This window comes from Podarcis liolepis (genome assembly GCF_965112155.1).
Source record: "Podarcis liolepis genome assembly, chromosome: 8".
NCBI lineage: Eukaryota > Metazoa > Chordata > Lepidosauria > Squamata > Lacertidae > Podarcis > Podarcis liolepis.
In genome coordinates this window covers 20,414,668-20,486,756 of record NC_139560.1, presented here as the reverse complement: position 1 = coordinate 20,486,756, position 72,089 = coordinate 20,414,668, and the positions used below count along the sequence as shown (strand labels likewise).

The following is a 72,089-nucleotide window of genomic DNA, read 5'->3' as shown; positions in this document are numbered from 1 at the left end:
AAGCATATTTGTGGTGTAACCATTCCGAATAGGGGTCTGGACTAGTTAAAACCATTTCAATCCATGGAAGATGTTCTGTAGGTGGCAAATCACCACCATACTTCCTTCGCCTTTCAGAAGTGGTCCTCTGACGTGCTTTGCTTGCTACTGTTTATTGGGCTGATCCTCTTGAATCATACTAAGCAGAGGAGTCCTTGTATGACAGGGGGAAAATGAAATGGTCCAGCACTCTGCATCATGAGCCGCGCTGGCATATTTCAGCTCATGCCAAAATAAGGAAACCACAATCCCTCTTATGTGCAACTTCCATTCAGGTTGATGCACCAGTTCTCTATTCAAGAGCGGCTGCTTAATGCATCACCAAAAAGAGGAAATGATTCACCCCGCTAGAAAGAGGTCACAGGTTTGCACAAAAGGTGCATGTGCTAATTTATATGTCTGTATATGCATGCTTAGAAATGATTACTGATTTGAATAGAAAGACAGTACATCTCATCGTAGTGGGGAAGTTTGGTTGCTGAGACTGCTGTACAGGTATGATCTCTGAGTGAGCAACTTTCCCCTTCTTTTGACTCCCTTTCTTTCAATTGGACTCGGGCCGGTCTGCTCTTCAAATGGTGTGCAGCAGGACATATGCTCATCCTAAGCTGGTCTCTTTGCTCTATTTAAAGTACTTGTAATGGGTTTTAAAGTCCCAGGGTGCTTCCAGGTTGCCGCTATTTTTCAAGAGGGATCCAAGGGCATCCTGATTTTCAGGTCGGTGCAGTTAAAGTGGGTTAAAATCTGTCTCCCTAGCACAGTGGTAGGGAACCTTTGGAAGAAGCCTAAACTACAACTCCTCTCATCACTGGCCATTGGCTGTGCTTGCTGGGGCTGATGGAAGTTGTAGTCCAGCAACACCTAGAGGGCCACAAATGTTCACCACCCCTGCCCTAGAACAAGTTCACTTTGGAAAAAAAGAATAAGGCTATTTGCAGTTAGGAAAGTGATGGGGAAACACATTGAAAAATGTGAGCTGAATGAATGATTAATGGCAAGGTGTATAAGCACCCCGGAAGCAAATCAATAAAAATATGGGACAGGTGTTCTTTGTCATATAACCAACCTGCAAAGAAATTGGAGCAAACACTCAATAAAGTTCAGGGGTGGTCTAGCTTCCATGTTAGCAAATTAGGGCAAATGCCCAATAAATAGGTCATGGGAGCAGCCCCTGAAACAGTTTGAAACCAGATTATCTGAAGGACCATGTGCACATACGCATCTACCCTGGCCTTGAGATTAGCTCTGGAGATGTTTGCGGCCCTGCCATGGAGATTGATGAGATTTCTGGGCACAAGAGACAGACAGGATATTCCTTGGGAGGCATTTGTTTATTTATTTAATCTATTTCTATCCTACCCCTTTCCCCAAGTTGGGATTCAAGATGGCTTGCGACGTTTAAAAACATCAGTGTAGAATAATAAATACAAACCAGGTAAGGACAATCAGTGAAATACATTGCAACAAATGTAAAAACTAGTAACAACCTAGTACTGCCTGCACCTTCTTTTCCAAAGGCCTGTCCGAATAGGCAAAAAGGGAGACAGTCTCTAACTTCTCTTGGAAGGGAATTCCACAATATGGGAGCAGACACAGAAAATGCTCTCTCTCTCATGTCACCACCAACCATGTCTCTGATGCTCATCTCGAGGATACGGATGGGCTCCACTTGGCTAGCTTTTAAGAGGATATGGAAAATGTCTTGTCTTCCCCTCTCAAAGGAGGAGGAGGAGGAGGAGGAGGAGGAGGAGGAGGAGGAGAAGAAGAAGAAGAAGAAGAAGAAGAAGAAGAAGAAGAAGAAGAAGAAGAAGAAGAAGAAGAAGCAGCAGCAGCAGCAGCAGCAGCAGCTGCTGCTGCTAATACACATTTCTCTGCAATATGTTTCACAGCCGCCATTTTTATGTTAGGATGTTTCAGCATTAAGTTGTGGTTTCATTGATTTGTTATATAGTTGGATGTAAGCCACCTCTGAAAGGCAGCACATAAATCATGGAAATAAATAGATGGCACTTCACTGAGAGGTGGCTTCAATGCTGCACGAGCATTTTCACTGCGTTGCATGACAGCTGTGGCCACATGTGCAGCCATTTGTTTATGGGTGGGGCCATCTTAGAGCTCAGCCCTTAGAGCTCATGTCACTTCACCCTTTTCGTTATGGACACTTGATTTATAATGGGTTGGATGCAAAAGTGCCTTTGGGGTTTGCAGCAGTAAATGCAAGTAAGAGGAGACATGAAAGAATAGTAGAATCATAGAATCTTAAAGTCGGGAGGGACCCCAGGGTCACCTAGTCCAACCCTCCGGAATGCAGGAATCTCAGCTAAAGTATCCATGACAGATGGCCATCTATATTATATAATTATGTATGGAATGGAGAAAGTGGATAGATAAAAGCTTTTCTTTCACTTTCTTAACACTAGAACTCATGGGCATCCTGAATGCTGGAAGATTCGGCACATGTAAAAGGTAGAACTTATACACACGAGCACACAGTTAAACTATGGAACTCACTCCTGCAGGAGACGATGGCTAACAGCTTGGATGGCTTTAAAAGAGGACTGGGGAAAAAATTCATGGAGTGAGTTTCAGTGAGTATGATCTGCCTGTTCTGGAGGCTGGATTTAATGCCCCTGTGTACCCTGCCACCTGAGGCAGTTGCCTCACCTTGCCTCATGGGTTGGCCGGCCCCATAAAGCATAATGGCTGACATGGATAAAGCCAAAGTCAGCCAGACTAAAAATCTATTAAACCATAAATTTATTTATCTGATTTCAGTGGGATAAAAGTGAGATTTAGTCTACCTGGATTGTAGCCAACACCATCTTGTGCTAACTCAAAGGGAGTCTTTAATTTTTTTCTCTCTGGTGAGTCTGAAAGCACAAAGAGTTCTGGAGCTAAAGAACACCTGAGGATGCATACTGATGGTATCAATGGGTGAATCTGTCAGTTTCGGATTCTCTCTGTTTCTTGTTTTTCCAGTCATAAATTCAGCTCCCCACATTTCCACATCATGATTTATTTTTAAAGAGGTATGCAGGAAAATTAATCAGCATTTTAGTATGCAATTTTGCTTAATATTCACATTTTTGTAGGTTATCTTAACTGATATATGCATTACTTGGCTGGAGAATTGCATTGCAAAATTTGGAGACGTATGAATTTCAAAGGGTGGCTGTGCTTCGAGTTGTGTATTGCTTCAGAAAGTGCAAATTACGTAGGTAGTCTTGGGTCTACTGCACAACCTCACACACACATTTGAAGGCTTCCAGTGGTTGGCCATTTAGTTTGGCTTCTCGCTCTCAAGTCAACCATCGAAGAACATCTGGCTTGGTTTATCATTAATTCTGGGAATGTGCATTTATAATACATTTTTTGAGGGAACTGTTGCTATTATTCCTGGAGAGCACTGTAATGAACAATTTTATGCTTGTTCTACTGGGAGACCAATTTCTACTTAGAGATTGTTCTGCGGGCTCAATTATATTAGTTGCTATCATCTTTTTATTGCCAGAAAGTGTGTCTTCTTAAAATAAAATAATACACCGACAGAAAAAGTGGCCAAACGCTGTTATAGAGAAATCAGACTAACATTTGGGAGGAAGACTTCTTAAGACTCCAACTTAGAAACCTGGCATCTTGTACTACAACATAAGGAGAAACACACTTGTCAATGTCGTCTTCATTTTGGTTTCCAGCTAGCAGTTAAGCAAAGAAATCATTACAAGTGGAGAAATAATTCTTGCTTCTTACCAGGAAACTGAGACACTGACTTCCATATTTTGGAATGCCATCCATTTGTGAACCCAGTTCTATTTGTTTAATAAACTATAACCTTCCCAGTACAAGCAGATAATGTACATTTTCCCACCAGTGACTAACAGTCTTAAGCATGGACCCAGCTGCATAGACTGAGGATGTGATATTACGGTAGCTAGGGGTCAACAAAATTTTTTAGGAGGGTGCTGGTTCACCGCCCCTCATAATAATAATAATATAATAATAATTTTTTATTTATACCCTGCCCATCTGGCTGGGTTTCTCCAGCCACTCTGGGCGGCTTCCAACGGAATATTAAAATACAATAACCTATTAAACATTAAAAGCTTCCCTAAACAGGGCTGCCCTCAGACCTTGTGGTGGGCCAGACAGTGTGTTTGTTTCTTCATATTATCAATTTCATGCTCTGAAGAAGACAGTGCTATCTACAAGTTTTTTGAGGACCTCCAGTAAAGATGCTTCCATGTCCTGCTTGGAGACTTTTCACAGGCATGTGAGTGGCTACTATGAGAACAGAATGCCTTTGTTCTCAGATAGTATACCAAATGTGACCACACCAACTGATGCACTCTCTCATAGTCTGAGGGTACATGATGCATCTGCGTTGCTGAAGCTAAGCAGGTCTTGGTCTGTTCGGTGCCTGGGAAGCTCATGAATGCTGCCTTGAGCTCCATGATGGAAAGATGGGATATGGATGCAATAAATAAATTAATGTGCTATTTAACTCATTAGGGCATCAGAAGTGGTGTACACTGCAAGAGTCTGAATTTAATGCTTCAGATAATGAAAGATTAAATAAACAGATAAGTTCTATATCTACCATTCAAATGGTACAAATAATTTTGTAAATGTAGTATTACTATTCTACAGCTTTCTCTGACTTGGTGCTCTCCAGATGCTGCTGGACTCCAGTTCCCATCAGCCCTTGCCAGAATGGCCAATAGTCAGGCATGATGGGAGTTGTAGTATAACAACATCTGGAAGGTCCCAAATTGGAGAAGGCTGTTAAACTAGATGCTGATTATTATTTTTAATATAAAAAATGAACACAAATGCACACAGACAGAGTTTGTTCTCTTATTGGGGTTACCTTTTCACTTAATCTGCTGACAAGATCTGTTTATCCTTACGAAAATGCAAAGGTTGGATTGTGGGTAAGCATTGCCAAAAATGGTCAAGTTTTCATGGCCTGGACATTCCATCTGGACATTCCTTTGTTACAGGAACCAATTCTTCTTCCTACTTCCCTGAATCGGGACTCAAAGGATTTATTAGAACAGGTCCATTGCTTAATTTTGTGTTTTGTTTTTTTTTTAAAAAAAGAAAGCTCTATATTTTCTATATGGCATTCCAAGTTGAATTTATGATCAGATGCTCTTCTCTGCCCATTAGATTCGATGAGGAGAGCAGATTCACTTTGAAGGGGGGGATTGCAAGATCATCATGTTTTACTATCCTGGGATGAAAGGTAAACGCATAAGCTTTGAAGTGTTTCTCTGATTTCTCTGTCTGTCTGTCTGTCTGTCTGTCTGTCTGTCTGTAGTTTTGTTCAATGTCTTCGCACATGGTTAACTGGTTTACTTGAAACAAACAAACAACCCAAAGTGCAAAGGAATCCACAATAGCCCACAAGAAAAAAAAATTGAAAATACACTACTGTGCCATGCTTTTATAGGCTGCGTTTGGGCAGGACTTTATTCCATCTTCCCAATATTTCCTTAGTTTTCACAAAGTAGATCCCCGGAGGTGGCTATCTGCCCACCTCTGCTGTAAAACACAGACCAGTGTTTTAAAATGCAAACATGGGCCGCTTGAAAATTGCAGGCCACTGAATAATTTTTCTACCTCTTGTGAATGTGCTATACTATACGATGTATGGTTTTTAATTTTATTTTTTCAGACACAAAATGGACCACCTGAATGAAGCTTGTGGACCAGTGGTGGTCTGCAAGCCAACCCTGACATAGGGTCTGGGAACCCTGACATAGACACATTTGACAGCTGAGAAACACATTTCCCGCCCGCCCCCCTCTGAAATAGCATTGGAGGTGCACTCTACTCTTACCTCAAATATATTTAAGGAAATTTCCCTCATGCCTTTATCTGTGTATCAGTCACTCTGGTGAATGTGGAATGGAATAAACCCAGAAGAGTTTTCCTTTTCCTTCCTTCCTTCCTTCCTTCCTTCCTTCCTTCCTTCCTTCCTTCCTTCCTTAATGTATTTTTATTAAAGATTTTCTTGGTTTACAAAAGTATGTGCAATGTCTCTCTCTCGCTCCCCCCCCTCCCCGTAACATTTTTTACAGATCAGTTTCATTTGTTGATACTAAACATCTTCCAAGACAATAATGCCCATTTATACCACAAAGAACTCATAACGCACCTACTTTCAGCAGCCAGAAACACCATAACCAGACACTGGAGAGACCTGTCAGGAGTAAGCATGGACCAATGGTACCAAATAGTATGAGAAACAGCCTTACTAGAAATAGTAACCAATAAACTGAAACTGACATGGGGACAAATAGAAGAAGACGCCTTCACCCCAGTATGGCTCCCCTTTATCACATACACAGCCCAACAAGACCCAGAACAGTGTTCATGTGGAGAGACAACAGACAGGCTTCTCTGAGAGAATGTAGTCCCACTGTGTGTTGGGAGTGCTTGAACGATCCAGTCACACCTGTATGGCGATGTGGCAGAACTGCTAGCTCTGCTGTAATGGAGGATGATCAGGTAGAGTCAAGCCCAGGGCAGTTATTCACACAAAACCCAACAGGTAACCTCTGCTGTGGGCAAACACCCTCCCTAACACTCACTAGCCTGTGCACATTTTTAATGCCTTTATGGGATTTCTGCTCTTTGAAAATCCTGCCTTTTGATTACTTCAGATGTTTTTAATTGCCTATGTTCACTGGGTCATTTTTTTTATTAAAAAAAAGTCTGTATCATGAACAGAGAAACGAAGGTGGGGAAAATCTTCTGCACCCCACTTAAAAATTAAAACCACATAGGATCTTTAACTAGGCCCAGGCTGCTCAGTGCTTATTAGCAATGACCATTAACCAATCACTTATGGATTTGCTTCGAGTGTTCATAGATACTAATGGGTTTTAGAATTCCTTGAGAATCCTCAAAGGTCAAAGGAAGAAAATGAAATATGAAGTGATAAAAAATGGATTAGGTGACTAATGGACAGGTTGTATATAAAACAGGTCCAGAACAAAACACTGCATTTTTTTGCCATTCAGGTTGATGCAGAAAGAAAGTATTCTCAGGAGTTCTGGTCTGGCCCTTTTGCCAAGGAAAAAAGGGACACTGGGATTTTGCAAAGATAGTGTTTGGAAGTGCCAACTTTACCTTATCACATCCGCATGTCTGCACATTCTGTCTCTGTGACTGCCAGGCTGAACTTAAGACTTGTTAAAACCATGAACTTGCTGTGAACCAGAGCTTAATGGACTTTGGCTGAACTTGGGGCAAGCTGAAACTGCCCCATTCACAGTAATTCACCATCTTTTGCCACCATGTACAATGTACTGAAAGATGTGCAGAGTTTGGGTAAGGTGATTGAGCGAGTGGTTGCTGAACAACTCCAGGCACGCCTGGAAGAAGCAGACCATTTGGATCCCTTCCAGTTAGGATTCAGGCCTTGTCATGGGACTGAAACTGCCTTGGTTGCGCTGGTCGATGATCTCCGGCAGGCTAGGGACAAAGGTGAGAGCTGTTTCCTAGTTCTGCTGGATCTCTCAGTGGCTTTTGATACCATTGACCATAACATCCTTCTGGACCATCTTGAGGGGCTGGGGGCACTGTGATACAGTGGTTCCACTCCTTCCTCCTGGGCCATGTTCAGAAAGTGGTGGTAGGGGATGAGTGTTCAGACCCCTGGGCTCTCCCTTGTGGGGTGCCTCAGGGTTCTGTCCTCTCCCCCATGCTTTTAAACATCTACATGCAGCCGCTGGGAGAGAACATCAGGGGGTTTGGGTTGGGTGTTCATCAGCATGCGGATGATACCCAGCTCTACCTCTCTTTCAAATCAAAACCAGTGAAGGCAGTGAAGGTCCTGTGTGAGCCAGAACCATTGATGCTAAGAGCCATTGATGCAAGAGTTGCCAATGCACATTATTATTTTCATTTTGTATTTCTTGTTGTAAACTGCCCAGTGATCTTCGGATGAAGGTTGGTGGGTAAATTTTATAAAAAATAAATGCAAAGAAATAAAATGGGTCCCAACCCATTTTCTGATTCATAGAAAATGAAAGGGCAATATGTCAGTTTTACTGTGCATGCTTATTCTGAAATAAGGCTTGTTTGTGCCTGATGTGGCAAGTCTAATTTAGGGCTGCAGCTGTAATCAATAACAACATATGAACGTTAGTGGGAGATAGTGTCAGTGCTTCATCCTCTGGGCTATTTGTTTTTGACAGGCAAGAATTGGGGATCTCTGGATTCCAGTAAGTGCGTGACAGAGTTTCCCCATTGTGCTGTGCTTTGTCTCTAAATAATAAGACCTGAAACCAGTAAAAGTTGGAGAGGATTGATTCTATCTGCAAAGAGAATCTTTTAGGTGTATGCCCTGTTTTTCACAGCTTTCCAGATCAAAGCCCTTCCTTGAAATATTGAATTATCAGGCTTACAAATCAGGTTCACTTCATTTTTTAACCAACATTAGTGCTGCCATCAATTCGGAGGCTTTTGGGGGCTAATGGTTTTGCAGGAATGTTAATAGTTCCTCATTATGCCCAGAGAAGCAATACTGAGGCCTCTTTAAAAAGACAGCTATGTATAAATGGCGACCGGTTTACCATTTTGTAAGTGGCACACTGAAAATCCATTTCAGGCTGGTCAAATTTGGGAGACGTAGAAAGCATCTGCAAAGCAGAACTTCTATATTTAAATACACCATGGTGCTGGAGTAACTTAATTTATTTATAAAACATGTGGATGTAAAAATAGCAGTGTTCCACCTTTCTGCCCTTAAGAGGCTTTAAGATTAGCTCATGATGATAATTATAAAAATGCACCAGGAGTCAACAACAACAACAAGATCTGGGAAAGAGAACAACAAATAAGGCTGAAATGAAAATAACAGAAGCAGTGAAACTCCTTATGGGCATCTGACTTGGCACTGCAGGAACAAGATGCTAAACTCGATGAAACTTTGACAATGTCCAGTGGTCTTTTCTTATGTTCTTAAAGCATATGCGCCCTTGCAGATAGATGATAGATAGATAGATAGATAGATAGATAGATAGATAGATAGATATCAGTTACTATGTAGGTCAAACACTTGCAGAGAAAGAAGTGTGGTTTTTAATTAAGAATTAAATTATTTCTGAATTTGCATATACGTTATATATATATATAATATATATCACTCAGAATATCACTCAAGAAATCACTCAAGATATCCCTCAAGTAATTAAGGAACAAAAGAAGAAAAGGCACACTAACCTGGGAACTTCCTCTCTGCCCAGAACGTTGGAGGCTATACACCACACCCCCTCAACAGTATTTATAGGAACTCAAACACTGAGATCCTGCTCTGTTCCAGTAACAAGAAGCCGAAAGCACCAGCCTGAAGATGACGAGTGAGACCTCGTCGAAACGTCGCCTAGACACCCCAACTCTTACACGGGAAGACACCCGAAGACACCAAAACCTGCATATATATATATATATATACACGCGCTGGCTTAACCCTACACTGACACTACACCAAAAGTACAGATCTTAGTTGGTGTGAGACAAACCTCAGGAGCAAATTTCACTACTAATAGTGTCTCTTCTGAGGCAAAAAGAAAGAAACTTGTGTGGTAAGGGAGTTAAGTAGACACCTGCCCCGTCTACACTACACATTTGATGTAGTATCATGTCACTTTAAATAGCCATGCCTTCTGCCAAAGAATCTGGAGAGTTGTAGTTTGATAAAAGCGCTGAGAGGTGCTTAGAAACTCCTATTCCCCCCGTGGTGGACTTTGGGCTTTCAGATTTCAGCAGTGCCCTGTGCGATGCCAAAATTTGCTGCACCCCACTCCTGCCTTCCGTTCCACATCCTTGTTGCAGCACCCTCTTGGATTAATATCCAGGGTGGGTGAACTGGCTGTGCTCCCCCAAATCTGCCTCCGGTTCCCTTCACAGAGTGACAGTTCTGAGAGTGGTTTAAGCACCAACCCCTCTTCCCAGCGAACTTTGGGAATTGTTTTTTTTTGGGGGGGGGGATAGAGGGCGGTCTTCAAGCAACTCTCAGCACGCTTAACAAACTACACTTCCCAGGATACTTTGGAGGAAGCCTTGACTGTTGAAAGTGATCTTATACTGCTTTAATGTACAGTGGTGCCTCGCAAGACGAAATTAATTCGTTCCGCAAGTCTCTTTGTCTTGCGGTTTTTTCGTCTTGCGATGCACAGTTTCCCATAGGAATGCATTGAAAATCAATTAATGCGTTCCTAGGGAAACCGCCTTCAGAGCAGGTCCGGGGACAGTCTGTCCCCGGACCTCTTCTGAAGGCTGGGGGGGGGGGAGGAAAAGGGCTTTTCTTCCCACCCCCAGCATTTCAGAAAACCCCGGGACAGCGGAGGACTACTCCGCTGTCCGGGGCGATTTAAAAGCCCCTGGGAAGGCAGGCAGGGGGGACAAAGACTTTTGCCCCCCGCCTGCCTTCAGAAGAGGTCCTTCCCGCTGTCCCCGGACCTCTTTTGAAGCAAGGGGCGGTGGGGAGAAGCGATCTCCCCGCAGCCCCTTGCTTCAAAAGAGAAGACCCGCTGTCCCCGGGGCAAGCTTCGTTTTGCGAAGCAAGCCCATAGGGAAATTCGTCTTGCGAGGCAACTCGAAAATGAAAAAACCTTTCGTTTTGCGAGTTTTTCGTCTCGTGAGGCGTTCGTCTTGCGGGGTACCACTGTATATTACAGATGGGACTCATGTCTGCATGGCTCACTGTTCAGTTAATTGAAAAGGAAATCAAGATTGGGTAAATATTGTGGATAGGTGCAGAATGTAAGTGGCCACTGTAACTTTTGTGGCTTTCCACCGTGGTCACGCTGTCACTTGCCACAGGCCAAGAGGAAATGCCAAAGTCATCTGCCAGCCTAAATGCTTAAGAGCTATCAGCCCTGTGTGATTCAGGCTTATAAAACCTACACAAGAAGCGCTTTCTCTCTTATGATCCGCTTTTTCTTGCCCTCGCGTGAAATGCAGATGACACCCTCAACAGGAAAATCCACATCTCATATTAAATCACTGTGTTAAACTCACAATATCACAATGCCTTCATATACATCTATGGTTCCGCCACACTTGTTCTGGTCTCTGGACCTCAGAATGGATAGGTGGAAAAAGTTCAGAAGAGAGCAATCAAAATGACATATAGTGGTACCTCAGGTTACATACGCTTCAGGTTACATACGCTTCAGGTTACAGACTCCGCTAACCCAAAAATAGTGCTTCAGGTTAAGAACTCTGCTTCAGGATGAGAACAGAAATCGTTCTCTGGCGGCGCAGCGGCAGCAGGAGGCCCCATTAGCTAAAGTGGTGCTTCAGGTTAAGAACAGTTTCAGGTTAAGAATGGACCTCCGGAACGAATTAAGTACTTAACCCGAGGTACCACTATATGGGGAAGAAGTTCCAGTGGCTTCCTCTCAAAGGAAACAAAGCCAGGGTACACACTGGGTCCCTGCTTCTCACTCCTGGGAAACGTTGGGGTGAATGTGTTACTATGTATTTAGGTTTGGGGGTCACTGAAAATGGTGGGTGGTTGCCAAGCATTGGGCAGACAGTGTGGTGTAGAGGTTAGAGTGTTAGACTAGCACGTGGAAGACCAGGGTTCAAATCCCCACTCAGCCATGAAGCGTAGTGGGCGTCAAAGAGTGAGCCGGCAGTAAATCACACCATTCAAAGTTGGTGTTAACTCTTTATTAGCAAAAACACGACCTTCACAGGCTTGGCTGAGTGTCAGGCTTAATGAGCACAGCAGCTCATCCCTGGTAGGTCTGGCACGATGAATCGGTTGCTGAGACTGAAAGTCCCTGCCTCCCCACAGCCATCTAAGTCCCCTCCTCTCCAGGGCTATTCCCAAGCGTTTGGAGACTGTGCCTGCTAACAGGCTGCCCCTGCTCCAGAAGGGGAGCTTGTCGCAGCAGGAGGGGGAGACACCCAAGACTCTTCATCAGTCTGACTCATCTCTGCCTCTTGGCCTCCTTCCTCCCCTGCTTCAGCTTCTGCCTCTGATTCTGGACTTCTCTCTGCCACAGACTCTCCCTGCTCATTAAGCCCTGTGACCTCTTCAGCTTCCAACACCTTCTCCTCCCAGTCATCTCCCTCTTCTCTTTCTGACCATTCATTGTTGTTGCACCACATGGGCTCTGAACCTTCTTCCTTTGGTGGTTCCTCAGCTGCTTCCTCCCACCATTCTTCTGTGTCCAGCTAATCCATGATAGTGGGTGAGCATGGGCCCATCACTGTCTCTTAGGCTAACTTATCTCACAGGTGAGGATATTATAAGGGGGTGAACCATGTGTGCTACTTTGAGCTCTTTGCAGGAAAGGTGGGATATGAAATGTGATAATCATAATAATAAAATGGGACTGAAGCCGAAATAAGCAAATGTTGTTCACGATGATTCACAGGTAGTTCTTGTAAAATAAAACGAGAGAGTAGCTGCCAGGCCTGAGCGAGAAAGACTTATTCTTCAGAGAATCCCTCGTGGGTGTGATGTTGGCTTTGAGATCATCTTCTTGGAAAATCAATGTCCATTTGTATGACCAATACATATGGCTGTCATCCAGTTCACCGTTGCTCTGGATCATCTGATGAGAGAGAGCAATGCCTGATCAGATTACCTGGACCTTGATTTATAATTAAGAAATTAATCTTGTTTCTGAATATAGGTTTCAACCTTATTACTTTCTATTAAATCTTTCTTTTAAGAGGCTTCCATCCAATGGAAGAGACATGAACATACTTTCATTTTTTTAACACAATAACAAACATCTAAGCCTAAGCATTGTGCCTGAAAATCAGGATGAAGGCCGAATAAGTAGTTCATCTGGAGGAGCCTGAGGTTAAACAGAAACTAACCTAGCAAGCACTTGGAGCCATTTTTTATGAGGAAGATCCAACTAGCCTCTTGCAGCCAAATGGCGCAATGAGTTATCATTGGCTTCTTGCAATCTTATCCTCATTGCCCTCAGTCATCGGTTGATTTGTATACTGATTTCCACAAAATGGTCCCAAAGCTGCTCACAAATGAACCCAATGAGCAAGATAATTAAAAAAGAGAGAGCATATGAAAAACAATTTGGAATAATTACACCTAATGCTGCCCAGCTGGAGTGAAATACAGTGGTCAGGTATCTCTGATTTGTGACCATAATAAATCAGTTCATTCATTCAGTGGTCAGGGGCGTCCTTAGCAAACCTTGAAGGTGAGGAGAAGCACAGATCTCTCAAGAAACAAGTCAGGTGCTTGTCAGATGGGATACAGATGCCCCTTCCAGGTGGGGCAGGTATCCTCCCAGCTCCTACCTGAAATTTAGGAGTCCACCCTGAAGGGTTGTTAAAAAGGTAAAGGTAAAGGACCCCTGACAGTTAAGTCCAGTTGCGAATGACTCTGGGGTTGCGGCACTCATCTCGATTTACTGGCCAAGGGAGCTGACGTTTGTCCACAGACAGTTTTTCCGGGTCATGTGGCCAGCATGACTAAGCCGCTTCTGGCGAAACCAGAGCAGCACACAGAAACGCGATTTACCTTTCCGCCGGAGTGGTACCTATTTATCTACTTGCACTTTGACATGCTTTTAAACTGCTAGGTTGGCAGGAGCTGGGACTGAGCAATGGGAGCTCACCCCGTCGCGGGGATTCGAACCGCCGACCTTCCGATCAGCAAGCCCTAGGCTCAGTGATTTAGACCACAGTGCCACCTGTGTCCCAGGTGTTAGCAACATGTAATAATAATAATAATCATAATAATACATTTATTGTCAATGTATAACCTGTGTACAATGAAATTAACTGAGCCTCCCTCCTGCTTGTTGCAGGTGTTTTGTAAATCAATGAAGCTACTTTCTCTTAATCCCAAACACCATCTTGTGTCTTCATTCCTGTTGGCATGGGTGGCCCTTACTGTGAATGCTGATGTTGATTTCCCCCTGAGCACTCCAAATGTTTACAAAATGTTTGCCAAATGTTTGATCGGCATCCAAAGATACTGTTTGATCCCAAATTCTGATGGTTCACATCCAGTGATGGTTTCAGACTAGACACGCAACGAGATTTAATATTGTTATGAGTTTTGAGTGGGCACAGACTCCCATAATCTCTACATTCAGTGAAGGGTCAGAATTTGAGCAAACTCATGAATGCATGGATTTAGCAAGCGGATTGTTGAAAAAGCAGTGGTGCTGATGGCTGTCCATTAGCCCCTCGATGGACATCATCAGCCAGGCAGATAAGGCTCTGCCAGGGGCAGAGGGAGAAGTTGCCATGGTAACAGGGGGCATGATGTCACCACAGGAAAAAGCGCCCTTTGCAGGAAGCTTTTGAAACGGAGGTTACAAAGAGACAGGGGGATGCTGGAAGCCGAAGAGGAGGAGTTGTTTTCTGCAAAGACTGCTGGGAAGAAGGAGGAATTGGGAGAACTCCATGTGCGCTGGCTGGGACAGGCCAAGAGACTGGGAGCCATGACTGGCTGCTGCTTTCAACTCATGCTTGCTGAAGCTATGAGAGGAACCACAAAATGCACTCTTGGCTTGTTATGTTCTACACCCCCTCCACTGAAGGCTTCAGGTGTGAAGATGTATAAAATAAGCCACATTTCTTAAAGACATTGGTCTCCACTGTGCCTCTTTCCAAAGGAACACAAACCTTGGTTAAATGTCAAGGACCCTGGAATCTCTTGCAGATTGGAGTGGCCTGTAATAATGTTTGACTATATTTCCGTGTTTTGTTACTTGATAGCTGACTTGCAGCAGTTAGAAATGACAACAATTTATACATCACAGGAGCTTGCAAGTATGTGGCAGTCAATAGTTATATTATTAGTGTTTATTGCATTTCTGTTCCACCTTTCTGCCAAAACACAGTTTAGAATTGAAAACACTATAATTTAATTGCAATTATTATTATGGTTGTTATTAATTTCATTTATGAATTGTTTCATTAGAAGCCTAAGTAGTTTCACAATACTATAAATATATATACACAAAACAATTGCCTATAGATATATTACTGTGGATTACTGTTGTATGTTTAACTAACAAAAGCTGTTCAGTATAGCTCACTTGTTTATTTGAATCATATTCTCAAGGCAATTTACAAAACCAAATAAAACAACAACAACAACAAAAACCTTCCTCTACAAAGCCACAAAATTGCAAAACAAAACAAAACAAAAACCCAGCATAAAACAGTCAACCAGATTAAAATTGCATCTAAAAAGCTTGGGAAAGTAAACTTTATTATTATTATTATTATTATTATTATTATTATTATTATTATTATTATTATTTATATGCTGCCCTAGATCCTGAAGCTGAGGCTCCAATACTTTGGCCACCTCATGAGAAGAGAAGACTCCCTGGAAAAGACCCTGATGTTGGGAAAGATGGAGGGCACAAGGAGAAGGGGACGACAGAGGACGAGATGGTTGGATAGTGTTCTCGAAGCTACCAGCATGAGTTTGACCAAACTGCAGGAGGCAGTGGAAGACAGGAGTGCCTGGTCCATGGGGTCGCGAAGAGTCGGACACGACTAAATGACTAAACAACAAACATACCCAAGGGTATAACACTGGAAGGATAATAAGACAAGCAATGGGTGAACCTCTCTGGAAAGAATGTACCACTAAGTGGGGTGCCACTCCTGAGAGGACCCTCTCCCTAGAAACCACCTGCTTTGTCTCAGATGTTGGGGGAACCCACAAGAGGCCTTCCATTGAAGACCTCCAGTGTACAGATGGGTGCATATGGAGACAAAGCGGTCCATGTAGCAGGTCTTGAGGTCCAGTCCTTAGCATCCCCATGCAAGATTGGGAGAGGCCTCCTTTATGAAGCCGTGGAGATGATCTGCTACTAGTCAGTTTAGAGCAGTGGTTCTCAAACTTATTTCCTCTGAGCAAGACTTCCAGAATAAAAATGTGCTGGCGTCAGACTGAATTTTCTTACTGGTAAGAAATACACTGGGAAGCAATAACAACAAAAACTCCTAGGAGTGCTTGATTTTGAAAAGATATCTATCCCTATTCTGGAAATAGATAGATATAGATGATAGATAGATAGATGGTAGATAGGTAGATAGATAGATAGATAGATAGATAGATAGATAGATAGATATAGATAGATAGATATGGATTAGAGATAAAAAGATCAATAGATAGATAGATATAGATGATAGATTGATGATAGATAGATATAGAAAGATAGATAGATAGATAGATAGATAGATAGATAGATAGATAGATAGATAGATATAGATAGATGACAGATGATAGATAGATAGATAGATAGATAGATAGATAGATAGATAGATACTCTACTACACTGAAATGTTCAAATGTCCTTACAGTGGTACCTCGGGTTACATACGCTTCAGGTTACAGACTCCGCTAACCCAGAAATAGTACCTCGGATTAAGAACTTTGCTTCAGGATGAGAACAGAAATTGTGCTCCGGCGGCACAGCGGCACCTGGAGGCCCCATTAGCTAAAGTGGTGCTTCAGGTTAAGAACAGTTTCAGGTTAAGAACAGATCTCCAGAATGAATTAAGTTCTTAACCTGAGGTACCACTGTATATCTTTCCACCTCTCCTGCCACACCAGTGTAGCACACCACACTCTTTGAGAACCACTGGTTTAGACACAACTCAGCTAGATCAATGAGTGGTCTGACTTGACCTAATATGTAGTCATATAATACGAGGTGCTGGATAGTAACAGTGTGACAAGAGCATTCCCCTAGTACAAAGCTTTTGGGCTACCTAGAGCAGGGGTAGCCAGCTCCTGTGAACGTGGTCAGGCCCCAGCTTCCATCATCTCTGACCACTGGCCAAGCTGGCTGGGGTTGGTGGGTGCTGGAGTCCAGCAACACCTGGGAGGGCACTGTGTTGGCTACATCTGGAAGGCCTCTGTCCTAGAAGGATGTGATCCATTGGTGTAGGATGCTGGATACGATGGAACTTGGGTCTGGTACATCAGAGGAAAAATGCTTCTGGGGAGGCGGGCAGTGTACAAATGACTCAATGCTGCCCTCTCCTGGAATTCTCCTACGCCAAGCACTCTGCATGTTAACAAATGCAGCGATGGTTGGATTCAGTAGGTACAAATGCTTATTTGTCAGGGGGAAAAATAACTTTTAATAAAAAGACAGGAAAGGTTCCACTATTGCTATTGGCTCGGCTACTTTCAGTTTTTGAGTTGGCGATGCCTTCCGTCTGGCAACTCCCATTTCCTTAGCTCGGGGAATCCAGACTCTTCTCATAATGGGAAGAAAAATGAGGATTTATTAAATGCAAAAACCATTACATTCCTCCGAAGAATATTCTTCACAATAGGACACAGTTGTTATGGCAGAATCAGACACAGGAGGAGCCAGAACCCGAGCGCTTAAGCTGGTTTCGGCACACACGAATGACCTCAGTGGGCTGAAGAACAAGTAAACGGACTTAAGTGCTGCAGAGTTGTTTTTGCAAAGGTGTGCTGTGCTCTCTTAGTCGTCCATCAAACTGAGGCAGGCTAAGGCAGCTGCCATGTGTCCTATGTGGAGAGGGAGGGCTCTCTCTTGGCTCTAACTGGAGATGCTGGGGTTTCAACATAGGAGCTTCTGCACGCAGCAGAGAAAAGAATATAAGAAGAATCTGCTGGATCAGGTCACCTGCCCATCTAACCCAGAATCCTGCTCACCTCTGGGAAACCATCATCAGGACCTGAGCGCAAGAGCATCTCCCCTCCTGTGGTTTCTAACTACTGCTGTCCAGAAGGATTACTCTCTCCAAACATGATGGCGGAGCATGGGCATCTGGTTTGTTGATATACCATATTTGTTTTCAGAATTTCTGGTGATCACACAGGGTCCCCAGACGTTTAACGGTCTATTCATCCCTGTGCCACCACTGTGCTCGCTTCCTCGCTGCCACCAACCCATTACTCTCTGGTAAAACACGGAGTCCAGTCAGTTGTTAAAAGTGAACCAAATAAAACAAGTTTATTTTACAAACATTAACAAGTTTATGGTTTCTCAGATAATATTCCTGTCAGTCTCTTAACTTTTGTTTCTTTACCGGCCTATACCTTCCTAATACCTTCTGACTGATTATCTCAACTGTTTGACTGACTCCTCTTAACAAATTCTCTCCCTCTCTCACACCAGACTAGCCCAACCCACAGACTTATCCTCTCTGTCTCTTCTAACTCCAGATTGTCTTCTCAACAACTCTAACTCCCTAAAAAACCTCTGTGCTTAAAACATATACAGTGGTACCTAGGGTTACATACGCTTCAGGTTACACACTCCGCTAACCCAAAAATAGTGCTTCAGGTTAAGAACTTTGCTTCAGGATAAGAACGGGCTCCGTCGGTGTGGCGGCAGCGGGAGGCCCCATTAGCTAAAGTCAGTGGCGTAGCGTGGGTTGTCAGCACCCGGGGCAAGGCAAGTAATTTGCGCCCCCTAACCCGTGGATTTGCGCACCCTAACCCTAACCCCAGATGTTGCGCCCGGTGCGGCCGGCCCCCCCTGCACCCCCCACGCTACGCCACTGGCTAAAGTGGTGCTTCAGGTTAAGAACAGTTTCAGGTTAAGAACGGACCTCTGGAATGAATTAAGTACTTAACCCAAGGTACCACTGTACACAGTTAACTCTGCCCCCAAGGCAGTTAACAAATAAGGCAGTATAAAACAGAACACGCTACACACACACACACACACACACACACGTACACATTCAAGTTAATGTCCTCCATATCCAACCTGTTGAACGAATTCCATTGGCAGAAATTGAGCCAATAAACATGGCGCCGTTATTTAAAGACTTTTTCAAAAAGCCGGGTCTTCCTCTGAAGCAATATAAATATGGGGCCTGATGGGCCTCACTTGGCAAAGTATTCTGTAAGGGAGGTGCCACACCAGAGAAGGCTCCGTCTTTTGTTGCCTTACATTCCTCTCTCAAGGGAAGTACAGCAAATCACAACTTAATGCTTATTTCCTCCTGTCAATACCACAAATTTCCTGTGGTGGGATCTGAATATCACCATAATGTGAGGATGGGTGCGAGAGAAAAGAACTTTGTTGCAAGTACCCCCAACTGTACCCATGGAATGGTGCTTAATTTTCACAGGCGCCTTAAAACCAATTAGCTTTCAATGTCTTAGCATCCAGTTTCATGGTATTTTTATTTGGGGTGTGCGCACAGCGTTTTTTAGCATCTGACACTTCCCACTAATAATTACATTTTAAAGAAATTATTATTATTTAGGACTAAATTATTATTATTTGGGACTTTTAGAAAACATCTGAAGGCAGCCATGTACAGGGAAGTTTTAAATATTTGAGGTTTTATTGTGTTTTAATTTTTTTTGTTGGAAGCCCCCCAGAGTAGCTGGGGAAACCCACTCAGATGGAGGGCATATAAATATATACATCATCATCATCATCATCATCATTATTATTAGCCTTAGTCTTTAAGGAGCTACAGACTCTCTGTTGTCCTTACTTAAAACAATGCCTCTAGGTTGTTTTTTTACTAAAACTGGGCTTTATGTGGAATTTTGACTAGAATTCCACAAGAGGGAGCTTTTGCCTTAGAGGACACACAAAGGGCCTGTAATTGGGAAGCAAACTTGTCATCATGTAGATCATTAACTGAACCCCTTTATCCCCTTGTAAACCTCTAACGAGAATGAATTTGGAATGAAATCTAATTATCATTTTGTCATTGGACTTGTTCCAACAGTATGGGGGCGAGGTGGGAAGCGAGTTGCGTCTTATTCTGCTGTATTTATCCGAAATGATAATTTGGATGCTGCTGCTATTTGGATGACACTATTTTTATTTTAAAATATGTGGAGGTCTTGGTTCAAAAGTTGATGGGAATTCAGATGCATTGCCGTGATTGCGCAAGGAGGCTGATAGATGGCAGAACAAAAATTGAATGAAGTACGGCACTCAAACACTGGCTAATGAAATCCATAAACTCCACGCCTGACTCCTCATTAAACCAAATCATGCTCACGTTACATAGCCAAGGACCATAACGAAAGGGGTGCAACTTCCTCTGAGCTTCTGTGACAAAGCCTCTCCTCCCCCCAGAGGGGAGGTGTTGTGAGCGGGAGCTGTTCCCGTGTCAGCAGGCGGGCATACTCGGCCCTCTGCGTCACTCACCTGGTTGCCCCGCCCCACCCACCAGGCCAGCCAATAGGGTTGGCTTGGGGGCGGGGTCTAGCAGCATTTAAGCGGCTGTGGCAGCCCTGCGCCTCATTCTACTTCCCTGAAGTTGTCGGATCAAGATCTCTGCATCGTCAACGCCAGTTGTTCTCTCCTCCATTCCTTCTTACAACAACAACAACAACAACAACAACAATTTATTATTTATACCCCGCCCAGCTGGCTGGCTACCCCAGCTACTCTGGGCGGCTTCCAACAAAATATTAAAATACTGTAATACATCAAACATTAAAAGCTTCCCTAAACAGGGTTGCCTTCAGATGTCTTCTAAAAGTCTGGTAGTTGTTGTTCTATTTGACATCTGGTAGGAGGGCGTTCCACAGGGAGGGCACCACTTCGGCCTGGGTGGTGGTTAGGCATTGGAATATATGTCATGTGTTGGTGGGCGGGGTGTGGCCATCACCTACCCCTCCCCTTTTGGGGTATTCCATTAAAGGAATCCGGCGGTCGTGGATCCTGTCCGATGCCCTGCTGGTGGCAAGGGCCATGGCACGATCCCCGGTGACATCAGGAGAAGCTTCCAGTTGTATTTGCATCAACAAGCTCCTCCCACTGGTTGTTAACCTTATAATGAACCCCCCCCCCGCGCTGCATGGGGTGGGGTCAAATACAGTGGTACCTCTGGTTACATACGCTTCAGGTTACAGACTCTGCTAACCCAGAAATATTACCTCGGGTTAAGAACTTTGCTTCAGGATGAGAACAGAAATCGTGTTCTGGTGGCGCAGCGGGAGGCCCCATTAGCTAAAGTGGTGCTTCAGGTTAAGTACAGTTTCAGGTTAAGAATGGACCTCCGGAACGAATTAAGTACTTAACCCGAGGTACCACTGTATAGGTTGCTTGATCCAATGCCTAAGTCAATACCACTCACATGCTGTAACCAATAAAGTTGTGACCTTCTTTAGCCCATTAAGCCAGTGTTTCCCAACCTTGGGCCTCCAGCTGTTTTTGGACTACAACTCCCATCATCCCTAGCTAGCAAGACCAGTGGTCAGGGATGATGGGAATTGTAGTTCAAAAACAGCTGGAGGCGCAAGGTTGGGAAACACTGCATTAAGCTAAAATACATGTGTCCTTGTGTCTTATTTTACCACTACACGGGTGGAGAGTCCTCGACTCACAACACTAGCTCCAGGTTTGGGGGGGTTCTTGTACAAAGTACCGTATTTTTCGCTCTATAAGACGCACCAGACCATAAGACGCACCTGGTTTTTGGAGGAGGAAAACAAGAAAAAAAATATTCTGAATCTCAGAAGCCAGAACAGCAAGAGGGATCGCTGCACAGCAAAAGCAGTGATCCCTCTTCCTGTTCTGGCTTCTGGGATAGCTGCGCAGCCTGCATTCGCTCCATAAGACGCACAAACATTTCCTCTTACTTTTTAGGAGGGAAAAAGTGAGTCTTATAGAGCAAAAAATACGGTACTCTCACTGTGTCCCTCTCTGAGTAAGGACCCTGCAAACTTCCATCCTCTTACTCTTGCAGGGCAGATTGAGGCTGCCACCTCAGGAGGCAAATGATGTAGCAGCAGCCCTCCATCGTTCCCCATGCTGGCTCACTTTGCACCCCCTAAATTGGCCTGCCGCCTTCAGATGTGGTGGAGGATGCTGCCTCATCACCAGCACTGAAGTAATTTTCACCTGCCTGTCTCGCCCTACAAGCGGAATGGCTGAGTTTGTGTGCGTGAGCTGCGCTGTCTTTTGCCTCAGGCAGCAAAATGTCTTGGACTTGGCTCTGCTTTCTGGGAGAGCACAAGGGAAGGGGTGTGTGTGTGGAAAATGCTGCTCCATCTCCTCGCTTTTGCCACAGCTTCCACGAAAAAGACCTCAAAGTGGTTTACAAAAGGATAGGACAATAAAATCAATATAAATTTACAACCCTACTTTAAAACACACAAAAGCTGAAACGGATTAAAATCACCTCAGCTTTCTAAGCACCTAGGTAGGCTTGCCTAAACAAGAATGTCTTTAGCACAGAAAAGTGGAACATGAAGGCACCTGCTTGAACTCAATAGGCAGGGAGTTCCAACGTTTAGGCACTGCCACACTAAATGACTGAGTTCTTACAAACGCATCATGGGTATTGTGTGGCACCTGTAGTAGTGCCAATTCCACCATTCAAAGCAGTTGAGTGGGCACATCTGGGGTAAGGCGAGCCTTGTAGGTAAACTGGTCCTAAGTTGTGAAGGGGTTTGTGCACTAATAGTAACTCCTTGAACTTGGCCCATAGCAAACTGGCAATCAGCACAGATCTCTGCAAGTTGGTAGAGCATGAGGCTCCTAATCTCAGGGTCTGGGTTCGAGTCTCACATAGGGCAATAGATGCCTGCATTTGCAGCGGGTTGGACTAGATGACTCTCTTGGTCCGTTCCAGCTCTACAGTTCTGTGAGTCTATGCTTTCTGCCTATATGGAGTAGATTTGGGGGTTGCCAACTTTTCCGGGCCCTTGGGCTCATCTGCAGACTGGAGGAACTGTCATGAGAATATAAAAGGATGAGAGCAGCTTGCAGGTTTCCCACAGGCAATATGTTTTTTTTGTTATGTTCCACTGAATTCACAGGAACTCACTCTGAGGTACCCACAACAAACAGGCCTGAAAGTTGACCAGGAGCAGTGACCTCCTTGCTTTTCACCTCAAGCTGCTCTTCCTGTTGCTGCCAAGCATATAAACCAGCCTTTCCCTAACCTCCATTTGTTTTGGACTACAACTCCCATCACCCCCCAATTCTGGCTCTGCTGGATGGGGCAGGTGGGAGTCGTAGTCCGAAATGTGTGAAGGGCCCTGGGCTGGGGAAACGGCAGCGTAAACTCTCAACGCTGGTGCAGCAGGTGGCAAAGACAGCCAGAATCTCCCCCCACCCACCCCCCAAAGCCTGTCTGAGAAAACATAATAATCCGGAAGCCAAAATTAATCAGGATGCAGGAAGCGCAGTGTTTATGAGTGAGGATTAAATTCCCAGTGAAAAGTGAGGGGCAGCTTCAAAGAGCCTGGAGGCGCTGCTTTGTAAACAACTGGGAGTGAGAGGAAATATTCAGGGTGATTCATGGGGATAAGCTAGAAATAATGAAAGGTAATGAGGGGAAGTAAGATGAATAAATACGGATGCAGACTGTGTTCGGAGACTCCCCTAAGGCTGTCCTTTGTTGCTAGGGAGCTTCTTTGCTGGAACTGATCTGAAAGGGTGGCTAGACACATTATTTTAATACTTGACTATATCTATATACCATGAGTTATCTTGTAATCTGAATGGGACTTGTAACCAGGCCTCATTAAGTGTTGTTTCATATTGAACTCTCTGCGATTCCATTGCAAAAGGAAAAAAAGATTTCAGGAAGGTGTGAGAACACTTCTTCATAGTGTAACAATATATTTAAGAATGGTACCTTATTAATAAAGGATTCCTGCATGGTTATGAAAAACAGCCTGCATGTTTGCAAAGGGTATTCTCTCTCTCTCTCTCTCTCTCTCTCTCTCTCTCTCTCTCTCTCTCTCTCTCTCTCGTGTGTGTGTGTCCTGGTCCCTTTGAAGGGTTATAGAGCACCTGCGTTGCATGAAGAAAGCCCCAAATTGAATCTCTGGCATCTTCAGGTAGTGCTGGAAAACACTTCTGCCTCGAGACCTGCTGCTGGTCAGTCTAGATGGACTGATGCTCTCAATATAAGGTAGCTTCCTATGTTCCTCTCACCTTGGAATAACTGCCTGGATAATAAATGATTGTTGTTGTTGTTGTTTAGTCATTTAGTCATGTCCGACTCTTCGTGACACCATGGACCAGAGCACGCCAGGCACTCCTGTCTTCCACTGCCTCCCGCAGTTTGGTCAAACTCATGCTGGTAGCTTCAAGAACACTGTCCAACCATCTTGTCCTCTGTCGTCCCCTTCTCCTTGTGCCCTCCATCTTTCCCAACATCAGGGTCTTTTCCAGGGAGTCTTCTCTTCTCATGAGGTGGCCAAAGTATTGGAGTCTCAGCTTCAGGATCTGTCCCTCCAGTGAGCACTCAGGGCTGATTTCCTTAAGAATGGATAGGTTTGATCTTCTTGCAGTCCATGGGACTCTCAAGAGTCTCCTCCAGCACCATAATTCAAAAGCATCAATTCTTCGGTGATCAGCCTTCTTTATGGTCCAGCTCTCACTTCCATATATCACTACTGGGAAAACCATAGCTTTAACTATACAGACCTTTGTTGGCAAGGTGATGTCTCTGCTTTTTAAGATACTGTCTAGGTTTGTCATTGCTTTTCTCCCAAGAAGCAGGCGTCTTTTAATTTCGTGACTGCTGTCACCATCTGCAGTGATCATGGAGCCCAAGAAAGTAAAATCTCTCACTGCCTCCATTTCTTCCCCTTCTATTTGCCAGGAGGGGATGGGACCAGTGGCCATGATCATAGTTTCTTTGATGTTGAGCTTCAGACCATATGAAGGCATTAGGACAAGCCAAAAAATCAATATGTGACAGGAGGTGCAGGGATGAACATCCATCAAGGATTGTCTACAATGACTCGTTGTTGCTCACCAGTGTTTTGAACCAGTGTCTTTCCCAATCCTACTGGGAAATGCTGGGGATTGAATCTGGGACCTTTTGAACAGAAAACATGTGCACTACCACTGAACTATGGCCCTAGTTGGAAAAAGATGAGCCTGCTTCTACTTGCGTAGTCACTTGTCTGCCTCTGCTCCTGCAGCTAAAAAAGCCAATGCAATTCTGGGATGCATCAATAGGAGTATAGCATCTAGATCAAGGGAAGTAATAGTGCCACTGTATTCTGCTCTGGTCAGACCTCACCTGGAGTACTGTGTCCAGTTCTGGGCACCACAATTCAAGAAGGACACTGACAAACTGGAACGTGTCCAGAGGAGGGCAACCAAAATGGTCAAAGGCCTGGAAACAATGCCTTATGAGGAACGGCTAAGGGAGCTGGGCATGTTTAGCCTGGAGAAGAGGAGGTTAAGGGGTGATATGATAGCCATGTTCAAATATATAAAAGGATGTCACATAGAGGAGGGAGAAAGGTTGTTTTCTGCTGCTCCAGAGAAGCGGACACGGAGCAATGGATCCAAACTACAAGAAAGAAGATTCCACCTAAACATTAGGAAGAACTTCCTGACAGTAAGAGCTGTTTGACAGTGGAATTTGCTGCCAAGGAGTGTGGTGGAGTCTCCTTTTTTGGAGGTCTTTAAGCAGAGGCTTGACAACCATATGTCAGGAGTGCTCTGATGGTGTTTCCTGCTTGGCAGGGGGTTGGACTCGATGGCCCTTGTGGTCTCTTCCAACTCTATGATTCTATGATTCTAAATCTCAACTCCACCAGCTCCTTCCACCTTGTCCAGTTCTCTGCTGTGCTTCCAGCTTCAAAATCCATGGGCTGCCACATCCCACTTCTGACACCATGTGTCATCTTCAGCTGTTCAGGTAGAAACTCTCTGTGAGCTGAGTTAGTAGTTAAACGAACTTTGTTCCTGATGAGGCAGTAGTAATTTGACAAGTGGGCAAGGCATCACAATGACGTTAGGCAATGCTATGCTTTGAAGCCCCATCTGGCTATGGATGATGGGCATTGTAATCCAAATCAAATGGGTGGGAGGAAATCAGGAAGAGATGGGCCTTGGTTTGAGTCAGTAAGCACAATTCATATACATATATATATGCCGCACTGTCTCTTCACAAATCTGTCTCCTCTACTTGCCTGATGCTTTTGTAGGCCTCCCTAATCAATCATTTCCCGGAAATCCAGTTCTCGTAAGACATCAGTCAAACTTGTGAATATTTAATTCCTTGAAATGTCCTTCTGCTCCAGCAGGACCCACAGGGAACTGACTAAGACCACAAAGCTATCAGCATCAAGTTGCTACTATGTCCCAGGGAGCTCCATCAAACAGGCTGTCAGCATATCCCCAACAATGCATTCTTCAGGGACCACTCATCGTTTCTCTGCTATTTAGTTCCAGTTGTTTAATTATGCTGGCTTACTTGTATCATTTTATCGTATGCAGTGAACATTTTTTAAAAAAATGTTCTTACTGATTGCATGATTATTCACAATTGATCCTCTATGATTTCATTCAATATTATGATTATTTTTGTTTATAAGATGTTAATTGTTTTACTCAATAGGTTGCAGAAGGTGCTCTTTAGATCCACTGATCCTTCTTTGTTCCTTCTCTTTGTTGTTGATGATCCTGAGAGCCAGGATCCTTTTTCTTTATATTGTGGTGAGTTTTTGGGGGCGGGATTAGGCTGCAGAGCTGAGTCCCTTCTAATTCCTGGATCCAGCAAGATTTCAGTTCAACAGGGAACATCCTACCCCTCAACATTTCACAGGAAAATTGATTCAGAAAACGAGAATTTGCCAGGTTTGTTGAAACTCAATTTGTTGAGATTCCTACATTGCAGGGGGGTTGGACTAGATCACCCTTGGGATCCATTCCAACTCTACCATTCTATGATTCTATTATTTCCTTTGCTGGAATAGCCAAGCTAGTTTCTTGGTGAAGTAATGGCCCTCTAAGTATTGGTTGTTGAGGTGACGATCCATACTTAGTTGAGGTAACAAAGAAAGCAGCTCTGTGCTAGAGGACAAATGGATGGGGCCCTCTCCCTTTACTGGCTGATAGTTCAAAGAACAAAAACCAGAACTGAAAAGTGTGTGAAAGCTAAAAGTTAGAAACAGGTGGCAGGTAGAGAGGGGAAGACGCGCTTGATTAAATCAAGTTGATTTCGACCCTCCTATGCAGGGATGTTTGGACTTTCCGAGTCTGGCAATGGGCCGTCAGAGGTTTGGAGTTGTTGGGGCTTCCAATTTTGGAGGGAATTTTAAAAAATACCACATGGAGTCTAGTCTGGACTATGGGAAAGGGGCTGATTTGTTGAAAAGGGTCAAAAACACTACCAAGCTGGAGTTCCCACGAGTGAAAGGAAAATATGAAGAAGAGCTGCGGAAGGGACATGGAAGAGATTTGAAGGCCTCGGACATAAGATCACCAGGTTAATGTGCCAGACTAATGGGATAAAAAGGACTGACAATCCCGGGACCGGGGGGAGGGGACGCTGGAAGAAGATTGGATTGTTTTTATTTCCTTCTTCTATCATTAGGATTTTTTTTATAAAATTGATGAACGTTGGAAAAATGTTGAAATGAAATTACTTGGCTCTTGTAAAAATGTTTAAAGAATTAGGTAAAAAGGTAATGGTTATGAGAAGTTGGCAAAAATAAGATTTTAAGGTTTTTTATAAGATAAGATGAAAATAGAGTAAGGTAATGTAATGACAGAATATTATGAATTATGGAAATGATTTGCTGTGATAATTATTAATTAAGATACAAGAGATGGGAGGAGGAGGAGGTCATGGAAAGAAGGTATTGAAAGTGGAGAATTTGAAAATGATGGTTTTATTTTTTTCTTTTTCTTTTTCTGTTTTTGTCTTTTTTTCTTGTAATTTTTAAAAAAATCTTTTTTCAATAAATATCATTTTAAAAAAATCAAGTTGATTTCTGCTTAAATTCAAGACTGTGGCTATGGGAGAAGCAAGGTCTTCTGGGGTGTTAATGCTGTGAACCCCTCCATTGTAGACTCAGGTTGTATATATGTGTAAATAAACCAAATATCATAAAAACACCACAGTTTCCACTGTCCCTCATTCTGCAGAAAGCAAACCGTGGAATATTGCACTGCTCAGAGATTGGTGTGCCATGCAACAATATGTTTTGGCTGGCAAGGTTCCCAGTTTAGGTAGGTGTGGGCATCAGTGGGTTTGTTGTAGAGGTTGTCACCTATTTTGTTGTTTTCAATTATGAGTATTTCTGAAGGTGCAAAAATGTTTACTTCCAGCTGCCTATAATGTGGTTTAGTGATGTGTTCCAACGCAGAAAATTTATTTTGAAAAGGGGGTGGGGTGGGAGGATATTAGACCAGTTCTCGTAATGGAGTTAGCATCTCCGCAGCACTCTTAGCTACTGTTGCTTCAGTACACCAGCTTAGAATCACAGCAGTGGCCTAAGAAGGTCTAATCAAAACTCGTCCTGCTTAATGAAATCTGTTTAATTAAATAAGATGCATCTGTCAGTTCTGTGCTTCGTTCCCTGAAACTAAAGTGGTAATCTGTAATGAGGCATACTGATAAGAAGAACGCTTTCCAACCTTCTAGCACGACTTATAATGAACACATTCAGTTTGACCCTATGCATATTCACTCCAAAATAAGTTCCACAGACTTCAGCGCAGTTTCTTTCCATCTAAGTGTGCATCAGACTGTCACTTAAATCTATATCTATCATCTAACTACCATCTATCTATCATCTATGTCACTGATCTCTAACTAGATCTATTTTTTAAATAGAATTTTCATTCAGTTTTTAAAGAAAAATTATGGGTTTTATGTATGTAGTTCTTTTGCCTTAAATATTGTAAGTCACATTGAATGGGGGTGGGTCCTTCTCCATGAATGATCCCCCAGTTCTCTCACTGTAGGGACAGCAGCAGCAAACACAGAGAAAGGAGAGACGATGAAAGTTTACCTGCTCTGCTCTTGTCCTGGTTGCTCCTCCCCTCCTGCTGCTGCTTAATCATTTAAATTAAACAATTTAATGCCATTTACATGACAATTGCCACATGAGCAAGAATTCGTTTGGCACGTTGCATATACAGGCAATTAGCATTATGAGCTGTAGTGTGTCTGATTAGGAAAACTGCTCTGTTGGGAAAGAGAATTCACTGCCTTTCTCTCCTGAGACTTCTCCAAGTATGGAGGAAGCCGTTTGCTATACTCCTCCATAGAATGCTGCACAACTTAGCTGTTTCATGAGAGAATGGAAAAGGCTTCCTGCATCCTTCAAGGGCACCAGGTATTGCTGATGGTTGTTGGCTGGCATCTGTCTGTCCCAGGAAACAATGGAGGAGTGCACCTTTGGAGGAGAAGTCAAACTGTTGGCAGGTTGCAGTAGTGGCTGTAGAGAACACAGGAGAGACATGTTTGGTTGCAGCTGGGGCAGATGAAGGCGTCTGGTTGTGCTGCTGCAGATGCTTCATGGCTTTTCTTCACTCTGTGCTCCTCCAAGCAGTCCTTTCTCCTCTGGTCACTGCTATGGATACATGACCTGACTGTCTGTCTCCAGGCTCTGTGGTCGTCTGCAAGGGATTCCCACATGGTGGGATTGATGTTGCCAGGCTTCACATCACGTACGCAGACATATTTGTACATTCATACCTTTGTTCTCGAACAGAATGCATTCCAGGAGTCCGGTCAACTCCCAAAACTATTTGAAAACCAAGGCACGGCTTCAGATTGGCTGCAGGAACATCCTGCAGCCAATCAGAAGCCTTGCTGGATGTTCAGCTTCCGAAAATCGTTCGAAAACCAGAACACTCATTTCCAGTTTTCAATCATTCAGGAGCCGAAATGTACGAGTTCCAAGGCATTTGGCAACCAAGGTACGACTGTATTGCAGAGTTGAACTGCCGAGAAAACACAGGATCCGATAACATGAAAACCCCTGGGGGAAAAATACAAAACAGCAACCACGCGCGTATCAGTTCCTTGCTCCTCAGTCAGCAACCCACATCCTTTTCAGGGCAGGATTAGACTTGACATTTGGGATATAATGGGCCCTTGCGTAGTTGGCATATCGTTATTTAAATAGCTGGTAGGAAGGGAGTTTCATTGTATGGGGGCAGTAGTGTGGAACCCTTTCCCCCACTACAGGTGCTTGTGGACATCCCATAGGTATCTGCTTGATCACTGTGGAGACAGGACACTGGACTAGATAGGCCTTTGCCCTAAACCAGCAGAGCCCTTTTTAGGTTATGATTGGAACCCATGGGTGTTCTGCTCTCATTGCAAAAGCAAACACAGGGGGAGGCTGATTCCAGTTGGGCCATGGAGGGGGTGAAGAATTACAGCCCACTCCCCTCCGCTATGGACCTGATCCAGCTCCCCCATGGGAGTTTTTTCATATATATGAAAGTGAAAAATGTTATGTCCAGCCTGGCCCTTAAACTGATGGGTGGGATGTAAACCGATATGTTGTCACATCGGGGCTACTGCAGTGAAGGCTCTGCTTCTTACAGAACCTGCTGCACACATGAATGGAGGGGATTTGAATAAATATTAACAGCATTTGTCTATGTAGCTGAACACCTGATTTGATTGACCGTGGCTCTAGGTCGGTGCTGGGAATCCTTGTTGGCCAGAGGGGGGCACATTGCTGCCCCACCAAAAAAAGGGCAAAATAAGACGCTAACCTGCATAAATTTGCACATGCCAATTTGTATGTCTAGATGTGCGTTTAGAAATCATTACTACATTTTTAAAAGGCAGGCAGGAACTTTTGGGGCAACACAAAAGTGGCCACATATCTCAGCTGAGAATCTGAAGTATAGTATGACCCTAGTACCCTCCATTCACTCTAGGTTGTTCTGTTAAAATACACTGCAGTTTATTAGATACGCTATTCGCAACCTCACCTAGATTAAGTGTTTTATAGTGTTCTGATACCCCCCACTCCCCCCCTTTCCCCCCTTTTTGCAGGCCAAGCACAAAAATGAGAAACCGACGCCTCTCTTCTGCTACTGTAGCATTTGATCAGAGTTACCTTTGGGTTAGAGCTAGTTTTCATGTTTCCCTTTAATTCGTGCTTTCCTCGTGTCAGCAGCAATGTGCTCTTTCTTCGGGTAATTACTGTAGGCAATGTGTGTTCTCATTCCTGTGCATGATTAATTAACAAGCTAAGTAACCTGCCAGAGGTGGGAAGAGCCTGCATATGCAAATGACACAGGCTCCCCCCTCCCCCCTCTGTTGCATAACAAAGGAAAAATTAATGCAAAAAAAGGGATGAAAATGTCCTTCACATCAAAAGGAACATGAAAATGAAGTGCAAAGCTAGGAATAGCAAGAGGAATAGATTGCATTTGCAACCCAAATCCTGTGCAAGCAGGAGATGGCGATATATATAAAGGGTCAAACTGTTTGGGTTTGGGTTATTCCTTCAGAGAAGCTGAGCACAGCTGGTTTAAACTGGTTCTGTTATCTCTTTCAGTCAAGGTCATGCTGACTATACAGTGGTAGCTCAGGTTAAGAACTTAATTCATTCTGGTGGTCCGTTCTTAATGTGAAACTGTTCTTAACCTGAGGTACCACTTTAGCTAATGTGGCCTCCTGCTGCCACTGTGCCGCTGCTGCACGATTTCTGTTCTCATTCTGAAGCAAAGTTCTTAACCCAAGGTACTATTTCTGGGTTAGCAGAGTCTGTAACCTGAAGCATACGTAACCCGAGGTACCACTGTAATAGTAAGGCCAGAAGGAGCCTAGGTTTCACTTTCTCTTTCTATCTCTTTTCCTTCTGCTGTGGTGTTCTGTATATAGGTTTAGACTTCTTATAAGCTATGGTAAGTTTAAGTTAAGTCTGCTGCAACGGGATTTCTTATGGACAGTGCCAATCCTAAATGTATTGGATTTGTGACCATTATGCTCATTTGCCTTCAGTAGCAGTAAAGCTCTGCTGGATGAAATAAAATTGCCTCTGGTCTATTTTTGGGGAATTCTGCAATGTACGTAAGGTTTTACTCTGCTAACTATACATTGGGATCTACTCTGGATGTATATTGAGTAGAATTTCATGACAGAGCCTGACCTGCTCCTGCTCCACTGTCTCCCAGGTCCAGAAGAGGATTGAAGAGGGAGGAGCAAAAGTCATGTGAGTCGTCACCGGCTTGCACACAGCTTGGGTGGGGGAGATATATAAACCGAGGTCGAGGACTGCAACTGCCTCATTGGGTGCACACCTAGGAGTAGCTGAGAGACGTAGGACTGATCGTCATGCCTTTTCCTGACTTGTAAGTGTACTATTGGCAAGACCTTCCTTGACTGACAGTGCCATGACAGAACCTGCCTTCGATCATTGGTCCATCTAGCTCAGCACTGTCTAACTCAGCAGAGCATCTCCAGGGGTTTAGGCAGGGAGTCTTTCTACCTGGAGATGTTGGTGATTGAACCTGGGACCATGACAAGCTATTGGAAACATTTCCTTTAGTGGGTGGGGAGGGGAGAGGAAGAGATTTCACCCTGAAACAGTAGAAATTAGAAGGGAGAGCATATGGACTAGTTTATGTTGCTAATCTCCAAGTGTGGATGGCAAAGAGATTCATCCTGTTTTGCATTTGAAGCCACACTTGACAAATTCCATCTCCCCAAATAACATGTGAACTGAAACACGTCCATCCTTCAAAATGCACACTTCTCTGAATTTTGCAATCCAGAATACACTCAGCTGTTGGCTGAGCTTGCTCACAGTATGATTATGCAAACAGTTCTCTGTCTTTTTAAATTCTGCTTTAATTCTTTATTGTGTACCCCTGCCCCCATATGTGGCCAAATCTCACAAACCTGTGACATCTCTCCATCCCAGAGCATCCAAACGCCTAGCTGTTGAAATCTAACAGCTACGTGTCGCAGATGAAAGTGGAAGCCGGGGTGTTGAATTTAACCCAGCGCCAAACACTTCTCCTATATCCCCCCCCCAACTATTATTTATTGATTTACAAGAAAAGAAATTGCATTGGAAAATTTAAAAGGGGGAAGAGAAAAGCTCACTAACATGCAGAATTTTTGTTGTACTTAACCTCCCTCCCTCCGTCTCTCTCTCTCTCCCCTTTTATTCCCTTCACAGTAGAAGGTTCCCAAGAGAATAGAAGTGAATGATCAGAAGGTCACACTGGAAATTCATCATGTAAAAAACCTTTCCTGTACCTTGTAAACTAAGTTAGGTTTGATTCATGAGCTCATTTATGAGCCGCAGAAGTGCATGACATCATTTATGAGATTAGCAAGTGGGGAGACTCAATGGAATATTAGAAAGTGCAAAGTGATTCTGCTAATAAGAAAACTGGAAAGCGGAAACAAACAAAACAAAGGGTAAGCCCCTTCCTCATTCTTGTGGTGCGTTGTATACAATAACTCAGGAGGCCATGAATCAGCCCTAACCAAAATGGCCAGATGCAGAGATGTGCTTGTTAACGTAATGTAGCATTTTCACTTATCTTCTCCAATTAAAGAACTTGGGGAGTTCTGGAAAAGGCCATACCACATGCACTATGTACAGATCTCTGGACTGAGGAAACAAGTGGGGTGGAGAGGAAACCAGTAAAAGGGCCAACTCTTTTCCTGCATATGGACCTTCACATTATCCTGAACTAGACAGCAAATCCATGACCTTAAGGGGAAACATGGAGGCTAAATTGTAGATCATGGCTGAGGATGGTCATGCCAACATCTTCCCCTGTATTTATGTGCAGTTGTAAAATTTGTTGGAGCTTTTCCCAACATGGAAGTGACATGATAGCAAAGTCCCCCTGGGTAAATTTCTCTTTATGAATGCTTGGGTTCAAGTGGGGCACATATATCACATCATTGCCTTAGAAACCGAACTCTCAAGAGATCCTACAGTGGATTAAATGTAGCGGGAACAGTCTGATCTAGCTCTTGGAATGAGCCCTGCGCTGCATACAAATGCTGTACTCGTTGGCCTAGAATGATAATATGCCTATCCTGTCTTGATGAAATGAAGACATTTCCCCTTCTTTGCTTTATTAGCTTAATTAAACCAATCAGCAGTGGATCTTCAAGTGACTCTGATCTTCCATTCTTCTGCAGCATATATTCATTAATCTTTGCTAATGGTGTTAGTGGTGATGAGTTTGCATGCTCTGCAAAATTTAAGAAATAAAAAGTTTTTTAAAAATAAAAATGGTTTTGCTCTCCCTGAGCAACATACTCAAATGTGAGAGTTTGTTATTATTATATAGGCTTCTAATAAAAAAAAAAGTTCACATGCCCTCCTAGTTAAACAAACTCTGAGCTGCTGTTAAAGAAACCAGAATGTGTGATATTAACCATAAAGAACATACACGACACCTGATTGATTGATTGATTGAATGATTGATTTCCTGCCCTTCACCCTAAGGTCCCAGAGTGGGGAGGGAGGAGGGTTGGGGTGAAATTAACTCTGCCCACCCCACCAGTCCCAATAGGCACCACCCACCACTGCAAAACAGATGTTCTGCCTCTAAGCTGTAGACTTTCCCTCTCCTTCCATCTTCTGTGTGATAACCCTTCAGATATTGGTGCACAGCAATCACTTCTCCCCGTAATCTAAACCAATGTTGCCAACTCTTTCAACCTTTCCTCATAAGGCCTGGTTTCCAGCCCTTTCCCCAATCCTCTAGGCACACTCTTATCAAAACGGTCTCTTTGCTTTTGAAAGGAGGAACGACCATAGTTTGCAAGACAGCTATTTTCTCTTTCTCTAGAAATGCATTCACCCCCTCCCCATAAATTGTCTTTTTATTTCAATTAGGGTATGGTTACCAGACATCCCCATTTCCTGTGGACAGTCCCCAGATTTACAAATCTGCCCCTGGACAAAATCTGTTCACGGATTTCATTTAATGTCCCCGGATTTATATTTTAAGTGTCGTAGATTTATTAGTAGGGAATGAATGTTGCGTGATTGGTTCAACAGCATAAGACACATCATATGAGGACTTCTGGTGAAGCAAAATGGAGGGCGCCATGGCAGTGAGCAGCTCCTGAAGCCAGCCAGAGCCAACTGCGCTACCAGGCTGGCTCTGGGCTGCTGAGACTGCCACTGCCGCCGTCACTGCCAAGGGGAAACTGGAGATGCCCAGCGTGTCAACCCTGGAAAACCCCAGAGCTGATGCGGGGAGAAGGAGGAAAGGAGAAGGAGAAGGAAGAGAGAGAAAGAGGAAGGAGAAAAAAGAGGGGAGCCCCGACCTTGCCACGCTGCTGCCGCTGCTAAGGAGGAGAGGTAGGAGAGCAGCGGGAGGGCAATGACACGTGGCTGAGCCCAGGCCCGATCTGAGCCTACTCCATGGCTGCTAGTGCTCCAAGAGAGCAGGCTGGGGCACAGAGGAAGGCCGCGCAACAGAGGGGACCACAGAAGAGAAGATATTACTTTTTTAAAAAAAACTTTTTAAAAATGACTTTCCCCCCCTCTTTTCAAAAAAAGTGTCCCTGGATTCTTTGGAAAAAATCTGGTACCCTTAAATTAGGGCCCCTCCCCAGACATCCTTTTTGCTGTGCTTTCATGATGATATATGCTTATTATGATATTGGGGCATCCATACACGTTCCTGTTTTCAATGCTGTTTCCAATCACACTCTACAATTCCCTGTGCAAATTCAATAGTGTTTTATAACATAAATGCTCTGTTCATTTATCTATTGGATTTCTATACTGGCCTTCATTTGAGGTTCCTAGAGCTGTTTACAATATAAAAACACAAAACACACAGCATAGTAACAAACAAAAACCAACCTCCCTCTTCCCCATATTTATTTTCCTTCTATTTTTGTTGCACCGTAGCCCTTTCAGACAGCAATAAAGCGTCAGCATTGGAACAACCTAAAGCAATCTAAGCCCACTAGCAACACACTGCTATTGTGTCAAGAACATATTGCAAAACATACAACCCCCCACAAAACACCAGTCTGAAGGTGCCCTTTGAAATGAGCCAGACAGCAGCAAAACTGCCCATTGCTTGTTAAGATGCTGAATTTGGGTTCGCTCGTTTTGCTCCATCTGAGCACATAAGTCCCCAGGTCAGGATCTCGGCAGCGGCCCCCAATAAAAAGCAATCGGACTAAATCCAGCTCAGTTCAGCACAAAACGTACACTTCTTCTCCCTAGTAAATTATTCACGGAAGCTATTTATACAATGCAATACCTACTAGACTTCTCTGACAATTTGCTGACGGACATCTCATTCTGCCCCTCTTTGTCAGGTGAAACTAAACCTGCAGAACATTTTCTTTCTTGCAAATGAACAAAGGTTCTGCCCTGAACCTGCAGCCCTAGGTCTACCTATGTGTCCTTCCACAGGTTACCCGGGGCGCTTGCACATCAGCGTCTCCACCAGGAAAGTTTTTTCTATTTTCTATTTTAAAAAAGAAAGAAAGAAAACCACACCAGGGAGGCAGGTGATCAAACTCTGCCAGGGCTGGTCATCCCATTCTGCCACCTGATGCAGAACTTCCTAGGGTTGTGTGGCACCAGCTTCCAGTGAGATCTTGTGAGAGTTCCATGAGATCTTGCGGGAAGCTGCCGCCACCATTTCTCCTCGCTTCTGCAGTGGCAGAGATTCTGCAACCCAAAGCAGCTACAACCTTGCCCCCATAGGTCACACAGTGAAACTCAGCAACTCTTTTTTCCAGCTCTTCCATGGTGCAGATAACTCTTGGCTTTTCACCCTCCCTCTAATCTCATTCCTTTCACATTTTGAAAAAAATCTCAGTGTCTTTCCACACTCACGTTATTGCAAGAGTGCTGGGGGACATAGATGTTGATGAACTACAACACCCATCAGCCCAGTCAACTACAGTTCCCATCAGCCCAATGTCCAGCAGTTCAGCAACATCTAGAGCAGTGGTTCTACACCTGTGGGTCCCCAGATGTTGTTGGACTACAACTCCCATCATTCCTAGCCAGCATGACCAGTGGTCAGGGATGATGGGAGTTGTAGTCTAACAACATCTGGGTACCCACAGGCGGAGAAAGGCTGGTCTAGAAGAAAGGTAGCCAGCATGATCCCCTCCAAATGTTGAGGGGCTACAACTCCCATCACCCCTAGCTAGCAAGGCCGGAGCTCAGGGACGATGGGAGTTGTAGTCCAACAACATCTGGGGACTCACAGATTGAGAATCACTGATCTAGAGGGACAAAGGATAGCTACCCTTTCTCTAGTCCAGGGGTCACCAACCTAAGGCCCATGGGCCAGAAGTGGCTCGCGGACATCATTTGACCAGGCCACGAGCCGCCCTCAAACCGAGCCGCCCGCTCACGCATTGCGCTAAACCGGCACAGCACGGCACGGGGACTCGCCTCATGGTGCCAGAAATCGTGTCTGTGCACGCGCAGATGCTGAAAATCGTGGGCATGCGCACTCACGCATGCGATCCAGCCCACAAAGGGCTCTCCGTGGGACCAATCCGGCCCAGGCAAGATAAACCTTGCTGACCCCTGCTTTAGCCCTTGCCAATGGCTGAATACACATCATACCTTTAAAGCACAGGAACTGTAGTTTAAAGCACAGAGAACTGTGGTTTAACCCTCACACAGCTACAATTCCCAGCACCCACAACAAATTCCCTGGATTCTTTGGGGGAGGCCAAGTGTTCTCCATGTTCACTGTGTATGCAGCCTTATTCTGGGAGTCAGAAAACTATTTCCAAGGAGGCCTAACTATCCCACCCTTGTCTTCACTGGTGAACTGAAGCCTCAGATGAGGTTACGCTTTTCTCTACATAACCAGAGCTCAGCATTCTAGAGTCAATTAAAGTCTCCTATCTCACATTTCCCCCCTACTGCCTTTTTTAAAATGTCTCCTTATTTATTCTTGAATACTTGACTTCTTTATCCACTTTAGCAGTTTTTCTGAAGTGCACAGCTAAGCCCCGAAGAAACCAATACCCAAAATCCCAGACAAGCTCTTTTATTTATATTTCCCTGCATTTACTTCCATCAGTTTATTTGGCAGCTGCTGTTCCTGGTGTTTGTGTGCTGCTGCTGTTTCATTTGAGCAGAGAGCATATTTAGACGTAAAAATAAAAAAGCCACTCAATCTATTTTGTTAAATGGATAAACGGCAGAGAGGGGGGAAATTGTGAATAAGAGATTTTATTTATATTCTAGCTGAACAATACCTTTTTTTTGAGAGACTTTTAAAAGGGACAAATTGATTGCCTTCTTGACAAAGGAGATAGCTCATCTTGCCTCTGGAAACGCATTATTCAACTATCACCGAGGTTACCTAATGTATATCTGTCAAAGCAGGAACGCTATTTTCTGAAGAATGTTGGAGGGCTCAACTTTCCCATGCCGTACAAAGACATGCACCATTATGGTGCAGTTGTGGTTGGGACCCGGGTTCAAATGCACACTCAGCCATTGAGTTCCCTGGGCAACATTGGGCTAGCCATGATTTCTCAGCTGAATCCACCTCAGCTGTGTAGTTGTGAGTATGGAAGAGAATCATGTATGCTAACTTGAGTCTTCTTGGATGAAAGGTGGGCTATAAATGTAATAAATAACTAACTAACTAAATAATTTTTATTTATACTCCGCCCTCCCCAGCCAAGGCTGGGCTCAGGGTGGCTAACAAGCAATAATAAAAAAGTTAGAATCATAGAATCATATAGTTGGAATAGACCACAAGGGCCATCGAGTCCAACCCCCTGCCAAGCAGGAAACACCATCAGAGCACTCCTGACATATGGTTGTCAAGCCTCTGCTTAAAGACCTCCAAAGTAGGAGACTCCACCACACTCCTTGGCAGCAAATTCCACTGTCGAACAGCTCTTACTGTCAGGAAGTTCTTCCTAATGTTTAGGTGGAATCTTCTTTCTTGTAGTTTGGATCCATTGCTCCGTGTCCGCTTCTCTGGAGCAGCAGAAAACAACCTTTCTCCCTCCTCTATATGACATCCTTTTATATATTTGAACATGGCTATCATATCACCCCTTAACCTCCTCTTCTCCAGGCTAAACATGCCCAGCTCCCTTAGCCATTCCTCATAAGGCATCATTTCCAGGCCTTTGACCATTTTGGTTGCCCTCCTCTGGACACGTTCTAGTTTGTCAGTGTCCTTCTTGAACTGTGGTGCCCAGAACTGGACACAGTACTGCAGGTGAGGTCTGACCAGAGCAGAATACAGTGGCACTATTACTTCCCTTGATCTAGATGCTATACTCCTATTGATGCAGCCCAGAATTGCATTGGATTTTTTAGCTGCTGTGTCACACTGTTGGCTCATGTCAAGTTTGTGGTCAACCAAGACTCCTAGATCCTTTTCACATGCACTGCTCTCAAGCCAGGTGTCTACTCTCTACGCCTTGGGGAAATACAACATTAAAATACTGAAACATTAAAATATTAAAATGCAGCCTCATCACAGGAGGAGAAAGGAAAAAGGAAAAAGAAAGAGGGGGAGGGAATCAAATTGGCTCCAAGCCAAAGGCCAGGCGGAACAACTCTGTCTTACAGGCCCTGCGGAAAGAAATCAGATCCTGCAGGGCCCTGGTCTCATGAGGCAGAGCATTCCACCAGGCCGGAGCCAGTGTTGAAAAGGCCCTGGCTCTGGTTGAAGCTTATCTAACTTCCTTTGGGCCTGGGACCACTAGGGTGTTGCTATTTATGGACCTTGAGGCTCTCCGTGGAGCATACTGGGAGAGGCGGTCCCATAGGTACAAGGGTCCTAGGCCATGAAGGGCTTTAAAGGTCAAAACCAGCACCTTAAATCTGACCCTGTACTCCACCAGGAGCCAGTGCAGCTGGAAAAGCACTGGGTGAATATGCTCCCATGGCAGAGACCCCGTGAGGAGCCTCGCTGCAGCATTCTGCACCCGCTGGAGTTTCTGGGACAGCTTCAAGGGCAGCCCCGCATAGAGCGAATTACAGTAGTCAAGCCTGGAGGTGACCGTCACATGGATCACTGTGGCCAGGTCGGGGCGGGAAAGGTAAGGGACCAATAAATAAATAAAGGCTCTGATCTATTTGAAGACGCACCTCTTTACCCTGTCTTTTGACACCTGTGATGTTTTGGGGCTCACCCTGTTCATAGATCCATAGAAATGAAGAGTTGGAGGGGGCCCCTAGTGCAACCCTATACATATCCCATTGAGTTCAACAAGGTTTATTCCCAGCTAAGTGGGCATAGGTTTGCAGCCAGAGAGCCACATTATGATGCTATACTGGAAGGTACAAAAAGTAATCACTCTGGCAACAAATTGATTTTTTAAAATGTTTATTTGACATTTCTACAGAAGACTATTAATCTTTGCGTTATAATAAGGCATCACAGATACTACAGAAAAGCTCACATTGAAACTTCCCGTTTTTGCCCTTGAATGGGTTCAGAATGCAGACTCTACAAAATCAACCTGGCTGCTTCAACATAGGTCAATAGACCTTTTTGCAAAAGGAGAAATAGATGAAAAATCCTTAGAAAATTACAACCGGTCACTACAGGCTCAGTAAATAGATTTTGAAGTTAGTATTTCATCCTGAGGCAGAAGAAATTTGAAGTGAGGATGGCTCGACCTACTTTGAGGATTTAAAGAGAAAAGATGAGGACTAGAAACTTAAGTCATATGATGTCTACAATGCATTTCAAACTTTTAACAAGGATCCTGATCCACCAGGTAAACCTTTGAATGAGCAGGCAATGGCTGACCCTGAATAACATTGCTGAGAAGAGAAGAAGAAGAAGAGTTTGGATTTGTTATCCCGCTTTATCACTACCCGAAGGAGTCTCAAAGCGGCTAACATTCTCCTTTCCCTTCCTCCCCCACAGCAAACACTCTGTGAGGTGAGTGGGGCTGAGAGACTTCAGAGAAGTGTGACTAGCCCAAGGTCACCCAGCAGCTGCATGTGGAGGAGCAGGGAAGTGAACTCGGTTTCCCAGATTACAAGACTACCACTTTTAACCACTACACCACACTGAGTGTGGTAGCGTGACACTTCACAGGGACTAAGTTCCATTAAACTGAATGGCATGTACTTCCATTGAATTGGATGGGACTACACACGTTCTGTGTAGAAGATTGTATGTCCAGGGTATTCTGTGGGAGGGGGCCAGGGCTGAACCATATATTTGATAGCCTCTGTGTGTCTGAAAAGCACAACTGCCATTTCCCCAAGGCGTAGAGAGTAGACACGTTCTAGCCTTTCTGCACCACAACCTCTTTTTTCCTTGCAGCTATCCCCACAACTGTCTTCTGCCCCATTGCTTCTCCAGGGCTTGCAGCAACGGGGGCTGGTCCATTAGGGTGCATGAAAGCACTGCTCAACCAGCCTCACTCTACTCTTCACCAACCCCTCACCTGCCTGCTGTCCTATTTACAACCAGTCTGGGCAAGGCTCGCCACCTTCTTTCACCTTGGAGTTGCCCATGGAGTGCTCAGCAGGGAGGAAGATAGGGACAAATACAGAGTGAATTGGCTCTGTCACCACCTACTGTTGGACCTCCTTGCTTTCCATACATGTGTTAGCTGATGAACACAGGGTTCTGGCCTCTATCTCAAGAGATGCTTAAAGAAAAGAGGGAGAGGGGGAGGGGGAGGGGGAGGGGGAGAGAGAACTAGGGGTCTAAACACATGTTACATTAATGACATAAATGACAATAAACTGCAGCACACAAGGAAAATATATTCATGTCCTCTCCATCTCCTGCAGCAATCATGGTAAAAATCACCCCTTTCCCTCTGTAGCAGGCAATGACTTTTCCACCTGCCTTGATCCACCCAGTCTTTCCCAGACTATGACTTTGAAAACAGGAGCAGTAGCTGGGAAGAAGGGTTCAGGGGTATTTTTTTTTTAAAAAAAAAATCCTTTTATAAGTTTCTTTGTTTCTCAGTTACCTGCTTTTGTACGTTTTGTGGCATTTTGTGTATTGTGATTTGCTGTTATTTTTTATTGATTCTAGATTGGCAATTCTTTATTGTGGTTGATAAGTGTGAACTGTTTAATCGTTATTTGCTGATGTTTAATTTTACTGTTTACTATTAGATTCTGATGTACTGTTGAATGTTGCTTTGTTTGATATAAGTTGTTTATTTTAAAGCTATTGTGACCTTTCTATTGGATCAGATTGTTACTATTAATGTTTGATGTTTTATTGTGTTTTTATGTGTTGGAAGCTGCCCAGAGTGGCTGGGGCAACCAAGCCAGATGGGCAGGGTATAAATAAACAATTATTATGATTAAATTATTATTGCATCAATAGTATTAGGTTAAAAACACCCATTGACATCAATGCCCCCACCCTTAAAATACCCAATTGCTGCATCAGACAGAACTTTTTTTTACCAAGATTGGGGCTGGATAGGGAATGCTTAAACAGTCCCTTCCTATACAGTGCAGTATCAGTGGCAATCATGTACAAACACTCTGCAAGCCTGATATTTCTTTTTTCTTTTTAAACCCAGCATGAGTTTGCTAATAATATTGTTAGCATAATGAATATTTAGGTATCGTTAATCCTTCTTTATGGCATAAAGCATCAGAATGTTGCCTATAAGAAGGCAGTGTTCATTCTTAGCGTCAGAATTCAGTATTAAGGCATGCTGTGATTCCCACAGATATTCTGAGCCTCGGTTCATACGATGCATTCCTCCTCCTCACTAAATACCCCATCCCATTGTAAGATACAACCTATTATTAAAGACATCACACAGTGAAATCCTAACCATGTCTAGTCAACAGTGAGTCCCACTGAATTCAATGAGGCTTATTCCCAGGTAAATGGAGTTAGGCTAGCAATCTATAGAACTGTTTTGTGAGCCACCAAACTGAGCCCAGCCAAGCATACAATGAGGCCACTGAGAACTCCTGGTTTTGCTGGAAATTAGGGACTGTCCAAGCAGATAAGCTTGCAGTTAGCTTGGTGGGTCCCCAAATACACAAAACTGCTCTAATACTTTGCAGTCACAAATACGTAAAAATAGGATTGTTGCATTTCTTTTTGCTCTGTAGCATTTATGATAAAGAAATGAGTAACTTGGGTAACTACAACCAAAAGGGGTTCATTTGTCCAAAGGGAGTGAACAAGAGATGGAGTTCCCAGCCATAATTTACTAGGTCAGTCTTGTACTGAATGATGGGCCTGGTAGCCATAGGGGATCAGGAATTCCATGACGGTGAGCAAGAGAGTAGCTTGAGCAGGGATGGATCACCCTGTCTCTCTTCTAAAAGCCTGCCTGGTAAGGTAAAGTTAAAGAGACTTCAGACCATTGGGTCCAGTTGTGGCCGACTCTGGGGTTGCGACGCTCATCTCGCTTTATTGGCCGAGGGAGTCAGTGTACAGCTTCCGGGTCATGTGGCCAGCATGACTAAGCTGCTTCTGGTGAACCAGAGCAGCGCACAGAAAGACCATTTACCTTCCCACCGGAGCAGTACCTATTTATCTACTTGCACTTTGATGTGCTTTCGAACTGCTAGGTTGGCAGGAGCAGGGACCGAGCAACAGGAGCTCACCCCGTTGCAGGGATTCGAATGGCCGACCTTCTGATCGGCAAGTCCTAGGCTCTGTGGTTTAACCCACAGCGCCACCCACGTCCCTAGGGGAAAAAGTCTCGCAAGAGGCTAGAAGCCTACAATGCAGAACATGGGACTTCCGCTCTTCCACAGTCAGCATGGAACCAGACAGAAAGATGACAAAGAACTTTTTCCTTTTTGCAGGCTAGTAACTTTTGTTGGCTTGTTTGCAAGGCTGCACTGAAGATGTGGGGAGCCTTTTTTAGGCTGAACAACCTTCCGAGGGCAACGTTGCGGTTGGCATCAGAGGCCAAAGTGGGTCAAGCAAATGGCCTCCTGCAGTAGGCCAGTTTCTACACATGCTTTGATGCCCCTCTCTATCCCTCTCATTGCCAGAGCTCAAGGACATTTTCCAGCCAAGCAAAAAGAGAAGGGTGTGGTGTGGAGAGAGTTCTGAAATCTAGAGAGGCCTGGAAGGCCATATTTGGACCCTGGGCCCGAGGTTCTCCACCTCTGGTTTATTAGAGAAGCAAGTTGGGGCCTGGTCATTGCCTGGAGGGGAGACCGCCTGGGAATCACAGACCCACTGACTTCCATTCCATAATGGAAGAAAGGCAGGATATGAACATAAGACAATAATTTTAAAATAAATAGTAACAAAGTTTGTAGCTATCACCTTGCTCAAGGAAAGAGATGATTGCAGCATGACACTTTTGTGCAATTGCTCGTGGAAAATAGCATGAGATGCTGGCACAGTCTACAGCTGTCCGCCATTGTCCCAATTAGCGTCCATCTTCTTGCATTTTTCTCGCAAGAGCTAGCGCCTCATTAAAGAGGTACCAACACCCCCATGATTCGTTTGGATAAATGCCTCTTAGCACCCCTCTTGCTATGACCGTTCCCTATCACCCGAGATAATTGAAGGTGGGTTTGCACCAATTCTCCATTTCCTTATAGGCATCAGGCTCATTTCATCTGCTAATTTCTCCAGGATACCAGTGTTTAATTGTTTGATGTATGCATGCTTCTGACATTGCACTGTTCCATCTAATCTCACAATTACATGGAGTTCATTATTCTCTCCATTTTTGTTTTCTTCTGCTAATTTCATCAAAAAGTGACTTACAGGTACAGAGATGCACAGCCACGATTGCACAGATCCTGCTTTATGTACCCATACCTGACACCTACCCATTCTTATAAGAGAAATCCTTACATTCTGAATCAGTGAAGGGAAACCAAGCTAGAAAGCAAATTTGCATTCCGAGGGACTGATTATATCACAGCAGTACGACTGCACACATCTTTCATGGAATTTTAGCCTGCATTTTGATGGATGCTTATGGCAGCCCATTGAAAACTGAGCTATTATGATGGTGAGCCACTGCAGACAAATCCAGTGACTGTACACTAACAGATACCATATGCAGCAGTTTAAGAGCCCACAGTGTTTTGCCCATGGCGGCTGTAAGTTCAAGTGACCCCAAGTGCTTTCTACATGACTTGGAACACAGGATATAAGGGTTAGGTGGACTCCCTGTACCTTGAGGTCAAGAACCTGGGGCCGTCCAGATGTTGCTGGACTCCAACTCCCATCAGCCCCTACCAGCGTGGCCAAGTGGTCAGGGATGGTGGGAATTGCAGTCCAACAACATCAGGTGTTCCATAGATTCCCCATCCCTGCTGTACATGGTTGGAGATAACAGCTCAGTTGCAGAGCACAACTAGCATCCAGGATCTCCATGGTATGACCCCCTGAGTTGACAATACTTAGTTGGATGGATGAATGTCTGACTTCTTATAAGGCAGACTCCCTTTTTCCTAGATCCTGGAAAGCAGGGGAAACTTTGACTTGTACGTTTCCATGTGTGTTTGTGTGTTATATGCAAGCAATGGGAGCCAATGTTGCTTGTATGATATGCAAACATGGAAGGAAGGCAGTCTGTTCCTGGGAGCAGCCAAACTGGCTGAAGAACACAGAAATTGGGAGCTGGGAACCTGTGACCCTCCACATGTTACTGGACTCCAGTTCCCATCTGATCCAGTCAGGGATGATGTGAGCAACATGTGGTGGACCACATCTTCCCCATTACTGTTATAAAGGGCATGACTCTGGTGTGAGTCTGTAGGTCCCCGTCTGCTTTCAGTAATGGTGATGGGTTACATCGCAGGTCTTCTGCATCAGTTGCCACAACAGGTATTTATTACATGTTTTACCCTGTTAAGACACTTGGGTATTAAAAAAAAAAAAATTACAAATGCAAATAACAACACCCACCAATCCAGCACAGGTTTGTGCAGCCAAGCACTCTGCAATTGCCTGGGGGGTTAGGGGGTTTGAATCCTCTTACAAGAAAGTGTACACAGAAGACAAATGGGTTCCCAGAAGCATTCTGTTGGGATTGGGAAAGGCCCATTAGCCTGGATCTTTATTCAAATGCAAAATGAGATTTTAGCTCTAATTATTATTACTGTCTCGAGAAGCTCTGCTTAGGCAGTGCTCTTAAGAGAGGCCTGGTTTTCATGTTTCAATAGCCCTTAAAGAATAATAACACCGGAGGAAAATCCAGGGAGTCTACAAGGCTTAGAAACTAAAATGTTCTGAGGACCCTGGATCTTGTGGCAGTGGGTTCCAGGTACTACAGAAGGGGTAGGGGACCTGTCACCCCTCATATGTTCTAGATTCAGGTAGGTAGCCGTGTTGGTCTGATGCAGTCGAAATACATAAAAAAATAAAAGATGGTCCAATAGCACCTTAGAGACCAACTAAGTTTGTTCTCTGTATAACCTTCCGTGGGCATGCACACTTCTTTAGAGACCTCATATGTTGTTGGACTCCAGGTACCATCGACTTCAGTCACCATGGTCAATGGCCAGGAATGATGGGAGCTGTAGTACAGCAAAGGTTCAAAGGGCCAAAGATTCCTTACCCCTGAAATATAAGCAGATCCACTCCAGCACCTAGAACTCCTACAGTGTGGTCTAGTGGCCAGAGTGTTGGACTAGGGCAGGGGGTCAGCAACCTTTTGCAGCTGTGGACCGGTCCACCGTCCCTCAGACCATGTGGTGGGCCGGACTATATTTTGAAGAAAAAAAGTGAACAAACTCCTATGGCCCACAAATAACCTGGAGATGCTTTTTACAGTGGTGCCCCGCAAGACGAATGCCTCGCAAGACGGAAAACTCGCTAGATGAAAGAGTTTTCCGTTTTGGAGGTGCTTCGCAAAACGAATTTCCTATGGGCTTGCTTCGCAAGATGACAATGTCTTGCGAGTTCCTGCTGGTTTTTTTCCCTCCTCCCCCCCTTTTCTAAGCCGCTAAGCCGCTTATCAGCTGATCCGATCAGCAGATAAGCCGCTAAAAGCCACTAATAGCGCTAATCCGCTAACCCTTCAATGGGCTTGCTTCGCAAGACGAAAAAAACCGCTAGACGAAGAGAATCACAGAACGGATTCTTTTCGTCTTGCGAGGCACCACTGTAAATAAAAGGACACATTCTACTCATGAAAAACAAGCTGATTCCTGGACCATCCGTGGGCCAGCCTGAGAAGCTGACTGGGCCGCATCTGGCCCCCAGGCCTTAGGTTGTCTACCCTTGGACTAGGGTCTGGGAGACCAGGGTTCAAATCGCCACATGGCCATTAAGCTCACTGGGTGACCTTGGGCCAGTCTCTGCCTCTCAGGATTGTTGTGGGGATAACTATCCATGCCACCTTGAGCTCCTTGGATAAAAAAAGGTGAGATATAAGTGCAACAAATAAACAAACAAACAAACAAACAAACAACAAAACAGACACTGGTGGTGGTATAAGAAGCTTATGCAAGCAATCTGCAATCTAGCTTTTATTTTCCTCAAAAGAGCTCAAGAATATATCAGGGTGGGGAGCCCCTCCAACCCCACCAAATTCCCTCAGGGGGAAAGTGGCTGAAGGGGTGACAGCCATTCTCAAGCTTTCTTTCAGACACATACTAAACACCACACTCTCAGTACATGGCCAGCCCTCTGAGATTGGCTAGGCTGAGATAATGACTGACCGAAAATGACTCAAAATAAGGTTTGTGGCTGGCCAGGGATATGAATCCAAATCTATCTATCTGGTGCCAGTCTGATACTTAAACCACTCAGGGTTGGCTCAAGATATTTTGCTGCCCGAGGCAGACCAGCAAATGGTGTTCCTATGCCCACAAATTGAAGGTTCTTGGTACCCAAAGCCAGTAAAATTATTTGGGCACCCGAGGCGGAAAGTCCCACAAGTGCCTCTCTCCCTTCTTGGCAGTAAAAATAGAATAAAAAATTAAATGACTCTTAATTTGCTTCCCTTTCACAACACCGAGCACCAGAAACCTCACTCTGCCCAACGGTAGGGTTGGTCCCATGACCACGCGGGTGGCGCTGTGGGTTAAACCACAGAGCCTAGGGACTGCCAATCAGAAAGTCGGGGGTTCGAATTCCCGCGACTGGGTGAGCTCCCATTGCTTGGTCCCTGCTCCTGCCAACCTAGCAGTTCGAAAGCACATCAAAGTGCAAATAGATAAATAGGTACCGCTCCAGCAGGAAGGTAAATGGTGTTTCCATGTGCTGCTCTGGTTCATCAGAAGCGGCTTAGTCATGCTAGCTACATGACCAGGAAGCTGTATGCCGGCTCCCTCGGCCAATAAAGCGACATGAGCGCCGCAATCCCATAGTCGGCCACGACTGGACCTAATGGTCAGGGGTCCCTTTACCTTTAATGACACCGAGCATCAGAAACCTCACTCTGCCCAATGGTAGGGTTGGTCCCATGACCACAGCGTCACAATGGCTCTTGATTTGCCAGCAATGGATACTTAATACACACAGCACATGTATTTAGGGGCAGGCAGACAAGCACTTTGTACACGACCTTCCCCAACAACCGTACATTAAATGAGAAGGTGTATATTGGAAATTTCCTTTTACCAAAGGGTTTAGGATTAATCTAATGTAGAGAAAACATCACAGAGGAAATGTACAAAGCCTAGCTGGCTATAGCTCTTGGGTCTGATTAGCAGCAAATTCTTCTAGATAACCCCCATTGAAATGAACAGATTTGCACCGGCTGGCATGTTTCGATGGACACTTATGCAACACAACTTGCACGACTGCTTGACACTCTTTGATATTCTGCAGTGCCTCATGTGTTCCTTATGTGAATTTTGTTCTAAAAACCCCCAGTTCCAATCTCCACATTGCAAATGACCGGAGTACAGCATCTTTCAGAAGTTCGGACTGGTCAAATACATGGGGACAACAACTGATGATAAACAGGGCAATTATCAAAGGCATCTGCATTAGAATATTTTTTGTAAGGTTGCTGACCTCCCCAAGCCTTCAAGGGCAGGAAGGTTTATAAATCTAATGACTAAATGACTCATGGGGCTTAAAGGAGTTTTATATCTCACATAGATGTGCAGGTATAAGCAGAAAAAAACACTGCACCCCTGATAAGCAGAGTAAAAAAAATCCACTCAAATTGAAATTGAATGCTCCAGTCTTTAATTGCCGATACCGGATGACTGTCCTGGGGCTTGGTTACTGGTGCCCCTTAGCATACTGCCACAGTCTGTTAATAACCTTTCATGTAGGCTGTTACAGTTTATGGTTTTTAGAGTGACAGAGAGTATTAAATACTTTATACGAAGCATGGAAGGGATGGGTAGAGAAACGTGGACCTAGCCGGATGAAAATGCCACCAAGCAATTATTTTAACACACAACAAGAAAGTTAGCGCAATTTGGAACGCCAAAATGTCATCTCCAAGTGCCAGCTTCAAGTGAGGAACTCACACTAGATCCCTGTGGAAAATGTAGGGCAGTTATTTGTGCCTGAATAAGGAAGGCAGTCTGTGGTAAATAGTGGTAACAAGAGGCCAAATTCCACACCTTCCTAACAAATTAAAAACAGGCAAATCACATGGACCAGGTGATAGCTACCTGAGAGTTCTTAAAGAACTCAAATGTTAAATTGCTGGTCTTCTAACAAACATCTGTGACTTGTCCCTAAGATCAGTTTCTGCACCTGGAATGCAACCAAAGTAACACCATTTTTAAAATGGATCTGGGGGAAATCCATAAAATTACAGGGCTGTTACTTCACATCTGTCCTGAGAAAACTGGTGGAAAGCATTATTAAAGGTAAAATTTTCAAGCATAGAGAATAACAACTGCTGCTGATTTATTTATTTATTAACTTGGGGTGGGGGGGGGAGGTAAGAAAGGGCACAACAGAGGTGTATGAAATGATGCATTACATGAAGGATGTGGATAGAAGTTTCCCTCTCTCTCTCATTATCCTATAACGTGGGGTCATCCACTGAAGCTGAACGTTGGACAATTCAGGGCAGACCAAAAGGAAGCACACAGTTAAACTGTGGAACTCTCTGCAGCAGGATGTACTTGTGGCCAACTCAGACTGCTTTAAAATGAGTTTGGACACATTCTAGGTAAGTTGCTTTGAACCTTTGTTTTAAATAGCAACCAACTAATGCAATAAATGGGACACGGGTGGTGCTGTGGGTTAAACCACAGAGCCTAGGACTTGCCGATCAGAAGGTCGGCGGTTCGAATCCCCATGACAGGGTGAGCTCCCGTTGCTCAGTCCCTGCTCCTGCCAACCTAGCAGTTCGAAAGCATGTCAAAGTGCAAGTAGATAAATAGGTACCGCTCCGGTGGGAAGGTAAATGACGTTTCCGTGCACTGCTCTGGTTCGCCAGAAACGGCTTAGTCATGCTGGCCACATGACCCGGAAGCTGTACATCGGCTCCCTCGGCCAATAAAGTGACATGAGAGCCACAACTCCAGAGTCAGCCACGACTGGACCTAATGGTCAGGGGTCCCTTTACCTTTAATGCAATAAATAATAAAACAATAAATAAGGCAGTAAGTGGCTAGTAGTCATGATGGTTATGTTCTGCCTCCATTAATGGGCACAGAATGCCTCTGAAAACCAGTTGCTGGGAATCTCAAGTAAAGAAAATGCTGTTGTGCTCACATTCTGTGGGCATCTGCTGGGCATCTGCGAAAACAGGAAGCTGGGCTAGATGGGCTTTTGAGCTGATTCTGCATTACTCTTCTTAGGATGCATAGGAAGATCAGAAGTTGACTTACGCTGAGTCAGCCCATTGTCCCATTTAGCTCAGTATTTCCTACACTGACTGGCAGTGGCCCTCCAGGGTTCCAGGCAGGAAGATTTGCTCACCACTGTGGGTTAAACCACAGAGCCTAGGACTTGCTGATCAGGTCGGCAGTTCGAATCCCCGCGATGGGGTGAGCTCCCATTGCTCGATCCCTGCTCCTGCCAATCTAGCAGTTCAAAAGCACGTCAAAGTGCAAGTAGATAAATAGGTACCACTCCGGCAGGAAGGTAAACGGTCTTTCTGTGCGCTGCTCTGGTTTGCCAGAAGTGGCTTAGTCATGCTGGCCACATGACCCGGAAGCTGTACGCCGGCTCCCTTGGCCAATAAAGCGAGATGAGTGCCGCAACCCCAGAATCAGTCACAACTGGATCCAATGGTCAGGGGTCCCTTTACTTTTACCTTGAGATGCCAGAAATTGAGCCAGAAGCCTTCTGTACACCTAACAGATGCTTAAGCTGGAGCTATGACAGTTCTCATGTTCAGGCTGCAATGCTACAAATGTTTATTTGGACCTGAAGATCTCGTTTGCCCCTTCTCTGTGAGAAAGGGCCTTTGCGAATACAGAACCTTTGTGACATCTCCCATTACCTTAACTGTAATGCTTTTCAGTGAATTCAGTACGCAGACACCTCTTGGCTATTTACAGACAATTCACATATGCACCGTTTGATGCCCATAGCATGGAAGAGATGGTGTGCACATGTGAATGTTGACATCACACAGACACAGCCTTCTTCTTGGCATAGACATGATGTTATCCAGTGGAGTGAGTCCACGCATTCAGCTGCCTGCTCATCAAGTCCTGGTTCACACACACACAAGACTTGACATCTCTGATCTTGGTTGATGTGTACATCTCGGCTGATTGTGTGGCCTGACTCCACTGAAAACCATTGCACTGAAGAGGCCACATGGAGGCTCTGTATGCGATGACACAGTCTCACACATAAGCCACCACTTGATCCTGCAATGCGTGGGCAATGCCACCAGCCAGCCTTGAATAACGTTAAATAAGTTGGCGCTCTTGTTATTAAATATACCAAGAAAAAAGCACACCAAGAACTCAGGCCAATGTAAGTTTCAATAGTGGGAGTGGGCATCTCCTGGAATCCTGGCAGCCCAGCAAAGCCCACTGCCAACACCTTACCCATGCCCCCCTTAAACTTTCATTGCTTATAGCACCACACCACCCTTTTTATTTTCTACAGGTGCCCTGTTGTAATGTCGCTTTGGGGTACTGTGGGGCATTAAGATGGCAGGCCCCAGTGCAGATTAAGGACATGTCATTTTAATTCCTCACAGAGCCCTGGAGTGACACTTACAAATGGTGCTGTGGAAAATGGAAAGGGCAGCTCCTAGACCTTCACTGGGGGGGTGGGTCTGCCAGCCAATGGCAATGTGAATTCTACTGTTATTGCATGTACACCAGGACCACATCCACACCCTACCTTTAAAGCAATAAATGTAAGCCACTTTAAGCAGTCATGGCTTCCCCCAAAGAACTCTGGGAGCTGTAGTTTGGTAAGGGTGTTGAGAGTTGACAGAAGACTCCTGTTCCCCTCCCACAGCTACAAACCCCAGCGTGGTTTCACAATCAATTATCCCTCTTCCCAGGGAACTCTGTTTAAAGTGGAATCACAGAGCTTTAAATGTAGGGTGTGAATGTGGCTCTAAGCGACGCAGTTTCAATGGACATCAGCCATAGAAGAATTTCCATAAACACCAAGAGAACCATTTTCAATCACTCTGAATCCCATGTATACATTATTTCAAATATTATCTCTTTTGTCTTTTCGTCCAAGACTACGACGTCTACAGAACACAAACATACCATTTCAATGGGCTAGGAAAAGATACTCTTCAACGGACGGCACTTGCTATTTTAAGCTTCATTTGGTTTCATGTAATGACAATTACGTTCTTCATCCTTTGCTGCCTCAGAGTGCCAAGAACGTCCTAACTATCTACGGCAAGAGCATCCTCCTCAACTAACGATAACTCCATGTTATCGTTTGTGGAAGATTTCACTCGGAAATTAAAGGAGCCGTAGAGCTTGGCCGATTCCTTGGAGGCTGCAAACCTGCTTCTCCTGTAGAGCTCGCCTTTCCACATAGAGATCATGAGCAAACTGGACAGTACTACGCCCCCCAACGTTAAAAGGCAGAGCCCGGCAATCACACAACGATCCAGGTGAGCCCCAATCTTGGCGCTCTCATTCTCCAGCCGCTCCATTTCCCTTGCCGCCACCGTGCTGGGATCCACGGTCACGTCCCTGGGGACCACGTAGGAAACGATCACTAGCAATATCCCGCTGACCAGGAAGAAGATGGCGCTGACGAAGCCATAGTCTACTGACTTTCCTCCATCAGCTTCCGAGGCAGCATCATCGTTTTCCTCAGAAATCAGTGAGGGTGGATCGTAGGGCCATTCGAGGGGCATCCCTCCAGCAGGGTCAGGGTGGGGAATGAGATCCTGGCCTTGGCAGCAGCTCTTGTGGGCAAGACGTCCTGCGTAGTCCAGATTGTTGACATTTTCGTCCACGAAAGTGAAGGACGTCTCCGATTCGCAGCAGCAAGCTCTCTGTTGGGTTGCCTCCTTTGCTTCTTTGGGAAAGCTGGGATGGCAGGTGATCTCACCTGTGGTTGTACATTCTGGGCACGGTGAGGAACCAGTGGTGAAGGAAAGAGGGGCTTCAGCAAGATCTGCCCTTTGGATGGCTTTGCAGTGCCTCTCGCAGCACTCAGCAGCCATGGATATGGTTGCAGTCCTTCCTGCACTTTCACCGGGCTGTCCCTGACCAGGGGGAGTAGGCACACTCCAGTCCATATTCTGACACTGATCAGACTGACCACCCTCTTTGGTGAGGTACAGAAGCTCCACGCATGCCATCAGGAAGCCCCCTTGAACTAGCCGTGGTTTACCATTCATAAGCCCACACTTCAGTAAACAGTGACAATTCCAACCTCGCCATCAAGCGCGAAAGAGCAGTTGCCCAACTGAAGCGATCTACTGTTTTCCAGCCACTGTTTTAGCTGGGACACTGTTTCAGCCACTACCCAATTAAACAAATTTCCTTGGACAAGCATTCCTTTTCAATCTGCAAATAGAAAGGGGTAGAGGGAGAAAACAGCTTCATCATTCAAGATATATTATGAGGCTAATACAGACTCAAACTCATTATTCTGATTTTGTCCAGCGTGTGGGTACATTTGTGTGCATGTGTGTGCGTGGCAGGCAAACAACAAATGCGATTGTTTTAATCAAGCACTTAAAGCCGAAATCCGCTTGCCGAACTCAAATCTATTAGGAACTCTAATCAACCTTTGACACCGCTATCCAATTACAGAAAGAACCCATCGGAAATAAAGGGGAGGCATAAATATATACCCATAGCTTCCCCCTGAAAGGCAAAGACCATCAAGTTTCAAACGGAGGAAAGTGCAAACTCAAGAAAGAACTAAACTGGGGTGGGGAGTCCACATTCAAATGCGGAGTCTAATTAGGAAGAAGCCTGCAAATCCCTTGTAGCTCGGCAAATCCAGGATCTCTATTCTCTTGTGGAAATCTGATAATCCCAGGAGGAGGGAAAGGAGCACTTTCTGAAGCAGATCTCCAGCTCCGATTAAAACACACACACACCCGCCACGCTTGCAATGAAATTATGCTCCTCAGAGACAGAGGATGCAAAGAAACGGAGAGCAACGATGCGCTGCATGCAAGGCAGAGAGAAAACTTGGAGCATGAAAAAAAATAAAGAACAAACCACCTACTGTACCTTAAAGAAAGGAGGCGAGGGAGGGAAAAAAACACCCAGCATGGACTTTTATCTATCTATCCATCCATCTATGAAGCAAAATATAATTATTATGAATTACATCCCCGGAGAGCTGCTGCCTTCTGGGCGCCCGTGCCAACAGACTGGGTTGCGGGATGCCCCCCAAAAGCCGTGTCACAGCCCAGGCTGGCACCAAGGAGACCTTTCCCTGCTTTTTCCTCCCCAGGGTTTGCGTGCAAACTCCAGGCGGACGCGTTTCTAAGGGTCGTCAGGAGGCGGACTCGGGTGGCCCCGGCAGCTGGTTCCCCTTCATTCCCCTTCTCCGGACATACCTTTCCCCGCTCAGTTTGCGCCCACCCGGCGGCGGCGGCGGCGCGGCGCTGCCCATCCCGCTGAAGTCTCGCCAAGAAGTCCTGGCGGCCGCGCTCCTCCCGCACGCTGCTCCGCCCGCCTCCCGAGGGGCTCGTGGGGGGAGGGAGGGAGGAGGAGCTCGCGGTGCATGCTGGGAGACGTAGTCCTGCAGGGGGAGGAGAGGCGGGCGGGCGGCAGGGTCCGGAGTTCCTGAGTGGGCAGCCCGGGGAGGTGGTGGCGCGGACAGAGTGAGAGGCCGCCGGCAGCGCTGGTCTCTCGGCGCGTGGGAAGCCATGAAGCGACGTCCTTCGAGCATGTGCAGAGTGCCGCCCTCCCCGCCCGCAGTTAGCGCCGGCCGCAGAGGTTTAGGATCGCAAAGGGAGTTTCGCGCAGGAGCGAGAAAGCAGAGTTGTCGCTGGGGATGGGCGCAATTCAGCAAGATCCGTTCCGTATTTCATTGTGGTTTCCTTACCTCTCCACCTCAACTATTGCTCATTCATTCATGATCATAGGATCGTAGAACTGTAGACTTGGAAGGGACCCCAAGGGTCATAAAGTCCGACCCGCTGCAATGCAGGAATCTCAACTAAAGCACCCGTAACAGATACAATGGTACCTCGGGTTAAGTACTTAATTCGTCCCGGAGGTCCGTTCTTCATCCTGAAGCAAAGTTCTTAACCTGAAGCACTATTTCTGGGCTAGCGGAGTCTGTAACCTGAAGCGTATGTAACCTGAAGCGTATGTAACCTGAGGTACCACTGTATGTCTATGTCGTTTTGCACTCACGCCAGTGGCAAAGCGGCTCAAAACAATAAATAACAGTGACATAATAGAACATCACAATTATAGAATAAATAACAAATCATCAGTAGGACGACCAACCCTCTCCTACCAAACACTGTTAACTGCAGCAACTAAAAAAGGGGGAAACGAAACAGCAAAACCACAAGAAAAGTCATATTATATGATTCACAAAGCACTACAGCACCTTTTCCCTCACTGTTCTTTCTCTGGAAACAGCCCTCTTATGAAGGCTGGAGGGTGGGGCAAGGCAGGTGGAAAAAGCCATCACTGTTTTATCAAGACACAAAAGGCAACGTGCAGGCGCATTTGGAATGCACACCTCTTGTTAGTTTCTAACAGGAGAGAGAAGCTGGTCTGGTGCATATGGAGCCAACCACCGCCTCTGCCTATCCTACCTCACAGGGTTGTTGGGAGGATAAAATGGGGAGAGGGAACCATATCCCTGAGGTCCTCTCAGGAAAGATAGAATTTTTCATGCAACAACAGCCGCAGCGATTTATACATTATATATTTTTAATAAATAATAATGTGGGGACTTCCTTTTTTATCTATAAAAAAGTGGGATGTTCATTATTTCCAATGAAGGGGACTTGTGATGGATATGAGAGAAGAAAGAGCTAGTGCAATGAGATGCAAGATCAGTAACAGAGAATCTGTGGCTCTTCAGATACTGCTGGACCGCCATTCACAATGCTAGCTGGGGCTGATGGAAATTGGGAGTCTCAGCAACAAGTTGATGGCCATAAGAACAGAAAACGAGCCTTCTGGGTGGATCAAGTCAATGGTCCATCTAGTTCACCATCCTGCTCTCACAGGGGCCAACTGGATGTCTGTGGGAAGCCTGCAAGCTGGACACAAGCATAACTCTGCCCACCACAATCCCCAGGAACTGGAATTCAGAAACATAGTGCCTGTGGAGTGGAGGTAGAACATAGCCATTGTGGCTAGTAGCCATTGATAGCCTTGACCTTCATAAACTTGTCTAATCCTCCTGTGAAGACATCTCAGTTTGTGCCCATCACTGCTTCCTGTTGGAGTGTTCCATAGTTTAACTGTGTGAAGAAGTATTCCCCCCCCCCATCCATTCTGAACCTTCCAACATGATGACCATGAGTTCTAGCGGTATTAGAGAGGGAGAAAAACATTGCTCTATCTACTTTCTCCATGCCATTCATAATTTGTTTTTGTGTCATCCTGACCATATGTTCCCCATCCCTGTGGTAAGTAGACCACACCCACAAAAGCATTATCTTCATAGGCTGGTGACTCTGATCTTACATTTTCACTCAGAGCTTCAGTGCTCCAAGTAAAGGCCTTTCTGATTCTCACTTTGTTTTCAGACTGTCAGTAGTAAAGTGTTCACAGACGGCTTTGTGCTCTTTTATAACTGCGTAAATGTGTTCTGCCAAAGATGTCAGGTGTGGAGATGGTGAGAAAAAAAACCCCCCCACTGCATAGCAACATGGAGGCTTCTGCAACCACAAATATAACTGCCTAAAAGATTAATCAGGCAACGTGAAAAGGGAAGCAACATTCATTAAAGAGCTGGAAAACTTCCCCACCCATTTTTATTTTTATTTTAATCTTCTTTTCATTTTGCTGAGTTTGCACATGCACGTTTGAGTGATGGCTTGCATGTGTGAAATGGTTGCTGCGCATCAAAGAAGGCAGGCAGAGCATTCATTATCTGTAATACTTTTTGGTGCAGGCAAGCCATACGATCACAAGAAGCACATAAAAATATTATTTACTGTTGTCCCTTGACACAATTAGCTTGCAACCTGTGACACGTCCCACAATTCTTTCATGGCTCTGCTCATCACTACCACTGCTGCTGTGTTACAATATTTTCTGAATGACCAGCGTTCTGAGTGAGTTGTGATGAGATCCTGGAAGACAGAGCTATGTGTCTGATGCAGCCTGACCTGTGTCTACACAGGTCCCTCAGGTATCGTGGAGGATGCTGTCCCACAGTGCCAGTGTTGTTGCAATATTAAACTTACATTCTAATAAGCTTCTATATGCCCAAGGCAACAAAATTTCTTCAGCCAGCCCTGGACATAGGATCAGTCTAGGCTATGAAGTCCATGTGGGTGACCTTCCGCAGTGAATTATGTGGGATCATGGGAAATTTCTTTTCTTTGGTTGCTCCTGTTCTGCAAGAATTGGTGAATGAGGGAAGTACTTGCAGACACACCTACTGCACCTGTTTACTTCAAGTCCAAGGGGAATGATCTGAAGGAACCTGAAGCCATCACCTCTGAAGTTAAGCAGGTCTAGGTCTGGTCAGTGCCTTGGATGGGAGACTGCCTGGAAAGAGCATGTATCCCTCTTCCATTCCATGGAAGGCAAAATATAAATGTTAATAAGCAGATGATTTGGACTACAACTCCCATCAGCCTGAATACATCTACAGGGCACCAGTTTGAGGAAGATGAGTGTAAGGCAAGGGCTTTCCCACTGACTGCAACCTGATCCCGTTAGCTGGTGAATGAGCCCACTATGTAAAGCATATACTTTGCCAACTGAGCTTTGGACCCCTCTCCCTAAGTGGTTGCTTGGTATATAATAGCTAGCAGGTACACAATGGGAAAAATATGACACACTGCTTGTACTTGGAGATTGTCAGTGCATACAGCATTAGACAAATATTTGGACAACTTTTTTTTTTACTAAAGACAGTTGGATTGCTGAATGTTCAAAGTGTATTTCAGTGACAGCTCTATTGATTTGCAAATCAAACAGGAAGAGAGAGGAAAATAACACCACACTTCTCTGGACACCTTAGCTAATGCACAGCCTCCCTTTATCTGCCACGCATTAAGAAACCCGTCAATATTCTGGAGGGGGAAAGTGTGTGGTATATTGCACCAGAACTGCCAATAACCTCATTGCAAAAGGCTTCTTTTCCCCATTGGTCATCAAGCAGGAACACAAGTTCAACAATTAGGACACACTCAGAAAGAGAATTATGCTAGATCAGACCAACAGCTGTTACTTCATCTTCCAGTTTCCTGCAGTAGCCAACCGTATGCCCATAAGCAGCGCATGGAGGCAACAGGCTGGTATCCTGCCTCTGATATTGGATGTGTATAACCATCATGACTCTCCTTCCTTGGAGGTTTTTAAGCAGAGGTTGAATGGCCATCTGTCATGGATGGTTTAGCTGAAAATCCTGCGTTGCAGGGGGTTGGACTAGATGACCCTTGTGGTCCCTTCCAAATCTGCAATTCCATGATTCTGTGACAAGTAGCAGTTGATAGTCTTGTCCTCCATCCTTTAGTTTAGAGGGACACATTTTTATTTACCCAGGCTTTTGGTGTTTACATTTTTGAGGAAAGATGTATGATTACAGCATCTTCTGTGGCATTCATCTTTTAGTGGGGTGGGACTTTTCCTTTTTCTTGTATTGTTAGATGAACACTTTAAGAAATGTTTTGTTTTGTAGGCTGTTTCTCTCTCTCTCTCTCTGTATCGTTTTAACTGAGGTTACCTGTTCTGTATTTTATCTTGTTGTGAAGTTGCTTAGAAGGTGAGGGGTTTTTTGGTATATAGTGACAAAGCCATAGGATAAATTTGAAGGGGTCCAGGGTGGAGGAGACATGGGGAATATTCCATTGCACAAGCAAAAATCATTGCACTGATGGAACATTTGCCTTAGCATTATATTGGGGTCTACACAATAACAACAATACAAACCAAGTTATGCTGAAGATCATAACAATGAGGCAAATGGCCTAGTGCTCTTCCTAAACAGAAATAAACACTAGGATGGGGATATGCTTTAGAAGAGAGGGAACACTAATTCATGAATCACTTATTGTCATGCGGATTTTACATTAGATTTCAAGTGGAGCTGTCCATAGTACTGATCACATCATTGTTAATCTCTGTGTACATCTCTTGGTTCAGGAGAGGTGAGTTTCAGAAGATTTTCCCAAGAGGCAAATAAATGCTTGCTTTACATTAGCCACTCAAGGGAAAACTACTTCCACTCAGTAACCTCAAGATAGACAAGGTCAGGCTTGTGCTTTCTGCTCACTGAGGTCTGGTACTCTCTCCCCTTGAACTCCCGATGCATATTCACAACACTTTACTCTTTTGCAAAATACGGGCAGAAGAGAAAAAGGAAACACAGCAAAGTTGCCTAGCAACTGCAGGGATACATTATACAACCATTTCTGATCCCAGCACCTGCCTTTCCCTGGGCCTCAGTGTACTGGGTGGAGTTGGCCTTGACTACAAATAATCATCTGGCACTAACCAAAAGTTATGTCCTTGATTACAGAAGATAGCAGGGTCGTACAGAATGGAGTTGACTGCTCTCACCAGCTGGTACACAGTTTTTAGTTTATTCATTCAAATTCCTTCCCTCCTAGTTCTGGTGTTCCTATGAGGAAGGAGGCCAAAGCTTCTGGTGGTACTCCTGAAGGTATCTTTCTTCCCAAATGTACACAAAGAGTGAGAGCTTTACATCACAAGATGAGACATGTTATACTGTCAGTGGGAGCCAGCTGGTATTGGGTCCCTAGTTAGTAGGGTTTACACAACCATTGTTGTTGTTTAGTTGTTTAGTCGGGTCCGAATCTTCATGACCCCATGGTCACTTCCATACATCACTACTGGGAAAACCATAGCTTCAGCTATACGGACCTTTGTCGGCAAGGTGATGTCTCTGCTTTTTAAGATGCTGTCTAGGTTTGCCATCGCCTTTCTCCCAAGGAGCAGGCGTCTTTTAATTTCGTGACTGCTGTCACCATCTGCAGTGATCTCAGAGCCCAAGAAAGTAAAATCTCTCACTGCCTCCATTTCTTCCCCTTCTATTTGCCAGGAGGTGATGGGACCAGTGGCCGTGATCTTCATTTTTTTGATGTTGAGCTTCAGGCCATATTTTGCACTCTCCTCTTTCACCCTCATTAAAAGGTTCTTTAATTCCTCCTCACTTTCTGCCATCAAGGTTGTGTCATCTACATATCTGAGGTTGTTGATATTTCTTCCAGCAATCTTAATTCCGGTTTGGGATTCATCCAGTCCAGCCTTTCGCATGCTGAATTCTGCATATAAGTTAAATAATCATGGAGACAATATACATCCTTGTCGTACTCCTTTCCCAATTTTGAACCAATCACTTGTTCCATATCCAGTTCTAACTGTAGTGTCTTGTCCCACACAGATTTCTCAGGAGACAGATGAAGTGATCAGGCACTCCCATTTCTTTAAGAACTTGCCATAGTTTGCTGTGGTCAACACAGTCAAAGGCTTTTGCGTAGTCAATGAAGCAGAAGTAGATGTTTTTCTGGAACTCTCTAGCTTTCTCCATAATCCATCGCATGTTTGCAATTTGGTCTCTTGTTCCTCTGCCCACTTCTGGGAGTTCTCAGCCCACATACTGCTTAGAATTAGAATTGTAGAACTTTAAGCATAACCTTGCTAGCGTGTGAAATGAGTGCAATTTTGCGGTAGTTGGAGCATTCTTTGGCACTGCCCTTCTTTCGGCTTGGGATGTAGACTGATCTTCTCCAATCCTCTGGCCACTGCTGAGTTTTCCAAACTTGCTGGCATATTGAGTGTAGCACCTTATATTAATATATTAATACTATTTATGTATTTATACCCCACCCTTTTCCTTGACAGGACCCAAGGCAGCTTCTGATACTTGTGCAGTTAGTGACCCATCAAGGAAGAAAATGGTGACTTGGAGTTTATTTTACATCAGTATGGTGGCGCAGTCCAACTCACAAGCATTTTTTTTCTGCTCCCCAAGACTCCACCATATTTGAAATGGGAGACTGTGTGTGTGTGTGTGTGTGTGTGTGTGAGAGAGAGAGAGAGAGAGAGAGAGAGAGAGAGAGAGAGAGAGAATGTGACCACTTTGGACCATTCTACTGCTGGCCCTGGAGAGTTGACCAAGCTTGAATGTGACCCTCAGGCGAAAAAACCTTAAACACCCCTGTTATGCTTCATTGTTTCCTACTTTCTTGTTGAACACCACAACTTCATTAAAGCATTTTGATCATTAAGCTTGGTGGGTAGGAAAGGACATAGCACGTCAGCAATAAAGAATGGTTGCAGCAGTTATGTGTTTTTATTTCCATATTCCGGCATGAGGGCAGACTCCTGCCAATACTGAGTCAAACCAGCAGCATGGCCCTTGTGGTTTTGCAATCACACTCACCTGCAGCATGAGGATGGGGAACCAATGCAGTCAACACACTATGCAATGTGGAATGATGGGGTTAAGCTGTACATCATATTAGGCTGCAATTAAATTTCACACCAATTCAGAAGCTGGCAGGATTCCAGGATCTAATTGCTACTGAGATTTTGAGGAGTGTCATACTTTGAGTGTTGAGAGAGAGAGTGTGTGTTGAGCTTTGAAAAGCATCAACACTGGACTCAGCAGATGGCTGGGTTCAAGTGTCTGTATTTGTCATCCTTTCCACTGAACTGTGGCCAAACAAATGAACTACATTAACCACCAAAAGACTACACTCCTCTCTCTTACCTACGAATCTCACCAGGCATTGTCCAAACACGTCCAAGCACGTCTTTATAACCCCCATGCAAATGATGGAAAGACGAAAAGTCTTTCAAACCTGAATTCAATATTCCAAATGTCACCAGTTTGGTGCCTGTAGCCACAATGGCACCCTTGAGGTCTTCTTTTATCACCACTGCCCCACACATTGCCCCTTGGTCATGAGGTAGTGACAATGGTCACCATTTTTCTCATGAAAAGTGCTTAGAACTAAAGGAGGAAGTGGGAAAGAGTCACAAGAGTTAAGCTCAATTCCTGCCCCCCTCCTCTTGTCCTCGCCTCATACACTACTTTTGGAGCTACTACTTACTTAAAGCCATTTGCAAATGCCTTGCATTTGAATTTCATTAAACAGGTAAACTTGGCTTACTTTTGGTTGTGAACTAGGATATCCTGATTTCTGGATAGCTGAGTACCATGTATGCTAAGCTACGAAGTGCCTTATGACTCAGGATGCCTCTCCCAATATGAACATCTGCAGACCCTTGGCTCATCTTCTGAGCCCCTTCTCCTTGTCCCTCTTCTGAGGGATGCTCTGAGGGTGGTGACAAGGGAGAGGGTCTTTTCAGTTGTGGCTCCCACCTGTAGAATGTTCTCTCCAGTGAGGTCCCCCTGGTGCCTTCATTGACATCATCTTGGTGCCACGTAAATACTTTCCTTTCTTCCCTGGATTTTGATAAAATAAGTTGGTGTGACTACTGTGCTGCCAAAACTTTCTGTGGCTGTTATGGATGGGGGTTGTTTTGGTGGTATAATATATCTATATTTTTGTCGGAAGTTGCTTGGAGACCTTTGAGTAACAAGCAAATATCAAATTCTTCTTCTTCTTCTTCTTCTTCTTCTTCTTCTTCTTCTTCTTCTTCTTCTTCTTCTTCTTCTTCTTCCTCCTCCTCCTCCTCCTCCTCCTCTTCCTCTTCCTCTTCCCACAAACAACAAAAACATTTTGTTGGAAGTATCTTCCTAATGTATATGTCTCATTTACTCACATTTCCTTCCATTTCAACTCAACCTTGTCCTCCAGATTCCAACACACAACTTCTCTACAATGTGTGGAATGGTTTGCAGGCCTCTGGGGCCTGTGGACATTTTGCAAAGCACTTCAAATCTTCTAGCAAACAATATGGCTCTCTGAAGTAGTGTTGGGGATGCACCTCGTCCTTCCAGAAGACAAAACAGTCAGGTGAGCAACCCAGAGACGAAAGCATGGCATACGCCAAAAAATGTTGCCGGTTCCCAGAGGGATAAATTCAGCAACGGTTGTAAGGACCAGCTGTATGTTGTACTGTCTGATATAATGTCTGTACATCTATCAGGGTTTATTCACTGTCGGAAGCATGTCAGAGGTGACCCAAGACAAAGAGCTCTTATGCGGCTTATTATGCACTTGCTTCATGGCTCTCCAGTCTTAGAAAAATCATTAGCTAAGTACTGTAGCTTCATAAGTAGAATCATAACTACTGCTGAGTCTAAATTTAGTTATGCATTAGCTGGATCTATGGCAAGGTTGCACTGCAAAAAACCTCTAATGTATATCACTTGGAGATTTATTGTTTTGTTTAACACATTCAATTCCATAAGCCATATTTAACAGACACTTAGAAGCTCCCCCACTCCGGCCCAAGTCTCTATGACTTCGGCCTTCCATGGGCAACCTCTTGCAGCTGGTCCTAGGATATCATTTTTTCTTGACATCTGCCTTAAGGATGAACCAACCCTTCAGTCACTATAGTGGGATGATCTGACATAAGGGTTGTTTTGTCTCTTGAACCTTGATTACAGGGGCTGCACATACATTGGGGGTTTAACTAATTTGGTAGCAGAGTCCTCTGCAATTCACTGACCAGGACACGGGTCTGCAGCAAGCTTTCTCCTAGGGCAAGGGGCGATGAGAAGGCTGGGGGGCTGGGGACAGTGCACAGTTAATGCTTTGTTTTAGCATATAACACAGGGGCTAATTTTCCCATCACAAGATTTCCCCTGTAAAGCTGAAGTACTATAGTGCTTATGCCTAGAGATGCAAAACTGTCCATGCTTATCTGAGACTGTGGCGATCACACAGGGTCCCCGGATGTTTCACCGTCTATTGATCCCTGTGCCACCACTTTATTTCTCACTGCCACCACCCAGGCCCTACCTGGTAAAATACTGAGTCCAGTCAGGGTTAAGTTGGAACATAAACTTCTGTTTATTTATTGCAGTTTAAGAAGCGTGTGGTTTCATAAATGGTCTCAGTCAATTACAATCATGGGATGCCTTTCCAGACCTATAATTTCCACTACCTGCTCTCACTCACTAAATCACCTCTCAGAAATTTACTTGTCTTCCTAGCTCCTAACTGTTCCTGACTCAGCTTATTTCGCTGCACTAACTCAACCTACCCACACTCTAGCCCAATTCACTCCCACTTCACTCAACCACCCAACTCCCAACAAACTCCTCCCTTTGCCCCTCCAAGAGATGGTTTTATAGTCTTTCTGATTCCACCCCCCTGGGTTCTGATTGGGTAACCTGTTTATCTATGTCACCTCCAGCACTCTCATATGTTAACGTCACAGAGACCATGCCCCATTGAACTCAGTGTGACTCCTTTGTCTAATTTTCTAACTTTGACCACTTCCTACTAGACAATGGCTCTCACTGAGGACTTTTGAAGCAAGGGAATAGGGTGTAGCTGCTGGGACTCACTCAGCTTATGATGGATGGCAAGTATTCCCTTGCTGGTCTAAACCACTGATCCTCTTGGGCTTGCTGATCGGTAGGTCGGTGGTTCAGATCCCTGCGACAGGGTGAGCTCCTGTTGCTCTGTCCCAGCTTCTGCCAACCTAGCAGTTTGAAAGCACACCAGTGCAACTAGATAAATAGGTACTGCTGTGGCAGGAAGGTAAACGGTGTTTCCATGCGCTCTGGCTTCTGTCACGGTGTCCTGTTGTGCCAGAAGAGGTTTAGTCATGCTGGTCACATGATCCGGAAAGCTGTCTGTGGACAAACAGCGAGATGAGCGCCACAACCCTATAGTCGCCTTTGACTGGACTTAACTGTCCAGGGGTCCTTTACCGTTTTACCTATGACTCACTAAGGTCATGTCACACCATACATCTAAAGCACTATGAGACTACTTTAAACAGTCATAGCTTTCCCCTAAAGAACTTTGGGAATTGTAGTTTGTTAAGTGTGCTGAGAGTATTTAGGAGACCCCTGTTCCCACTCAGAGCTACAATTTGTAGTTTCCTGTGAAGAGGGATTGATAGTTAAACCACTCTGGAAGTGCAGGTCTGGGAGAGTCCGGTATTGGGATTGCCTGCCAACCTTTTTGGATCCATTGGCACATTTGCCAACCAGAGGAACTGTCATGGATACCACACACATACCACAACTTACTGGCTACAAGAGAATGCTTATTGTGAGCCCAATTTCATGGGGGGGGGGACGACCTTGTGGACACCAGGGGAATTCTGTGTGAGTGCATTTGGGTCTGTGGGTACCATCTTGCCAACTCTTGCCCTAGGCTTAGCACGTTGTTAAAAGTAACCCTAACCTATTTTTGCACACAATGGGATGTACAGACCTCTGAGTAAATATGCATAGAGTAGGAGATACTTTTCTTCTTCGGAAGGTAGAAAATCTTATCTAGTTTATAGGTGGGCTCTCTTGCAAGGGCTGTTTAGCTTCCACAGAAGAAGCTGCTTGAGACCACCAGAATCTATATGATGAGTTCCCTCATTTTTATGCTGGCTTGTTCAGTGCTAATGCTGAAAAGATCTGATGTAATGAGCAATATTTCTTTTCAGAGTCAGCCTCTCACATATTACCAGTGCCCAACGGAAGCAATAAAACATTACAACTATTCTTGTGCATTATTAATTATGCATGTCATTTGTAGTGTCCTGCACAATGACACACTGAGTGCAAATTGGCTTTCAAAGGCATGCAATGGTTACTTATGTATAGCAAATGCATCCGCTCTATGTCTGCAAAGAAGAACAAATTTAAAGAGCATGGAACATACAGTACACTGGTTTGCATTTATGACCAGATGGATCTGAAAATGATTACGGTAAGGGGAAACAGAGTTGTATCCAACTAAGCTCAACTCAGAGTGGACATATTTAAGTGAATAGACTGAGCCAGTCATTTCTATTCATTTCAGTAGGTCTATTCTCTGACTATAAGATTGTAGATGCAACTCATAGTTTTGGCTACAACCCATAGCTTTGTTTTCATTAATTTGGGTTTAATTTGTTTGATTTCTTTCTCGGGGAGTGGGGACAACTTTACCACTCTGTGGGCTGCATTCCCTCCTCAGCGACCTTCTCAGGGTCACACATGTCAGTGGCGTGTGGGTCAAAGTCAAAAGTGGGCAATGGATGTAAACATTACTTTTGTATGGTAGGGTAGTTTCTAAACACAGCCCTCACTGTCCTCCATCCATCCAGGCAGGAGACCTTATAAAAGTTCAAGGGTGTCTTCCAGCAAGGCAAAAACACTCAAAGAAGAGTCATTGAGGGGAGTGGCCTAGGGAGAAGTGATGTGGCTGGGAAGAATCCTGGGGGCCAATTGGCAAAGCCATATATGTGTTCACTTCACAAAGCCAAGATCTAGAAGGATCCAGAAGTACACCAAGTAGGACACTTCCTATTAGCAGAGTAGGTGAACTATGACAAGCTGGAGACAGGTAAGTTACCTTTACAGTCGTACCTCTACTTTGGGTTGCGAGCGTGGCAGACCCAGAAGTGTATACAGTGGTACCTCGGGTTAAGTACTTAATTCGTTCCAGAGGTCCGTTCTTAACCTGAAACTGTTCTTAACCTGAAGCACCACTTTAGCTAATGGGGCCTCCTGCTACCGCTGCGCCGCCGGAGCACAATTTCTGTTCTCATCCTGAAGCAAAGTTCTTAACCTGAAGCACTATTTCTGGGTTAGAGGAGTCTGTAACCTGAAGCGTATGTAACCTGAAGCATATGTAACCCGAGGTACCACTGTACTTCCAGGTTTTGCCACGCGCACATGGGTAGAAGTGCTCTGCACTCTGCGCATGTGTGCAGAAGCAGCGCCTCCAGATACAAAGTTTTTAGGTTGTGGACGGACCCCCTGAATGAATTAAGTTCATATCCAGAGGGTCCACTGTATAGCTAAAGTGGGCTGCTCCAAAAGGGACTCTTCAATATAAAAGAACTCCAGAGACAAATTGTCAGCTGCAGATCAGAGACATTTTTTGCCCAAGGTTATACACACTCTCCAAAGAGGAAGTAATCAAGTGTCAAAATAATTATCGTCTTCAGATTCTCCTGGGTAAAATTTAGAAATAATAAAATCAACAGGTTATTTTAGTCAGTGATGCATGAGACCAGGATTTGCCAGAGGCATGGAAAGTGTTCAGCTCAGAAGCATCAGTGAGTTCATCGCCTTATCACACGAGGACACCAACGGCTTCCTTGAATAATCTAGAAGTTGCGTGTTGAGTCCCACAATGCCACCCCCCAAAAAAATTCACACTTCACACATCAATTTTTGGTTAAGGTTTTTGGCATAATTTTGGCCACAACTTTATTCAAAATACAAAAAATGTGAGCGGTTGCTTAGGCATTGGTTATGACTATCTGTCCTTGCCCTCAGGGACAGAGCTGGCCTTCCGGACACCAACGGAAGCCAGCGTGGGAAACAAGTATTGGGTGAGAAATGAAGCTGGGCATCAGACCCTCACTTCTCACCCTCATGTTCCTGTGGGGCTTGCACGGCCCAAGTCCGACGCCACGGACAAGGACGAAAAGAATGGCAAGCCCCTGGATTCCTTTAACGGAATTCCCTTTCCGCATCATTTGGAGGGATAGGCACTTACCCCTCCAAGCACCAATTTAACCAATGCCTAACCGCCATGGAGCCCACAGCTCACTGCCAAACCACTCACAGACCCAACCAAGCCCTCAGCTTGGCCACCACTGCACCCAGCCAAGCCTCATTCCCTGAGGCAGAAAGATGCACGCCATCAGCTCTGAAAAAGGATGCAGCCTGAAAAAGAATCTCAGGATGGGAAATCACATCTCCACCCAGCTCACAAAGGTGCACACCATCATCTCTGAAAAAGGATTCAGCCTGAAAAAGAATCTCAGGATGGGAAATCACATCTCCACCCAGCTCAAAAATCTTTTTAGACACAGCAGAATTGATGCGCTTCCTGGCCCTTTCAGTGGCAGCTGGGCAACGACTACCCTTCCAAACACGTCGTTGCAAAAGCTTTGACCAAAATATTTTTGCTGTTGGCACCACTGCCTGCAGCTTCTCCAGGTCACCCAAAATTGCAGCACGTAGTGAAAAAACAGTCCATGGAAACCAGGTCGTTCTCACCCAGCTGCACCCCAACAGCAGTGGGCGGCCCTTCCAGCAGCACCTGCCTCCGAATCAGCGGCAGGAATTCTGGCCGGCGCATTCCCCGTCTGGACAGCCAAGGCAACTGCACATGTGGAGGAAGGCCGAGACCCGGTCCCAATCCGGACTGCCGTGCACTGATGCCAGCCCAATGCATGATGCTGTGCCCCACCATCCAGATGCGGACAGCTGCTAAACCTAAGATAAAACAAGCCAAAATTGTAAGACACCAATAATGTTAACGAACATAACCTTTGAATGCATTCGATTTCCAACGACCTGTATTTTATTTCCACTGCCTTATTAACACGCTTTCCGGCCTTCTCGGTGGTAGTTTGTATAGGCATTTGTTCCCGACTAGCTGCACCTGACCTCAGCAGGGCAGCACTGACGTCTGGGCCCCACCATATCGTCAGTACAAATAAACAGCGTGGGGGAGCAATGAACCAGGATCAGACTCAAGCTCACCCCCAAAACTGCCCAGTAACGGCAGGGTGGCTTGTTCCCCGAACCGCAACACGTGCTCTCTGTTAGGGAGAACACGCTTTGTCATTCTTTCATTTTTCAGGCTGGGTGCTCTCTGGCAGGGATGGGGACCCGTGGCCCTTCAGATGTTATTGGACTCTCGCTCCCATCAGTCCCAGGCAGCATAGCCAATGGTCAGATAAGGCAGGAGCTGTAGTCTGGCTACTCCTGATAGGGATGGCCAATGTGGTACCCACTAGATGCTATTCGACTTGGACTCCCATCAGCCTGAGCCAATATGGCCAATGATCAGAGATGATGGGAACTACAGTTCAACAACATCCAGAGGGTACCACGTTGACTACCTTGGAATATTTGTTACCCCTCACAAATGCCCTTGCCACATTTTGACCTCGGTTTGCATTTTAATGTCCTCATGAAAATTCATCAGCAATTTAATGCAAATGTCTCCTAACAGATGCGTATTTGTGTGCAATTTTGCTTCCTATACCCATTTTTGCAAAGCAGTCTCCCCCCCATGTAATACATTATTGCTTGTTATTTTCTAATATATGCATTTTAATGAACATTTCCCACTTCCATATGTATATTTGTACACATTACTTGTCTGGGGAACTACACTGCAAAATTTGGAGAAGTGCAAATTCTGAAGTGTGGCTGTATTTCAGCTTGGGCATAAATTTTTTTGAAAGTGCAAATTAGGTAGGAGGAACGTGAAACGTGAATTGAAACGAAATTCTCCCCCATCCCTAACCGAGACAGCGTTTTTGGTTTAAAGTCACCCAGAGAGCTTCAGGGACAGGGGAGGGAAGATCTCCGCAACATTCTAACAACAGAAAAACAAAATTAATTATTTTATGCTACAAAATTTAAACACAACACCAAATCAAAATTTAAAGATCATCCAGCAATACTGCCATAACTGTTCGAACACAGGTATAATATTCTCCAATACTTAATATCTTCCCAGCTCAGCAATTCCTCAAAGGATGCTTTGCAACGTGCTCACAATAGCTCTCCCATTCAGCCAGCTCCTCCAAGCTCCTCGCAGGGGCCTCTCTATAGTCAGCCCTATTCTTCTCTCTTCTCTTTAACATTCAGAGCTTTTCTATATTATATCATTGCTCTTGAAACATTATCCATATTCATAGGGGCAGAGCATTTTGATTGATTGGCCTTTTGGAAGTCATGTCAAGGTTGTGCAGAACGTTAAATGAGCCTCCCCTGGAATTCGTTTTCAGAAATCTAATTAAAAATATATGCTCTTGCAACTTCTTCTTCTTTTAAAGAAAAAGAATAGTAAACCAGGACTCTAAATGCACTGACATAGCACAGAGGAATCTCACACTGAATAGGAGTGGGGTATGCTATTTCCTGCAAAGCCTTTAATTGAAAAATCACTGCGTCCCACATTGAGCAACAATAGTGAGAGTTGCGGGAAAGAAACCACATAGGTATGGATGGAAGTTCAACCATAGAATGACAGAGCAGGCTCCAAGAAGCAATGGCTTAGAAGCAAGAAATTGAAACTTTTCCTAAGGGGGAGGGGGTAAGTCAATATGAAGTTATATACCAGGTTTGGAAATCTAGTGCCCTCCATCAACCCTGACCATTTATTATGTAGGCTGAACTGAATTGTCTGTGTAACAAGAACCGCCCATCAAACATGATTTACAAGCAAGCAACTTGACTATGATACTATGATACTGGCCACAAGAAGCTCCATTTCTGAGGAGGGGGAAAAAGGCTGCTTGTAACTGAATTCCATTTATTACCATATATTCTATATCATATATTATCAACACTATTCTGATGCATTCTCCTTCCTTGCCTTAAAAAAGGCTTAAGTTAATATTCATAGGTTTAAAAAATGTTTCACTCGAGTTCATTATGCAGTGTCAGCACCAAAGGTGATTACATTTTCAAAAAATCAAAATCTGGGACACTTGAAGTTCTTTTTCTCCAAGTTCATAGAAAAAAAGAGGTGCCTATAGGGGAAAAAAGAGGAGGTGCTGTTTTTGCCACTGGCGTTTTCTAATCTGAGAGGGGCATGAAAGTGTGCCCAACTTTCTCACATCTGAGAGTCATTCTCCTGGTTGCTCAGAGCCAAACCACACAGTATGCTAAATGAATATTTTGGTCTTGCTTGTTAACTCCTTGGTTGGTAAGGAAAGGCAAATCAGAATCAGACCCACGGTGTGTGTGTGTGTGTGTGTGTGTGTGTGTGTGTGTGTGTGTGTGAGAGAGAGAGAGAGAGAGAGAGAGAGAGAGAGAGAGATTAACGCTTCCATTACTTGCCGCAGTCCCAAGGAATACTGCACTCTTCTAAAACATTCTTTGAGAGCCAGTGTGGTGTAGTGGTTAAGAGCGGTAGTCTTGCAATCTGGTGAACCGGGTTCGTGTCTCCGCTCCTCCACATGCAGCTGCTGGGTGACCTTGGGCCAGTCACACTCCTCTGAAGTCTCTCAGCCCCACTCACCTCACAGAGTGTTTGTTGTGGGGGAGGAAGGGAAAGGAGAATGTTAGCCACTTTGAGACTCCTTCGGGTAGTGATAAAGCAGGATATCAAATCCAAACTCTTCTTCTTCTCTTCTTCCTCCTTTGTACCTGGAGGGAAGCTGCCATTGGCTTGTTTCCATTCTCCCTCTCTCCTAACACTGCGAAGGAGGAGCTCCCATCCCTGAATGTGGGGCAGAATATTTCAATCCAGCTAGAATGGAGGTGCAAATGCAATAACCAGAGAAGGGACATACAGCTCAGTGGTAGAACATCAGCTTTGTATGCAGGAGGTCCCAGGTTCAATTCTCCAAATCTCTAAGTAGGGAGAGGAGACACCCCAGCCTAAAAAACTGAAGAGCTACTGCTCTGCTATTAAGTTGCATGAACAAATAAGATTTGTTACAGAACTGCCAGGTAAGGAGCTGGTGCTTGAAGGCAAGAAGATGCCATGATTAAGCATTGCACATTTCATCTGCTGTCCTCTCCTGTTGCTTACCCCAAAACTAGTTGCGGGTTTCAGCTTTCCCTAGCAAAGTGTCCTCTATTTAGGTAGGGGCCTCATTAGGATTACCTGATGGTGGTAGTGGAGCTGGTGGGAAGCAACGCTGTGATCACATCTGCTTGTCACTTTAATTTCCTAATGTGCCCTCACAGTATTTAGAGGGTTGCTACAGGAAAGTTCCTTTGTGAATTATTCTGTAAGATGCCTGATGTGGCCGATCGAGTGAAGATACATCTTTGCTGTCTTGCTCCAATAAGTTTGTGACAATGTTGCAAGATTTGCGCTTGCAGCCCCCAAACTGAGAACAATGTTAATCAAAGACAGTATGTTCA

General features: G+C 44.7%; 1 protein-coding gene across 1 annotated transcript; it reads right to left on the bottom strand.

The window, feature by feature from the left end:
* Window positions 1-47,059: 47,059 nt before the first annotated feature.
* Window positions 47,060-54,706, bottom strand: TMEM74 (transmembrane protein 74). Its single transcript, XM_083516984.1, has 4 exons — window positions 54,547-54,706; window positions 50,833-53,536; window positions 48,011-50,503; window positions 47,060-47,604 (listed from the first exon to the last, which is right to left on the bottom strand). The coding sequence occupies exon 2, from the start codon at window positions 53,365-53,367 to the stop codon at window positions 52,396-52,398; it is 972 nt and encodes a 323-aa protein (XP_083373110.1). The 5' UTR covers window positions 53,368-53,536; window positions 54,547-54,706; the 3' UTR covers window positions 47,060-47,604; window positions 48,011-50,503; window positions 50,833-52,395.
* Window positions 54,707-72,089: the final 17,383 nt, after the last annotated feature.

Bases quoted from the DNA above. Each gene is read 5' to 3' on its own strand.
- TMEM74 (XM_083516984.1), bottom strand. From the start codon at position 53,367: ATGAATGGTAAACCACGGCTAGTTCAAGGGGGCTTCCTGATGGCATGC.